This window comes from Eleutherodactylus coqui, chromosome 1, assembly GCF_035609145.1.
Source record: "Eleutherodactylus coqui strain aEleCoq1 chromosome 1, aEleCoq1.hap1, whole genome shotgun sequence".
In the NCBI taxonomy this organism is placed as follows: Eukaryota; Metazoa; Chordata; class Amphibia; order Anura; family Eleutherodactylidae; genus Eleutherodactylus; species Eleutherodactylus coqui.
Window position 1 is genome coordinate 298382229 of NC_089837.1, and position 59015 is coordinate 298441243.

The 59015-nt window shown below is 48.1% G+C and overlaps 1 protein-coding gene and 3 non-coding genes across 6 annotated transcripts; all 4 read left to right on the plus strand.

The window, feature by feature from the left end:
* Positions 1 to 307: 307 nt before the first annotated feature.
* On the plus strand, positions 308 to 43046 carry PABPC4 (poly(A) binding protein cytoplasmic 4). 3 transcript variants are annotated; one of them, XM_066574353.1, is made up of 15 exons: positions 540 to 1149; positions 8579 to 8772; positions 8851 to 8966; positions 18929 to 19068; positions 19318 to 19412; positions 19554 to 19691; positions 21619 to 21714; positions 22524 to 22796; positions 22874 to 22961; positions 23075 to 23191; positions 24608 to 24726; positions 38433 to 38526; positions 38624 to 38754; positions 38966 to 39066; positions 42734 to 43046. In XM_066574353.1, the coding sequence occupies exons 1-14, from the start codon at positions 957 to 959 to the stop codon at positions 39050 to 39052; spliced, it is 1881 nt and encodes a 626-aa protein (XP_066430450.1). In that variant the 5' UTR covers positions 540 to 956; the 3' UTR covers positions 39053 to 39066; positions 42734 to 43046. The 3 variants fall into 3 exon arrangements, with proteins under 3 accessions (XP_066430469.1, XP_066430459.1, XP_066430450.1); XM_066574362.1 differs by lacking the exons at positions 22874 to 22961; positions 23075 to 23191; positions 24608 to 24726; ... (2 more) ...; positions 38966 to 39066; positions 42734 to 43046 and having other exon boundaries at positions 318 to 1149; positions 22582 to 22757; XM_066574372.1 differs by lacking the exons at positions 19318 to 19412; positions 21619 to 21714; positions 22524 to 22796; ... (5 more) ...; positions 38966 to 39066; positions 42734 to 43046 and having other exon boundaries at positions 308 to 1149; positions 19554 to 19686.
* On the plus strand, positions 10900 to 11028 carry LOC136594559 (small nucleolar RNA SNORA55). Its single transcript, XR_010788591.1, has one exon. It is a non-coding gene; the product is annotated as a small nucleolar RNA SNORA55 (small nucleolar RNA).
* Positions 22324 to 22452, plus strand: LOC136594526 (small nucleolar RNA SNORA55). Its single transcript, XR_010788589.1, has one exon. It is a non-coding gene; the product is annotated as a small nucleolar RNA SNORA55 (small nucleolar RNA).
* LOC136594537 (small nucleolar RNA SNORA55) lies at positions 24154 to 24284 on the plus strand. The gene has a single exon (XR_010788590.1). It is a non-coding gene; the product is annotated as a small nucleolar RNA SNORA55 (small nucleolar RNA).
* Positions 43047 to 59015: the final 15969 nt, after the last annotated feature.

Sequence of the window (59015 nt, forward strand, 5' to 3'; positions counted from 1 at the left end):
TAATGTTAGGAGGCATGCCCCAGTATGTCACACAACATGTGCACACCAGCCTTTGCACTTCTGCCATGCTTGTGCCCAGGCTATGATGTGCTGCTGCTTAGTGAAGCAGGGACCTCCAATAATGACCCAATAACGTGTTCTGTTAGTACCAGTACACTGCTGCCCATCACCCTAACTGCACTGCTGCCGCCACTATCATTTCGCCAGGGAACGCATGCCCATAGCTATCAGCTTTTCAGACATGCGCAGTACCGATGAGCAGCGCTACAGAATGCGTTCGCATACTTCCCGCCTGGCAGTCCACATCAATGGACCTTACTTTTCGAATAGAAGCGACTTGGAACAGGTTAAAAAGAACTAAGCAGAAAACAACTTTCACGAGTGAAAACAAATCTTCACAGTCGAAGCCCACCACCAGCAATATGGCGCTTGTCTATCTCGTACCTTGCTATACTGTTGGCGAAAACCAGAGGGCGCTGTGACTACAGGACTGAGCCGGCATACCTGCGACCTGGATATAAAAGCCGCGCTTCCAGCTATCGTCGGCCTCTCTCGTACTCGCTGCCGAGTAGGGTACCGGCTACAAGGTGCTTCCCTGAGGGCGACCGGGGCGTAAAGCTCTAAAGACGTATAAATAGGAGGGGCGCCACAAGACACGCACTGCTCGGTACACGGGTCCTAGTAAGACTGTAACCCCCCGGTCTCTCCAGCCGGTCACCTGCTCCTTGCCTATCACGTTGCCTCTAGTAACAGCACCATCCATCTAGCGGCTGTCCATAACCCAGCACCACAGTCACACGTCCCTCCCTGTGAGCCGGCGCTGCCCATGTGAAGCCGTGTACCCCGCCCGCCCGCTGGACAGCGCTGTGCTCCGCGCTACCTGTTGCTCCCTACAAGCGCCTTAGTCCCCGTTACTTCTCCTGTGGAGACTCCGCTGCCTGCAGTCCGCCAGGGTGATGCACACGGCTACCAGCAGTTACCCTATGGCCTCCCTCTATGTGGGGGACCTGCACCCCGACGTGACGGAAGCCATGCTGTACGAGAAGTTCAGTCCCGCCGGGCCCGTGCTGTCCATCCGTGTGTGCCGGGACATGATCACCCGCCGCTCCCTTGGGTACGCCTACGTCAACTTCCAGCAGCCTGCAGACGGTGAGTGAGTGCGGCTCGGTCACACCAGCCGCCTGCGGTGACGCTTACCGACTTGGTTTGGCTTTTGGAGACTGAATTGCATGGTTCTGGTTTATCTCATTGATTTCAGTGGGGTTGGGGGCGGAGGAGAGACTTACTATCTTCTGATGGAACAGAATGGCGCTGAGCGGGGCCATTTAACTCTTATTAAAAGTTTGATCTCCTCTTAGTTTTCGGTAGCGGTTCCCATTGTTGTGATGCTCTTTGGGGCAGGGTCACGGGGCAGTTTTTGCTGCTCTTCTCCAGATACCGTGTTTCCCCGAAAGTAAGACAGTCTTACTTTCTTTATCCCCAAAAGCCCCACTATGTCTTACTTTCGGGGTATGTCTTATATTGGTTTGAAAAAACGTTTCGGCGCGGGACAACCCCTTTAAGATCAGAGGGAGGTGGCAGACGCGGCGACGTATGGAGAGGGGGACGGTGCGGACGTGGGCAGGAGGCGGCGCTCAGCTAGATGAGAGGGAGGCGGCAATACCCCCGTGTTTCCCCGAAAGTAAGACATATGTCTTACTTTCGGGGTACGGCTTACATTGGCCGACCCCCCCCTGAAACCCCCGATACGTCTTACAATCGGGGGTGTCTTACTACCGGGGAAACACGGTATATTAACAATAAATGAAACATTTAAGGCCCCTTGCGCACGGATACCATATGGGGAATGCCACACGGAATCTGTCGCTGCCGGCGACTCTGCTTACCTGTCCTTTCTTCGTCACTGTGGATGTGCCACACAGATTTCCCCGGGACGTCACCTAGCCGATGACGTGAATCCCGCGACACTTCTGCAATTCTCATTGCAGAAGTGCAGCAGGATACACTGCTTCCATTGACTTCAATGGAGCATGCTGCGATTTTTATTTTTTGCACATTGTGTCTGCAAATAAAATCCGCTTGTGTGCGTGGAATCTCCACACACATCTATGGGCAAATTGAGCAGCGGATCGCCCACGCCGGTGACAAGCACGGGATCCGCAGTTCAATTTGCCTCGTGTGCCTAAGGCCTCCTGTCCACGGGCGATATTTCATTGCGTTATCCGCGGTGATAATCCACCCGCAGATAACGATGGAATCACAGCTCAATGTACACGAGCGGAAATCTGCCGTGATTTTTCGCGATAAACCTATCATGATAGGTTTATCATGGAAAATCGTTGTGACTTTAGTGTTCTCCCGCGGTAGAAATCCGCTGTGGTAAAATGGAACGCCCGTGGACAGGTAGCCTAAGGGCGCCTGCACACACAAGCGGAATTTCTGCTGCTGGAAGCCTGCATAGGATTGCGTTAACAAACGCAATCCTATGCAGATGGCCGCGATTTGGCCGCGCGGCAAACAAATTGCGGCATGCTCTATTTCTGTGCGGGGCTCGCAGACCCCTGCACAGAAGTGTCACCCACCCGGCTCCGGTCTGCGCATGCGCCGGCAAGCCGGCACATCAAACAGCCGGAGGCGCGGGTGAGTACGCGCTGGTCCCTGCAGGCACTCGGGTCGGGTCCCGCAGCGAGAATCCTCACCGCCAGATCTGACCCACCTGTCTGCAGGCGGTCTAAGAGTCCCATTCTCACATGCAGTCAGACACTGGTCATCTTTCAGGGCTTGCTGTCATGGGGTTTCTCATGAAAGTAGTTCTGTGAACAAAGGCCTGTTCACATGGCCACTTCCACGTATGTTTCGTTTATGTAAGAAAGGTATGTGAAAAAGCGTAAAAACACACTCGTTCTAGTGCAGCTACACACAAACTGATCGGATTCCACATGCGGGCACCCACAGCGGAATCCTACCCTGTACCTGGCCGGCGTCAATGCGTACCTGTATTTAATCTGCGTACAGATGGTCTGGATGACTCGCCATCGGACATGCACGGTTCAGATTATTTTTTAAGTCCTTGCTTTTCCCACACTAAGCAATGACACGGAATCCAAAACCTTTCGGCAATGTCCATAGCGGAAGAGCTGTGGGTCACACTGCTTCCATTGACTTCGTTGGAAGCAGTCCGCATTGAGTGCGCACAAAAATGGACCATGCTGCAGTTACATTTTTGAATTTTTTTTTCCTGCGAGCGGAAATTGCAATCGCTGTCGACTCATGAGCGGGCATGCAAATGTCCTATTTTTGTGAATGGATGCAGAATGCCGTGGATCGTCCACACGGGTGACTGTCGTGGATTCCGTAATCCAAATTCGACCATGTACAGCCTGCCTTAGGCGTGTATCTACAATTCAAACATTGTATGCATGGGTAAACATTTTGATACGCTTTGATTTGTTTTTATATGAAAAATGATATCTTTTGTAGTTCGCTCTTTTCCTATAAGGCCTCTTTCACAGGGGCTACAAAATCATCGCTACAAAACACATGTATGTGAAGCCCAGGGTTTCCAATGGGTTCTTTCACATGAGATGTTTTGTAGCCTTAGAGAATCCATAGGAAACCATGGGCTTCAGGCTGCATCCGCACAGCCTACAAAACATTGCTCATGTGAAAGAACCCATTGAAAACAGTGGGCTTCACATTGTAGCGAGATTTTGTAGCCCGTGTAAAAGAGGACTAAGCCCTGAGGCCCAAGGACCCCGTAGACTTTTTCATGCGGATTTCTGCAGCAGATGCACTGCGAGTTATCAAATTTATTGCTTGCAGGAGATCACGGATTGCAGGTTTTTTTTCTGTACATGAATGCGCTGTGGTCATCCGTCCGGAAAAAATCCACAACCCACCTCCCAGCCTTTTCCCCACATCCCTAATTGATTTTAACCTTCAAATCCCCAGTGAATCCGTAAGTGTACTTGCGGATGCTCTGTGGATCGTGAGCTCCCATAGAGATGAATGGGGCCTATCTGCACGTGATCTGCGATAAAATGGCGCATGCTGCGATTTATCTGCGCGTGGCATCCGCCAATCAAATTAAAAAACGAATCCGCAGGTGTTAAATGAAGTGTGGACCCCCAATGCTGCCTATGAGCAGCTTGATTTGTGGGTCTTAAGCGCGGATTCTGCAAATCTGCCTGTGGACATTGGGCCTAAGGGCTCCTGTCCACAGGCAATGATTCGCCGGCAAATCACGCTGTCTGAAGCTTTCCATAGCGTTGCGATTCTGCGCTCGCAGCCGGCCTATCTGTCAGGCTGACCGCGGAGATCCTCCAGCCGGCTCCTGCTGCGGAGATTCGCCGCTGGACTTCGCAACACCCGTGGACAGGGGGCCTAAGGCTTTTGATCACAAACATGTACATTTCCAAATGCTTAAAGTTTGCTACAGTCATGCGATTTGCATTGACTGCAATGTTAAAATATATATACACATACACACACCTCATACTTATTTTTTGTGGGACAGGAGTGAGACTATGGAATTCTCTGCCTGAGGATGTGGTGATGTCAAACTCGATAAGAGTTCAAGGGCCCTGGGTTGTTGACCCACTAATTATTCTGCTTGTCAGATTGGAGTCTGGCAAGAATTTTTTTCACTTAAAATGAACGAAATTGGCTTTTATTTAACTTGGGGTTTTATTTTTTGCCTTCCCCTGTATCAACATTGGGATGGAATGTGGATGCACATGTCTGTATTTCAGCCTTAGGACGCGGTCACACGAGCATAGGCGTATTTACGTTCGCACGTCCGCAGCGTATAATCGCCGGAAGGAACGTTTTTCGACGATCATGACCAGAGCTAGAAAGCATATTATCGTTTGTTTCTACTTTTTAAACGATCTTTTCGGCCATCGAATATATGTTGGCACGTATTTCGGACGCGTATGTTCCGTTTTTTGCAGGTTGACGTTTTTACGTGCCGTAAAATCGCCCGTGTGAACGAATACATTGGAAACCAACGCCTCAGATGGTCACGTATATACGATTGGGCGCAAAAACGCGCCGTATACGCACTCGTGTGACCGCGCCCTAAGGCTACCTACACATGGATGAGTGTGTTATTGAGCTGAGTAACGTGGCCTGATATCGCACTTGCCAATGTGCGTTTTCACAGCGATGTTAGGTGTTTTTTATTGCAAGACCGCCTCCTGTCACTTCAGTAAATGAGCGATCCTCCAGCGTGTTGGGGGATGAGCAAGTGTTTCTCATTGTTTCCAATTGAAAACCTTGCATTGCATTCACGTGCATATTCCACACCATGTGACTTGTTTTACTGACCCATTGAGAACAATGGGCTATGCGTTCCAAGGAATGCAAAACAATAGGACATGCAGTGATGTATATGACTCCAATTCACAACGCACAAATCTTCGTGGCTGTGTGAAAGCTGCCTTACACACTGTTGCTACCACGTTTTCCCGAAAATAAGATCTACCCTGATTTTTGGGGAGGGCTTGAAATGTAAGCCTACACTATATGGGGGGGGGGGGAAGCAATACTCGCCTAGCAGGTGCTGTTTGGGTCTCTCTCGCTGGGGTGCGGCGCTCCGGCAGGCTTCTGTGTAGCAGTCGATGCCGACAGAGCACCTCTTGGTAACGGGGCTTGAATACCCCGCCTCCAGCAAGCGATTGCTCTGATTGGTTCATCAAGCGCCGCCACAACCATTCATTGAATGGCTGTGATTGGCTCATTGAGCGCTGGCTGAGCCAGTCAATGAATGGCTGTGATTTAATCTTGGCGCTGGCTCGATGCACCAATCACAGCAATCTCTTGCTGGAGGTGGGGTTCTCAAACCTCACTACCAGCAATAGATCGGTCAGTGCACGGGAAGCCTAGAGGAGCGCCAGAGATCAGCAGCAGGGGTCCTGACAACACCTGCTGGGTGAGTATTGCTTTTTTTTTTTTTTTTTTTTTTTTTAAGCTTCCTTGGCTACTGGCATAACGCATGCCAGCGCTGCTGAAACCGCAGTAAAAGCAGCGTTGAAAAGCGCTGCGTTTCTGCAAACACCTGTGAGGGAGGCCTGAAAGTTGAAGTGTGACTGCATTTCTACATAGCATCCCACCACACCCACAGGGGTCCTAGAAGGATGCACCATGCTGATTCTCTTACTGTCTATTATTGACTCCGCTAATACATTTCCTTTTTCTCACAAGGACCCTCTTCACAATGTTATATTGAAGGGGCATAATACTCCACAGTGATTAGTTTGTAAATACACCCCAGTACAAAGTGAAGTTAGAGTATATTGCTTATAAAGCTTTCATAATAAAATGAATATATTGCTTACCTGTCAAGAGTCATAGACTGAAATCACATGGGCCCAGGATACATCTATGCTAGCCAGTTCCTCTGGCTGCTTGACTATGCGGGGTGAAGCCAGGTGTACCAGCCTCTCCTTCATCTGTACATATGCCAGATGCCCCCAGAGCTGGCTCTGAAGTATTGTGGCCCATGTAGTCCGGGCTCCTTAAAAAAACCAGGATGTCCAACATGATTCTTCACATGTAACTCGGTACTGCTTTATAACTTCAGCTTATGCTGTATGGGATGGTTTAGACAGGGGCGTCTGTAGAAACCTCTTCCCATCAGTTACAGAAAAGTGTGCCTCGCTATGCTTGTCAGTACATTGACAAAGTTATGCTGCAGTATACCACAAAAATGCATACTGAAGGACACCCATTTGACATTGATCCCATTATGGGGATATAGACACATTTGGCATAGATCAGGGGTGCACAACCCCAGTCCTCAAGACCCCCAACAGGTGATGTTTTCTGGATTTCCTCAGTATTGCACAGATGTAACTATTGAGTGCCTTAGGTGGTCTTAGGCCTCATGTCCACGGGAAAAATCAGGCCCGCTACGGATTCTCCATGGAGAATCCGTAGCGGGTCCCTCCTGCCCCGTGGACATGAGGGCTGAAAATAACAATTACTCACCTCTCCGCACGCTCCGGATCTTCCCTTCTTTGCGGCTTGATCTTCTCTCCGTCGCGGACGGATCTTCTTTCTTCGGGCCGGCGGATGTGCCCGGCACGCCGGCTGCGTGCCGCGTGCATGCGCCAGGCACATCCACCAGGCCGAAGAAAGAAGATCCGGCCGCGACGGAGAGAAGATCAAGTCGCGAAGAAGGGAAGATCCGGAGCAGGTGAGTTTAATTCTGGTGCGGGTCCCCTGTGGATCCGGACGGCTTCCATAGCGGGAGCCGTCCCCGCGGGAGACCCGCACTAAAATTGAGCATGTCCAGATTTTTTCCTGAACGCGGGGAAAAACGACATCGCAGGTATTTAACTACCTGCGGGTGTCTAATGCATCCCTAAGGATGGTGGATCCGCGTGTGGGAAAAGCGCTGTGGATTGTAAATGTTAATTTGCCCGTGGACATGAGGCCTTACTGCAGGCTATCCTGTAAACATGAGCTGTTGGGAGGGTCGTGAGGACTGGAGTTGTGCACCTCTGGCATAGATGATGACCATAGACCTACAATATGTGATACTTTAGTCACGGCAGGTCGGTCCCCGGTGCCCATGATGCCAGCAGACAGAGGCTGCATTTCCTGTGATTGTGTGACGTAATGTTGTGAGTCTTCATGCTTTGGGTGGGGTTGCTTTCCTCTTCTCCCTGCAGCAGCCTATATTAGGGTCATCTACATGTGTGTAGTGTTGGGTCTCAGGGTTGTTATCAGCATGTAAATCTGCCTTACTATAAATAACCCCCTCCACATTCCTGCTGCCCGCAGCTCCTTCCCTGACCCCAGTACTCCCACCTACTTCACCGCAGCTAACCCAGGCACAAAGCTCACACTTCTATCTCCGGGGGATTTTACGCTACAGTGTTTCCCGCAGTGTTAGTCAATGACTTCCCAGTAGCAGTAGTGCAGTTGTGAAACCTGCAATATGGTCTAGTTTGGAGGTCTTGCTGATACTTTTCCTTAAAAACATTAATAGGATGAAGTCACCATTCATCAAACAGAACACAAATGTTTCTCCTCTTGCAATCTACTGTATTTAGGTTCAGTCCTGAAGTTGCCATCTCCTTGTGAATTGGCTGGGTTTTTAGGCTAGGTCCACAGAGGGCTGAGTTCCTGTGAGCATTCTGCTGTAGATCGGCTGCGGAACGTCTGCCTCCACACTTTCACCATTTGATGCAGGTTTCATCACAAATCCTGTGCAGAATTCGCCCCCTCATTGAGAAGAGGTGAATTCCGCAGCAGAGGCGGCAATAAAATTGACATCCTGACAAATTGAATTCCGCACCGCATCTCAATTTCCGCACAGGGTTTTGTGGGTTATTTCCGCAGCTTGTGGACGAGATTTTCAAAATCTCATCCACTTTGCTGCTACTGTAAATGTCACTGAATTTCTGTGTGGAGTGTAGTAATAGAAATTTTGTGATAATTCTGCCACATGTGAACCCTGCTTGGGGTTCATTTTAGTGCATAATGATTTGACCTTTGTAATATGATTAGCATATAGACACTGCTGAAATAAGTATGTTTTAATACTTGTCCATGTTGACTCTGCTTGCAGCTGAGCGTGCTCTGGACACCATGAACTTTGATGTAATCAAAGGGAAACCTATTCGGATTATGTGGTCCCAACGCGACCCATCGCTTAGGAAATCCGGGGTGGGCAATGTCTTCATAAAGAATCTCGACAAATCAATTGACAACAAAGCACTTTATGACACTTTTTCTGCATTTGGTAACATTCTTTCCTGTAAGGTAAGTTTAACATCTTGTATAACTTGGCTTTTCTTTTTTTGTTGCCCCCAGACTAAGTCTTTGGTTGTCTCCTTGCAGGTGGTGTGTGATGAGAATGGCTCCAAGGGATATGCTTTTGTGCACTTTGAGACACAAGATGCTGCAGACAGAGCCATAGAGAAGATGAATGGCATGCTGCTCAACGACCGCAAAGTGTGAGCTTTTGTGTGGTGGAATAGCTGTATGCTACTGAGACTGTGTAGTGAAATAAGCATGACAAAAGACTGTACACAACATTTTATACTGTGCCTATTCTGTGCTAGACTACTTGGTGGGATCTTATAAGGGTCCGTGAACACTGACGTGTCTGTTAGAATAGGCTATAATGCATTCAAGTGAGTGGAATTCTGGTATGCAGCATAAAGGATCATGTTAGCAACACTTGTTTCACAGCGCCCCCTTCTGATAAAAGCAAGCTCTGTTCCTATTTCAGCATGACCTCTAATAGTATAGTGTGCTTTTAAAGTTTTAAGAAGCCTAAAGATTAATGTTCACTGTGTGCAGCACATCTGCATGGCTTCTTGATTCCAGAGCTGCTTTGAGAGTTGTAAACAAATATTTGTCATCAAGGGCTCATAGGAAAGGCTGTAGGCTGCCCTGCCTTACTTGTGTTTTCACTACCCACCTCTCTGTATATATTGGTCACTGAATAGAACATGCAGCAGTGTGTTTATTAACCCCTTAATAATCTAGAACATATTTACATCATGGAGGTTTGGGTTTTGGATGGATGAGGATTGGCGTTCGATCCCGCTCCATACAATGCGGGTGTTGGCTGTTTCTTACAGCCGACACCTGCCTGCAACAGCTCAGATCAGCTCTACGGCTGATGGCAGCTGTTAACCCTTTGAATACCACAGTCAATTCTGACAGTGGCATTTAAAGATTATGGTCTGTGCTTAGGGGTCCTGAATGGCCCCCTGCAATGAGATTGTGTGGTGCTGATTGGTTGTCATGGCAGCTGGGATCCTTCTGAAAGCTCCCAGTGCTGTTACTGCAGATTTCCTACTTTGCCTGTGGAAGCAGCGTTACTCTATGCAGTCCTCTGTGTGCTCTCCCACAGAGGAATGGAAGAGCGCGCACAAAGCGGACTGAAAAGTTAAGCCACTCGCTTTTCCGTTTTTTCTCTTTACTGCGGTGTCTTGATTTCAATGGAGCCTCGCAGTCGTGCTCTACTAACGCTGCCGTTTTCGAGTGCTGTGCGGTTTTTTTTTTTTTTTGTTTTTTTTAATTTCCGCATTTAGCATACCTTATCACCTGCTGTCGAAAGTAAAATAGTTTTGCTGACAGCCTGTGTGCAAGTAGCCTTGCGCTGCTGTTCTGGATGGACCTTAGAGGTACACGGTTCAGAACGAGGTACCCAGAAAGTATAAAAGACGACTTCCCCGCTGCCTGATCTTTAAGCCCCATAATTTATGGAGCTCAAAGATCGCGACTGGCTCCCTTTAATTCCAGTTCCAGCAATCTATTGAGGGCGCTGTACAGGAACTACATTCATCTGCAGCAATTATCACATTGTCATGTTTGTGGACGGCTCACAGTGTTAAAGCCCATTTAGACAGGACGAATGTCGGTCAAAAGATGCCTGACGCTAGTCTTAGCAGATACTAGCTCTCGTGCTGCTGCACAGGAGCTAGTATCGCTGGCTCGCAGTGGGGTGGCTAGAGATTTCCCTCCTCGCGCTCCCCGCCCCTCTCTATTGACTTAACATAGCGGCTGTTCAGTACTGAACGGCCGCCATTTACACTGAATGATCGACGATCTGCTCTTCCATTGTTTATGCTGCATAAACGATGGACTATGAGCTGATTGCTCATTGTTCAGTGTAAGGGCTCTGGTCCACGGGCGAATTTTCACTGCGTTCCCCGCGGCGATAATCCGGCCATGGTGAATGCTTACCGTAGTGTTGCTATAAAAAGCGCAGCCCCCTTTCCACAAGCGGAATTGTGAATTGTCCCTGAACCAAAAATTATATTGCAAAGGGTTAATGGTTACATTTAAAAGCCTTTCTTAAGGCTTATCTAAATATATGATCTGGAGGTTTTTTGAAAAACGCTCATAGTTAAAGTGTACATAGGAATTTTTATTGCACTGGAATCGCATCCTGTCACTGCTGTGTTGTACAAGGATAGGCAATGCAGTGCTACATAAACGCAGAGGAAATCCAGACGGAGCATAATATGCATTGTGGTCTGTCTCTACACCTCTTCCACATGCCGACCTATACAGTTAAACTGTTTATTAACAAAATAAAATGTAATAATAAATTTGGTATCCCTGCATCCTTAGAAGTCTGATCTATCAAAGTGACGCATTATCTACCCTGCACTGTGAATGTTGTCCAAATACCCCCACCAGAACTGCACTTTTCTGGTCACCCAGTCTCCAAGAAAAAAATGCAATGGTGATATGTACTCCAAAATGGTACCAGTAGAAGTTACAGGGGATCCCACAAAAAGTTCAGCTCGCACAACTATGTTGACAGAAAAATAAAGTGTGGCTGTCACTAGATGGCAGAATTTTTCCCCCCCCCCCAGAGATGATTAATATTTTTAATAGTAGTACAGAGAAAAATATACAAATCTGCTAATTTCGTTTTTTTTTCCCATTTCAGAACATTTAGAACTTTTTTAAAGTTCCAGTGAATATATAGTACATTCTATAGTACCACTGAAAAATACAAGCTGTCCCGACAAGAATAAGTCCTCAGATAGCTACGTTGATGTATGAATAGAGGGTATGATTTTTCCGGAGGGGGGGGGGGGGGGGACAGAAATGAAGGACATTATGTTCTGCTTTGGTCCGTGGCGTCCCGATGGTCTTCGGCGCTGCGGCAAACTGCAGAGTCCTCCGTCTGCCATCTCAGCTTTTTCTGGTGATTGGGGTTTTGAATACCCTGCCTCCAGTAAAGCTAGCGCTGTGATTGGCTAATCGAGCGCCAGCAGCCAATCACAGCCATTCAGGGGTGTCATTCACTGAGTTGCTGTGATTGGCTCATTGAGCGCTGGCTGTGATTGTCTGCTGGCACTCGATTAGCCAATCACAGTGCTCTCTTTGCTGGAGGCGGAAAATTCAAAGCCTCGTCACCACAAGAAGCTGCGATGGCAGACGGGGAGGACTCTGCAGTTTGCTGCAGCGCTGCCGGAGACAATCAGGATGCCGTTGACCAGTTGCGTATAAGGCCCCATCCCCCTAAAAAAAGACACTGTGCCTCTTTTGGGGCAAAAATTAATATGACAGGGTCTTATTCTCAGGGAAACGCAATATTAGTCAAAGTGGAAATCCTCTGGAATGTGCACTTCGGCTATGAAAGATTAGGCATGACCATTAGAGATGAGCGAACGCACTCGTTAAGGGCCATTTAGCAATCGAGCATCGCTATTTTCGAGTACCTGGCTACTGGGGGGGCAGCGTGGTGGGGGTGGGGGGAGCAGTGGAAAACAGGGGGGAGCTCCCCCCCCCCACTCCCCTCTGCAACCCCCGGCGCCCCCTGAATCTTTTCACCCGAGTAGTCAGGTACTCGAAAATGGCGCTGCTTGATTGCGAAATCGCCCTTAATGAGTACATTCGCTCATCTCTAATGACCATGTATTGTATTAGCGTATGTTCATTTAAGCCCTAGGACATGGCGCCCCCCCATCCCTTATTAAAAAATACTAACTTTTATTTATCCATATCCATCAGCGTTGCTGTACGAGGGCTTGTTTTCTGCAGGACGAGTTGTATTTTTCAATGGTGCTATTTAATGTACTGGCTCTTTTTTTTAAATTCTAAGAGTAAAACGCAAAAACACTGAAATTCCACCATATTTGCACAAACCAACAAAAATTATATAACTTTATTCTATGGGTTAGTACAATTACCACAATGTTAAACTTGTATAGTTTTATAAAAACCTTTTTGCTGTAAGATTATCTTTTTTTTTTCAAAGATATTTATTTTTTAAAAAATTTCTGCGGCCATCTTCTAACCACAATTTCCCCATGACATCATGACAGCATACGCTGGAGGTTGCTCACCTGCTGACCTGAAGGGACAGGAAGAGGCAGAATATAAAAAGCACCTCCCCTCCACCAACACCAGTGTTTTTCCTGTCCCTTCAGGACAGCAGCGGCAGAACTCCAGCAACGCTGTCCCATGCCGGAGGAGGACTTACCGGCGAAGCGGCGGCGTGGATCTTTCGGGCAGCCCCGGCAAACCCAGTGGGAAGGACCCCATCTGGGAGCTTTCCGGGGACTGCGTGGGCCGGGGCCCAAGTACGGGTTGCCGGCACCACTGCGGCCGTCATTTCGGGCGGCGGCCGCCATCTCTGGTGGGCCGGGGTCCAAGTACGGGCTGCCGGCACCACTGCGGCCGTCATTGCGGCGGCGGCCGCCATCTCCGGGTCCAGGGCCGACAGGAGCGCTCCAGGGGGCGTGGCTTCGACAGCGCGGTGACGTCGGACGCTCCGCAAAGGGGGCGTGGCCTGGCGCGGCCGGCGCCAAATTCAAAAATCCGCTGCCCCTGCATCAGCTGGTGGTGTTTCTCCACGCTAAGGAACGATCCTAAGCACAGGAAGCGTTCCTGCAAGGCGCAAGATGTCGACCAGAGAGGACCCAGAGACCCTCCTAACTGTAAGTGGTCCAGTGGACCAACCTACACCTGCACTACATACACTTCCCCACTAACAGAGTTTCCCTTGTCTTACAGGACAGGGATACTCAAAAACCAAGGGAGGCTAGACGCAAGAGTAAAAAATGTCCAGTATGTCTAACCAAACTTGACGACTCCTGCACCAAAACGCTATGCGCTACCTGCTCCGCGAAAATTATGCAGGAGGAAAAAACTTCCCTTATGGCCGAAATTCGGTCAGTCGTCCGAGAAGAAGTGCAGTCCTCCCTCTCGGACCTCCAACCTGGGCCTTCCGGGGTTACACGCAGGTCGGTTCCGGCGGTGTCTGAGTCTGACTCCGACATAGCGGAAAATGTGGATTTTGACGGGGAAGTGACGCAGGAGGACAAGAAATATCTTTTCTCTACCGCGGACATGGATCAACTGCTAAAAGCAGTACGCAGGACCATGCAGGTGGAGGAAGACGTGCAGCAACCCCGCACAGTCCAGGAGGATATGTTCGCGGGGTTACTCCCGCAACAAAAATCTTCATTCCCCGTAAACGCCACACTCAAGCAGCTGATTCTAAATGAGTGGGAGAGCGTGGATCAGGCTCCGCTAATCCCCAGGGAATTTAAAGAACGCCTGTTATTTCCGGGAGATGAAGTGTCCTTTTTGGACGAGATACCTAAAGTCGATACTGCAATTGCCATGGTATCCAGAAAGTCCGGGTTGCCCTTTGAGGATACATCCCACTTAAAGGACCCGTTGGACCATAAGGTGGACACATCCATGCGTAAAGCCTGGTCCACCTCCGGTCTCATCATGAAAGCTAACATCGCGGCCACTTCCGTGGCTCGTTCCATGGCAATCTGGTTGGACCAATTCGCAGCCCTAGTCGACCAAAAAGCCCCTAGGGAGGAGTTCGCAAGCGGCATCCCTCTGCTGCGAATGGCAACAGGGTTCCTGGCAGATGCTTCGATGGAAACAGTCCGCCTCGGAGCCCGCATGGCAGCCCTATCGAACACCGCCAGAAGGGCAGTGTGGGTGAAAGAGTGGTCAGGGGACGCTGCGTCCAAAAATAGGCTATGTACCCTACCGTTCCGGGGCGGGCGTATATTCGGACCAGACCTGGATCGTCTGCTGGAGAAAGCAGCTGACAAGAGTCACGGACTGCCTGCCACCAGACCACCCAAGAGACCCTTCACCCCTCATCCCTCGTCTACGTACGCCGGGAAGGGAAAGACCGGAAGATGGTCTTATCCAAAGGGCGGAAGGGGTAAGACTTTAACTTTTGTCCCTCAGCCCATACTTTCGGGCCCGGTAGGGGGTAGACTGGCTCGCTATTCCAATAGCTGGCGTAGTATTACAACTAATGAGTGGGTACTGCACCTAGTGGCGGAGGGGTACAGGATCGAGCTACTATCCCGCCCCCCGGACAGGTTTATGATAACCCCAACCCAGTCTCCAGGCCTAGAACAGGCTCTGTTGGAGGGCATACGGAACCTACAGGGTCTCGGCGCGATTATCCCAGTCCCTAAGAAGGAACAGGGAAAAGGCTTCTATTCCCCCCTCTTTCTGGTTCCCAAACCAGACGGCTCCCACCGCACCATTATCAATTTAAAACAACTGAATAAATTCATTGAATATAGGAGATTCAAAATGGAAACCATTAGAACTGCAACTCCTTTAATTGCCAGGGATAACGTAATGGCTACAATAGACCTTAAGGATGCCTATTTTCTTATCCCTATTTACGCCAACTCACAAAAATTCCTGAGGTTTGCGCTGAGGGTGGAGGGGGAAATCCGCCACTTCCAGTTCGTCTGCCTACCATTTGGAATCTCCTCGGCTCCGCGAATTTTTTCCAAGGTCGTGATGGAAATGGTGGCCTTCTTACGAAACCAGGGTGTCATGATCATCCCCTACTTAGACGACTTCCTGTTGGTGGCAGATTCCCCATCTACTCTGAGATCACACTTGGAGTCCACATTGCAGTTATTTAAGGAGCTTGGCTGGATTGTTAACGAGTCAAAATCCAACATGGAGCCAGAAACCAGGAAGAAATTCCTGGGTGTCATTCTGGATTCCAGTCTACAAAATTCGTCCCTTCCTCCCCTAAGAAAACATCTTATCATAGAAGAATGTTCCAACCTATATAAAAAACATAGGGTAACGATAAGAGACGCAATGCGGATCCTGGGACTAATGACTTCGTGCATCGGCGTGGTCCCCTGGGCCCAATTCCACAGTCGCGGACTCCAGTCACTAATTCTCCGGAATTGGGACAAGTTGCAGGCTTCGCTTGATCAGACAATCCCTATTTCTGCGGAAGCCAGAGCTTCTCTCCGTTGGTGGGTGTCGTCGGACAACCTGTCTCAGGCATCCGATTGGAATTTGGACCCGGCCGTAATAATCACGACCGATGCCAGCGCCAAAGGGTGGGGGGCCCACTTTGAAGGCGGTTATGTACAGGGGGCCTGGGACGTTCACGAGAAAGCTAGCTCATCGAACTTTAGGGAGCTTAAAGCTGTATGGAAATCCCTGCGTAGCCTGCAAACACGATTAGTGGCGAAACATGTGAGGATCTTCTCAGACAATATGACAACAGTATCACTCATTCGCCACCAGGGTACCACCAGGAATCCTCCACTACAACGACTGGCGGGGCGGATCCTTCAATGGGCGGAAGGCACAACAAAGTCCCTATCGGCCTTTCATATAAGAGGAGCCGAGAACTCAGCCGCGGACTTTTTAAGCAGAAGGAAAGTGGACCCAGGAGAGTGGGAACTCCATCCAGAGGTGTTCAGCCTTCTTGTGGAGAAGTGGGGGGTACCAGAAGTAGACCTCTTTGCGTCAAGCGCAAACACCAAATGCCGGCTTTTCTTTTCCAGAGGCGCAGAGAAACAGGCCCTGGGCACGGACGCTCTCTCTCACCCCTGGGATTGGGACCTAGCGTATGCCTTTCCCCCTCTACCACTAATCCCGCTTCTGCTAAGGAAATTACTGCAGTCAACCCTAACACTAATTTTTGTAGCACCATATTGGCCCAAAAGACCGTGGTTCCCCCTCCTGAGATCCCTGTCAGTGGGAGAGCCCTTCCACCTTCCAACAAGACCGGACCTACTGTCGCAGGGCCCTCTTCTTTACCCGGAAGTTCACAAGTTCAGGCTTACGGCCTGGAGCTTGAGCGGGTAAAGTTCCTAGGAAAGGGTCTTTCCCCTAAGGTTATTTCCACCATTAGCGAGAGCCTTAAACCCTCGACACACAAAATCTACTCCAAAGTCTGGAAAAAATTTTCGGAGTGGTTAGGCCAGGACATCCAGCAGCTGGATCAGCCAGACGTCCGGAAAATCTTAGATTTTCTCCAGGCGGGCCTGGATAAAGGTTTGAGTCCGAATACACTCAAAGTCCAAATTGCGGCCTTGGGGGCATTCTTCGATCTCGCGCTGGCGGAGCACAGGTGGATTAGGAGATTTCTTAGAGGGGCGAGCAGATTACATCCATTCACACGGCCCACGGCACCACCCTGGGATCTAACCATAGTCCTTCAGGCCTTATGCGACCCCCCATTTGAACCGATTACGGATCTATCCATCGCCTGGCTGACATACAAGGTAGCCCTGCTTGTGGCAGTTACGTCAGCCAGACGCGTGGGGGAAATCCAGGCCCTCTCACGAAGGGCCCCATATATGACTATCCACCCGGATAAAATCGTTTTTTCTTTAGACCCATCCTTCCAGCCTAAAGTATTGTCAGATTTCCACAGGGGCCAACCAATAGTTATTCCAGCCTTTTGCCAAAATTTCAAAAATGCAAAAGAACAAAAGCTCCATAATATAGACGTCAAAAGAGCGGTACTAGCGTACCTCGAGGCAACAGAAAGTTTCAGGAAGTCTGACAAACTTTTCGTTCAATTTCAGGGGCAGGCCAAAGGAAAGGCCGCTTCTAAAGATGCGATCGCCAGGTGGCTCAGGAGAGCCATCCAGGAGGCTTACAAGGCCAAGGGCATCCCCCCTCCAGAAGGATTGAAGGCCCACTCAACGAGAGCGGTGGCATCCTCTTGGGCGGAGAGAGCGCACGCATCGATTGAGCAAATCTGTAACGCAGCCACATGGACTTCAGGCCATACTTTCATTAAACATTATAGGCTGGACTTTAAATATAGCCAGGACGCATCCTTCGGTAGGAAGGTGCTCCAAGCCGTAATCCCTCCCTAAAAAGCCCATGCCACTTATTTGGTATTCCTCCAGCGTATGCTGTCATGATGTCATGGGGAAAAGGGGAATTTTTTCTTACCGATAATTCCCTTTCTGGAAGACATCATGACAGCATACGGGCTTTTTTCCCCCCCTTACCAACATGGTTACCCTAGTTTGTCCAACACATGAGGTAATGTGTATGCTTTAACTTTGTTTTCTGAGGTGTGTGATGTCAATAAAAACACACCTTCTGGTTAAGTAACTGGTCACTGTGGTCATTTGGAACGCACTGGTGTTGGTGGAGGGGAGGTGCTTTTTATATTCTGCCTCTTCCTGTCCCTTCAGGTCAGCAGGTGAGCAACCTCCAGCGTATGCTGTCATGATGTCTTCCAGAAAGGGAATTATCGGTAAGAAAAAATTCCCCTTTTTTCTTATTTTTCTGTTGACATAATTGTGTGAGGGCTCGTTCTTTGTGGGTCGTCTTGTAGTTTGCGCTGGTATTTTTGAATACATACGACTATCTCTTTTCATTGCACTTTTTCTTGGAGAAAGGGTGACCGAAAAAAAGCACATTTAGATCATTCTTTTTATTTTTTTCTGACGTTCATTGTGCGGGGTACATAATGCATTACTTTGATAGATCAGACTTTTACGGAAGCAGTGATATCAAATGTGTTTTTGTTTCATTAGATTGTTATAAATATGGCAAGCGTTTTTTTCTTAAACTCTCTTACTTTATGTATAGCTTATTATTTTATAGCCCCCAGAGAAAACATCTTGTGATGCCTTGATCGCTCCTGCAGTATGATATAATGCTACAGCATTACATCATACTGCCATCGGGCAATCGTTCTATCAAGCCACCCTCCCCATGGGCATGGCTCGATAGACATTCTTCCAGGACAGCACTGGGGCTTTACAGTAGGCCCCTGGTTGCCATGACTCCTGCACGGCTCCCTGCAATCACCATGGGGGTGCCGTGCGGGACCCCGGAACATCGACCGGGGGTTTAAATTAAGACAGCAGCACTTAATAAGTTAATGGCTACGATGAGCCGCGCAGGTGTAAGAAACAGCTGGCACCTGCATTGTATGGAGGGAGATTGCTGCGTGATCACCCTTCATATATACCCTGATGCTGCAGGATGTAAATGTACATCTTATAGCATTAAGGGGTTAAAGGAGTTGTGTAGTGCTATATTTTCCCTTCATGGTAAGTGTGTCTGTCAGCTACTTCCCTCTGTCTGTTCACCTAATTGTGCTGCTTTATTTCGAGGTGGGGCTGTCTACATGTCTGAATACAACCGAATTATCTTTGTTATGCAGGTTTGTTGGTCGTTTTAAATGCCGAAGAGAGAGGGAAGCAGAACTTGGAGCCAAAGCCAAGGAATTCACAAACGTTTACATTAAAAACTTTGGGGAAGATATGGATGATGAACGACTGAAGGAGACTTTCAGCAAATACGGTAACCGCGTGAAATCCTGATTCCCGTCAAGTGACCTTGCTTCTTGCTTAGTGTGTGCCGTGGATAACTTCGTGAGCTCCTTGGCTCTGCCCATGCATGTGGGCTTCTGGTTTCGCGCATATGCCGTGGTTAACCTAATGAGATCTGACTCAGCTCCCGCATGTGGGCGCCTGGTATCAAGCGTGTGCCGTGCACCTGCATGCTGTGACCCTGTGACCTCTGTGGTTAACTGGTGTGTCTTGGCTGCAGGGAAGACTCTGAGCGTTAAGGTGATGACCGACCCCAGTGGCAAGTCCAAAGGGTTTGGCTTTGTCAGCTTTGAAAAACATGAAGATGCAAATAAGGTAAGAGCTCCCATGGAGGACCAGGCAGACAAAGAATGTCTGCAGGGGAGAACCAGGTACTCGGGAGCTCTACAGAAATTAATGTTCAAATATGGGGAAAATAGAACTATAATATTCTCTAATAGTCTGATTTTTTAATAGGCCGTAGATGACATGAACGGGAGGGACGTCAATGGAAAAGTGATGTTTGTAGGCAGAGCACAGAAAAAAGTTGAGCGCCAAGCAGAGTTAAAAAGAAGGTTTGAACAGTTAAAGCAAGAGAGGATCAGTCGATATCAGGTACGTGTTTAATTTACTATAGACACAAATGTCAATTAACCTGTGTTTAAAGGGGTTGTCGGGTTACCGGACAACATCCCTTTAATAGGGCTACCTATAGTAAAATAATAAACTGAGCAGTACTTACGTTATTGTGAAAGCGGACGTTGCAGGAATTCGGTTGACTGCTGCAGCATCACTGCTCCCTCTCCTTGCATTGGTGCTCACATCCTGAGCACCATGATGCTAGGAGTTCGGGAAGGAACACTCAAGCCTCTGACTGCAGCAGTCGCCTGATTTCCTGTGTCGTCAGCTGTCGCAGCAGCAAAAAAACCCCAAACTTATAGGGCTGCAGCACTGGATCCTGCTGGCGTCAGAAAGGTTAAGTATTGCTCAGTATATTTTTCTACGGGTAGACCTATTAAAGGAATGTTGTCTAGTAACTGGACAACCCCTTTAAGGTGGATCTGTTGCTGTAAAATGAAGCCCTTGCAGCACTCTAGCAAAAATAGAACATCACTTCAACAACCCTCCAGTGATTGTCTATCACAATATGGATGTTTCCTATGTATATTGTAGTCGCTGTGCAGCCTCCTGTATTTATCAGACACCATCTTGATTTTTAGATTTTCCCCTCTGGGTCCTTTTACATAGAACTGTTGGGTGCTTAAAGGAAACCTGTCATTATATTAAAGCCCCAGAAGCTACTTTATGGGGCTCAAAGGTCAGAGAATGTAGAGTCCATTGAGCAGTGTCTGATACTCACTGAGTGCCCCTTTCCAGCACACTGTCCCCCACAAAGTTGCTGTGTGACTTTTACTCCAGCTGTGTGTGCTTTCATTCATCTCTCTGGCAGAGCATGTGCACAGAGCAAGCTAAGAAGTTACTGTATGTGCGGCAGATTCGCAGGGAGGCTAAAACTTACCAGGTGCCCCGTTTAAGTGCGAAGACTGGTCCCTGGATTCCCCGTTTGCTGACCTTTGAAACCCTATAATGTAGTTTAAAGGTCAAGAAAGGTTCCCTTTAAGCACCCAACAGTTGTCCCAGCAAGTATTGCTCTCATGCTTACACATGAGTGATGATCACTCAGTAAATGAAGGTGGAGCGGGTTTGAGATTGCTTCTGGATGTCCACCTCCATTCGCATTAAATAAGCAGTCGTTCGTAGATGAACGACTCTGCTTACACAGGCAGATCAGCATTTGATTTATGTATTTTTTTTTTCTTCCTACACGAACTGAATGATGAATGGTAAGCGAACATATTATCGTTCATCTGTTAGTCACTGGCAGTGTTTACATTGAACAATTCAGTGTAAAAGGGCCCTTTCTCATTCTCTATGCTGTGCTAGCAATTTTATGTATCAGTACAGCATCACATGACTAGCTAGAGCCAGTACCATCTCTCTTCTATGTTCTCTAAATCTAAAGACCATATGTATACAGTGAAGAAGGATAAAGTATCGTCTTTATATGACCACAGTTGTCCATTCAACAGTAACGCAGTAGGGAGTTTGTCTATTCCCCCATCCCCCTGTGAAGAGCCTCTGGTATAGTCCATGAAATCTTATCATACAAAATTCTGGAGAAGTTAGACCCCTTCAAGAGAAATGAAACACAAGTCATTCCAAGGAGTCACAACTGAGAAAAGAATTTTCAGCTAGAATGGAGGGAATAATCAAAATATATAATTTATACTAGTTGCATGGTAAATGGGGGTGGGGGGATAATGGCTAATGTCCTTTTTGGTAGTGTGCAGACTCTCACTGGAGTTCACTGTATTTGTTTTGTGCTGCTGGTCAAAGGAGACCCTGAGTGCTTGACTTAAAATATAATGGAGCATTTGGGTAGGGGTTGTGGCTGTGACAACCCTTTTTGAAGGTGTTTTGGTTCAAAGAGAACAGTGATAATTATCTATACTCCCCTAATATACATTTTATTTGTTCACAGGGAGTAAATCTGTATATTAAAAACTTAGATGACACCATTGATGATGAAAAGCTAAGGAAAGAGTTTTCTCCATTCGGATCAATCACAAGCGCCAAGGTGAGAGCTCCTAACTTTTAATATGCATCAGCCTTGTTCCAGTACGGTAATATTGGCAGGGCCTAATAGGCTGTCGTACACAGCAGCCATGGAGTCTCCCTCTATGATCATATTGTGGGGTTGCGAATGGGGCTTACAGAGCATACTGACTGTAGGAACTGATGGATAAAAGGATTTGGAATTGGAGTTATAGGGAACCTGTTATGACCTTTTGAGCCCCATAAACTATATATTATGTGCTGTCTGCCGAGCAGTGTTTTATACTCACCAGGTGTCCTGTGCTGTGTCCCCCTAACTCTGCCCGTGCCAGCAGCTTGACTCTTCTCCATCCACTCTGCGCTCCCGTAGTGATAAATGGGGAGACCGCACAAAGGCTCCCTTTAATTTCAATTCCAGCCATTGCAGCAGGGTGTCGGTTGTATGTTAAAGCTGTCACCCTTTCTGAGAGTGCTGTGCAGGAACTACATTTACCTGTAGCAGTTATCACCACCATGCCATGTTTTTGGACAGCTTGTAGTGTTAATGGTTACATTTACAGCTAGGCTTGCCTAGATACATGATCTGCAGATTTTTTGAAAAACTCCTTTAAACAGTTTGAGAATTTTCATTGCACTGGAATCTCATCCTGTCACTGCTGTGTTGTGCAGGGAGAGGCAATGCAGTGCTAGATAAACGCAGAGGAAATCCAGACGGAGCATAATATGCATTGCGCTCTGTCCCTACACCTCTTCCACATGCCGACCTGTACATGTTTGGAATGTTGTGGTAAACATCTAGCATTCCACCTTACTGCATAATGTCTCTTCCAGGTAATGCTGGAGGATGGTCGTAGCAAAGGATTTGGATTTGTTTGCTTTTCTTCCCCAGAAGAGGCCACTAAAGCAGTCACTGAGATGAATGGGAGAATTGTAGGGTCTAAACCGCTCTATGTGGCATTGGCTCAAAGAAAGGAGGAACGAAAAGCTCATCTTACCAATCAGTATATGCAGCGTATCGCAGGAATGAGGGCTCTTCCTGCCAACACTCTCATCAACCAATTTCAGCCTGCTCCTGGAGGATACTTTGTGCCTGCTGTTCCTCAGGTGAGTGCAGTGAAAATTAGTTCTAAAACACTGCTTCATATGTATATCTTTATAACCTAAAACGCTTTTTTTTCCAGGCTCAAAACAGACCTACATACTATGCACCTAATCATATGACTCAAGTACGTCCAGGTCCTCGGTGGCAGCAGGCAGGGCGCCCTCAAGGTGAGGTTGTTTTTTTTTTTTTTTTCTTTCCTAGAATGTTGGTGAATATACAGAGATTTCCTTATTTTAACCTTCATTTTGTGTACTCAGCTGCTGACTGTTGTTTATCTCAGGTTTTCAACCAATGCCTAATGCGCTCCGCCAGAGTGGTCCACGTCAGTCACTACGCCATCTACCGCCTCCAAGTACTCAGGGCAACCGTGGTATCCCCAACGTAGCCCAGAGAGTTGGTGAGAGAAACAGCTCCGATACTTGCAGTTTCCTAGCTTAAGGGCTCACTCACGAGAGGGTATTTTGGCTGTGTATTACGTGCATAATATGTAGTACACAGAGTATACATGTAACATGCATATTCACTGGGTTTTATGCATCCATAGACTAAAAGGGTGCAAATTATGCACCAAAACAGGACATGCTGTCTTTTTTTTTTTTTTTCCCCCCATGCCCTTAATACACAGATCTGAATGGCCCAATGTAAATCAATTGGATTTTAGCACTGAGTATTACGCACATAAAACGCAGCGAAAATGCACTCGCGTGAGTGAGCTCTTAGACTAATGTTTCCTAAAACATTGTAAGGGCTCATTGACACAGGTGTAAGTGCATTTCGGTCATATTTACGTGACCGAAAAATCGCCTACACCTGTGTATATCACCTGCTCCTGCGAGTTTTTGTTCACAGAAATACACAGCGCTTTTGCACACAAAGAAAAAGTAGGCAGGAGGGCCCATGTGTTTGATGCACAAATACGCAGGCCTATTGCGGTGCTTAGTAGAATCCAAAATAGGACATGCCATATCTTTTTTTTTTTTTTTTTTCACGTGATCGAACATCACGTGAAAAAATACACACAAACAAACAAACCCAATGAAATCAATGGATTCTATTGACTAATGTACTCCACAAAAACGCTTGTGTGAAGGAGTCCTAATCGGTCTTCTCAGAGGAACACAGGCATGGTTCCTTTCCGTTAGCAGCATTTCTCACACATGTACCTGTGTAATAAGGAGTGTTGTGCAATAAACACATTTCATCCCTTAGTGCTCTATTACTTCTGGGAACATTTAACATTGAGCTTTTCATTTTTTACAAGCTGATGTATTTTCAGAATAAACCTTTCCATGTAACATTGTCATGCAGTTTCTGTACATATTAAATGATGATAATGTGAAGTGGAATGTTTTTTATAATGCACTCTAACGCATCCTGTCCCGGCTACTCTGTGCCGGAGGAAAGGTAAATAGGTGCTGAAAGAAATGCAGAGGAAATCCAGACAAAGCATGCTTTACCTTGTGTTCTGTCCCTACACCTCTGCTACAGTTGTCAAAAGATATTATATGTAATTTTTTTTCCATATTGTCTATTGATAGGGCTAGCCTTTGTTATTTGGAGTACAGAAGATGAATTACGCCCCATAGTGTTTTTTTCTGTGTAGGGTAGAGTATTGAGCTGTTCACTTGGTAATACCATATTGGTTTGAGCTGTTCACTTTGGTAATACCACCTCCACTATACTGCAGTGGAGTTTTTAGGCAATGTAAGGAGGTGGCAAAAGATTCATTTTACACATCTTACACCATAATGCAATTTCAATTTTGAATGTTAGTAGTATTGCTAAAAAATGTTTTTATTTTTGGTTTCCACAGGGGTATCTTCTGCTACTCAGACCTTAGGACCACGGCAACCAATTTCTGCTCCTCCTCCTCGAGCTGTGCCTCCATACAAGTACACACGTTGCCCACTTCCTGGCGTTCAGCCTTTGCAGGTACATTTAAAGGGTAACTAAACTTTTTACAAACTGACATGTCCTAGTGATTTGTCAGAAGATTTAATCGATGGGGGACAGGTTGCTGAGACTCATGTGCATCACTAACAATGCACAGACAAAAGCACTCAGCTGAGCGCTGGCCCTGTTAAGCTGTTTCTGTCATTGCTCGGAGCAATGTATAGACTCCCTATGAAGTCTTTAAGCGTCCTACACCTTTCGCAGTGACAGACGCACAAGCACAGTGCTTCATTCTTCTGACATGCCACTTTGAAACATCACGTTTGTGCAGTTTTTTTTTGTATTATTGGGGGACACAGCCAAGGCCTTGGTTATAGCTACTGCCACTAGGAGGTGACACTAAGCAAAGTGTTAACTCCTCCTACTTGCTATACCCCTCCTGCAGGCACCACGCTGATCAGTTTATAGCTTAGTGTCTGCAGGAGGCAGATATATTTAGTGTAGGTCTTCAGGATTGTTGGAATACGGGGAGGCAGGGCTTTTCCCTGGCCTCCCTGTCCTCCCAGGGGAGGGTGAACAGTACAGTGTCTCCACTGTGCTGTTTATATCCGACCCAAAGAAGAAAAAGGTTACTTGATCATGCCCAGCCATAGTGTTCACCACCCTGGAGCGACTGCCATCCTCCGTGACGGCGAGTGTGGTGGGGAACACTGCTGGAAAATGGACCCTCTCCTGTCCCTTTTTAGGACCAGGCCCTGGTTCTTCCTTGGGCCTACCTCTGGAGGAGCTCTAGATTCAAGCATTCCATGGTCTGGGACCCCTGTTAGGGTCGTGCGCAGGCTGCCGCAGCGTTCGGCTGCCACGTCCCCTCCAATCTAGCAGGCCTACTTCTCCCTCTATCAGGAACGCTCCTCTGGCAGGCCCCGCAATTCGGGGGGCCTCCGATGGTGTGGCAGAGGCTGCGGCGCGGCCACTCAGGCCTTTAAGCCTACCTGGGGATTCCTGACTTGTGCCCGGGGTTGTTTTTTGTTTGTTTTTCAGTGGCATCTGCAGCACTGCCAGTGCGGCGCATGGGGGTCCGTCCAACAGGCGGTAAAAATTAATTTAGGCGCTGGCTTCCTTTGGGGGGGGGGGTCTATCCCGATCCAAGCCCTGCAGCAGCCGACGTTGGTATTACTGCCATGCCCGCGGCTGACTCAGGCCTGCAGACCTGGTGCCGCATTGTGTGGGTCGCATTTTCTGGCTTCACTGAGGAAGGGCCAAGTAGAGGGAATAAATCTAGGCCCCAGCTTGGGCCTGGCTTTAGGCCACGCCCATGGGGGTGAGCATGGGAAGATCAGAGGGAGGGCTGTTGGGAGTCAAGGCCATCCATCCTATGTGCTTGGAATGCCTTACCCCACCCCTTCCTCTTCCCTCTTTCAGAACTTTCTGGCTGACTTCCACCGAGTACTCTGCCTGTATCACAGCCAGCAGACGTGTGTGCACAAGCCTGCTGTGTTTGCATCAGAGAAGCGCTTTTTCTGCAACCCAGAAGCTCCAGCTGGGATCTGGAAGTCATTTGGATTGGGTAAGCTCTGCCCGAGGCATCTTCCCTTGCGCTGTACCTCTCCCGCAGATACCACTTGCTGCGATACTCCCCAGTACTTCTGTGCGCAGTATTGTACCAACGCCATGTCCGACCTCAGACCAGAAGGTTCTGGACAGGCTACAGACAGAGCCAAGTTTTATGCTTGTGCTTGCTGTAATGCAAAATTCTTCTGTGGTCAGTCTGAGTCCTGCTGTGTGGGCTGCCTCCCATCTCTGCAGGCCCCAGTGGCGACAGTTTCCATTCCCCCTGCTGCTCGATCAGGCGGTTGAACCCGAATGGGCACGCTTCCTAGCCGTGGCGGTCTCTGTGCTGGCCAGCACATCAGCTGCTATTTTACGTAGGCTGCATTCGGACGGAGATGATTCCCCTCGGGAGTAGTCACGTGGTAGATCACGTAATAGACATAGATCCCCCTCGGTCCAGGGAATCCTCCTGTCCGGCACACGCATAAGGGCTAGTTCCTCAGTCTGCCCAATCTCCGCATCACAGCCCTCTACTTGACAGGCTCAGGGGTGCTCTATTCCAGCGTCCAGGGATAGTTGCCTTTCGGAAGGGGAACACTCCCACTCTACATCCCCTTCGCATTGATAGTCAGCTTAGTTGTAAGGACACCCTCCACGTGAGGAAACGGTGGAGGCCACAGCCATATCTTTCAGGCGGCATAGGCGCCAGCACCAGCTATTCCCTCCTCTTAAAGAATTTGAAGAGGCTCTGGATAAGGAGTGGGAAGTCCCTGACAAACGCTTCAACCCCTTAGTGATGGCGCTATCGTAAAACTACGTCCTGCTGTTGCAGGACGTGTATGGAGGGAGGTAGCGGCGCTATCTCCCTCCATACAGCGCGGGCGTCAGCTGTTTATTACAGCTGACACCCGCGGGCAATAGCTGCTCTCGGCCGATGGCGGCTATTAACCCTTTAAATGCCGCTGTCAATTCTGACAGCAGCATTTAAATACCCCCCCCCCCCCGCACGTGTGTGTCCCCCCCCCCCCCCCCCCCCCCTCCCCGCACGTGTCCCCCCCGCGGTGAGATCGGGGGAGCCGTGCAGGTGTCATGGCAGCCGGGGGCCTAATGAATGGCCCCAGGGCTGCCTTAACAGACTGCCTATCAAGCCATCCACAGAGGGTGGCTTGATAGACTGCCTGTCAAAAAGCAGTATGACTTAATGCTATAGCATTACGTCATACTGCAGGAGCGATCAAAGCATCGCATGTTAAAGTCCCCCAGGGGAACTTCAAAGTAAAGTAAAAAAAATCAAAGTTTTTTTTTTTAATTGTTTAAAAAAAAAGTTATAAAAGTTTAAATCACCCCCTTTTTGCCATATCTATTATTAAAAAATCTAAATCATAAAATAAAAATATGTATTTGATATCGCCGCGTTCGTAAAAGTCCGATCTATCAAAGTAGTGCATTATTTTTTTCTGCACGGTGAACGTCGTCCGAAAAAAAAAAAATTAAAGAACGCCAGAAATACACTTTTTTAGTTACCCTGTCTCCCAGAAAAAATGCAATAAAAAGCGATCAAAAAGCCGTATGTATTCCAAATTGATACTATCAGAAACTACAGGACATCTCGCAAAAAATGAGCCCTTGCTCAACTACGTCGACAAAAAAATAAGTTATCGCGCGCACAAAATGACCACAGAAAATAATTGAAAAAAATTAAATATCTTTAAAAAAATACAAGTACTACAGCAAAAACAATACTATATAAGTTTGGTATCGTAGCAACCCTTAGAATAAAAATATCAGGTCGTTTTTGTTGCAATTTGTGTGCTATAGAAACAGGACGCACCGAAAGATGGTGGAATGTCGTTTTTTTTCCATTTCTCTCCGCTTAGAATTTTTTAAAAGTTTTTCAGTAAATTATATGGTAAAATAAATAGTGCCATTGAAAAATACAACTCATCCCGCAAAAAACAAGCCCACATACAGCGACGTCGATGGATAAATAAAGGAACTACGTTTTTTTTAAAAGGGAGTAGGAAAAAACAAAAATGGGGAAAAAAACAAAAAAGCTCTGTCACTAAGGGGTTAAGGGCCCGGCAAGGTCTGGGGCATTACGTATCCCTTCCCGGAGGACCTGGTTAAGAAATGGTCAGTAGAGATGAGCGAACGTACTCGTCCGAGCTTGATACTCGTTCGAGATGCTCGTTACTCGAGACGAGTACCACGCGATGTTGGAGTTACTTTCACTTTCATCTCTGAGACGTTAGCGCGCTTTTCTGGCCAATAGAAAGTCAGGGAAGGTATTACAACTTCCCCCTGCGACGTTCAAGCCCTATACCACCCCCCTGCAGTGAGTGGCTGGCGAGATCAGGTGTCACCCGAGTATATAAATCGGCCCCTCCCGCGGCTCGCCACAGATGCATTCTGACAGAGATCAGGGACAGTGCTGCTGGTGCCGGAGCCGCTATAGGGAGAGCGTTAGGAGTTATTTTAGGCTTCAAGAACCCCAACGGTCCTTCTTAGGGCCACATCTAACCGTGTGCAGTAGTGTGGAGGCTGCTTTTTGCAGTGTTGCACTTTTTTTTTTTTTTTTGGTATATCGGCCGTGCAGAGCATTCCGTCCTGCAGTAATTTTACATTGTCCAGGGCCAGTAGTGGTGAGGCAGGGACAGAAGACATATTTAGTGTATATGGGCAGTGGGCCTTTCCAAAAACATTTGGAAAAAAAAATCTATTTGGGCTGCCTGTGACCGTCCTCAGTGTACTGGGTCTCTTCTCGGGGTAGTTGTCCTAATTCATACGCAGCCAGCTAAGTGTTACAGCAGGCTTGTGCAAAATTCTTTCCTGCCTCTGCTGTGCGTTCCGTAAGGTAAGTGAGCCTCCAACCACAGGCCAATAAGCGGCACATTTAATTATTCAGCGTTCTGTTTTTGCACTACTGGTAATACACCATGCTGAGGGGTAGGGGTAGGCCTAGAGGACGTGGACGCTGCCGAGGACGCGGAGGCCCAAGTCAGGGTGTGGGCACAGGCCAAGCTCCTGATCCAGGTGTATCGCAGCCGACTGCTGCGGGATTAGGAGAGAGGCACGTTTCTGGCGTCCCCCACATTCATCTCACAATTAATGGGTCCATGCGGTAGACCTTTATTAGAAAATGAGCAGTGTGAGCAGGTCCTGTCGTGGATGGCAGAAAGTGCATCCAGCAATCTATCGACCTCCCAGAGTTCTGCGCCGTCCACTGCTGCAACTCTGAATCCTCTGGCTGCTGCTCCTCCTTCCTCCCAGCCTCCTCACTCCATTACAATGACACATTCTGAGGAGCAGGCAGACTCCCAGGAACTGTTCCTGGGCCCCTGCCCAGAATGGCTAGCAATGGTTCCTCTCCCACCGGAGGAGTTTGTCGTGACCGATGCCCAACCTTTGGAAAGTTCCCGGGGTCCGGGGGATGAGGCTGGGGACTTCCGGCAACTGTCTCGAGCTTTCAGTGGGTGAGGAGGACGATGACGATGAGACACAGTTGTCTATCACTCAGGTAGTAGTAAGGGCAGTAAGTCCGAGGGAGGAGCGCACAGAGGATTCGGAGGAAGAGCAGCAGGACGATGAGGTGACTGACCACACCTGGTTTTCTACGCCTACTGAGGACAGGTCTTCAGAGGGGGATGCAAGTGCAGCAGCAGGGCAGGTTGGAAGAGGCAGTGCGGTGGCCAGGGGTAGAGGCAGGGCCAGACCGAATAATCCACCAACTGTTTCCCAAAGCGCCCCCTCGCGCCATGCCACCCTGCAGAGGCCGAGGTGCTCAAAGGTCTAGCAGTTTTTCACTGAGTGCAGACGACCGACGAACAGTGGTGTGCAACCTGTGTCACGCCAAGATCAGCCGGGGAGCCACCACCACCAGCCTCACCACCACCAGCATGCGCAGACATATGATGGCCAAGCACCCCACAAGGTGGGACGAAGGCCGTTCACCGCCTCCGGTTTGCACCACTGCCTCTCCCCCTGTGCCCCAACCTGCCACTGAGATCCAACCCCCCTCTCAGGACACAGGCACTACCGTCTCCTGGCCTGCACCCACACCCTCACCTCCGCTGTGCTCGGCCCCATCCACCAATGTCTCTCAGCGCACCGTCCAGCCGTCGCTAGCGCAAGTGTTGGAGCGCAAGTACGCCGCCACGCACCCGCACGCTCAAGCGTTAAACGTGCACATAGCCAAATTTATCAGCCTGGAGATGCTGCCGTATAGGGTTGTGGAAACGGAGGCTTTCAAAGGTATGATGGCGGCGGCGGCGGCCCCGCGCTACTCAGTTCCCAGTCGACACTACTTTTCCCGATGTGCCGTCCCAGCCCTGCACAACCACGTCTCCCGCAACATTGTACGCGCCCTCACCAACGCGGTTACTGCCAAGGTCCACCTAACAACGGACACGTGGACAAGCACAGGCGGGCAGGGCCACTATATCTCCGTGACGGCACATTGGGTGAATTTAGTAGAGCCTGGGACCGCTCACGTCCTACCCACCCCCAGAATTGCGGGACCCAGCTCGGTGGTGGTATCTGCGGTGGTGTATGCTTCCTCCACTCAACCACCCTCCTCCTCCTACGCAACCTCTGTCTCACAATCAAGATGTGTCAGCAGCAGCACGTCGCCAGCAGTCGGTGTCACGCGTCGTGGCAGCACAGCGGTGGGCAAGCGTCAGCAGGCCGTGCTGAAACTACTCAGCTTAGGAGAGAAGAGGCACACGGCCCACGAACTGCTGCAGGGTCTGACAGAGCAGACCGACCGCTGGCTTGCGCCGCTGAGCCTCCGACCGGGCATGGTCGTGTGTGACAACGGCCGTAACCTGGTGGTGGCTCTGCAGCTCGGCAGCCTTACGCACGTGCCATGCCTGGCCCACGTCTTTAATTTGGTGGTTCAGCGCTTTCTGAAAAGCTACCCACGCTTGTCAGACCTGCTCGGAAAGGTGCGCCGGCTCTGCGCACATTTCCGCAAGTCCCACACGGACGCTGCCACCCTGCGCACCCTGCAACATCGGTTTCATCTGCCAGTGCACCGACTGCTGTGCGACGTGCCCACACGGTGGAACTCTACGCTTCACATGTTGGCCAGGCTCTATGAGCAGCGTAGAGCTATAGTGGAATACCAACTCCAACATGGGCGGCGCAGTGGGAGTCAGCCTCCTCAATTCTTTACAGAAGAGCGGGCCTGGTTGGCAGACATTTTCCAGGTCCTTGGAAGCTTTGAAGGAGTCTACCCAGATGGTGAGCGGCGATGCTGCAATCATTAGCGTCACCATTCCTCTGTTATGCCTCTTGAGAAGTTCCCTGCAAAGCATAAAGGCAGACGCTTTGCGCTCGGAAACAGAGGCGGGGGAAGACAGTATGTCGCTGGATAGTCAGAGCACCCTCCTGTCTATCTCAGCGCGTTGAGGAGGATGAGGAGGAGGGGTAAGAGACAGCTTGGCCCACTGCTGAGGGTACCCATGCTGCTTGCCTGTCATCCTTTCAGTGTGTATGGCCTGAGGAGGAGGAGGATCCTGAAAGTGATCTTCCTAGTGAGGACAGCCATGTGTTGCGTACAGGTACCCTGGCACACATGGCTGACTTCATGTTAGGATGCCTTTCTCGTGACCCTCGCATTACACGCATTCTGGCCACTACGGATTATTGGGTGTACACACTGCTCGACCCACGGTATAAGGAGAACCTTTCCACTCTCATACCCGAAGAGGAAAGGGGTTCGAGAGTGATGCTATACCACAGGACCCTGGCGGACAAACTGATGGTAAAATTCCCATCCGACAGCGCTAGTGGCCGAAGGCGCAGTTCCAAGGGCCAGGTAGCAGGGGAGGCGCAGAGATCAGGCAGCATGTACAGCACAGGCAGGGGAACACTATCCAAGGCCTTTGACAGCTTTCTGGCTCCCCAGCAAGACTGTGTCACCGCTCCCCAGTCAAGGCTGAGTCGGCAGGAGCACTGTAAAAGGATGGTGAGGGAGTACGTAGCCGATCGCACGACCGTCCTCCGTGACGCCTCTGCCCCCTACAATTACTGGGTGTCGAAGCTGGACACGTGGCCTGAACTCGCGCTGTATGCTCTGGAGGTGCTTGCTTGTCCTGCGGCTAGCGTCTTGTCAGAGAGGGTGTTTAGTGTGGCTGGGGAAATCATCACGGATAAGCGTACCCGCCTGTCAACCGACAGTGCCGACAGGCTTACACTCATCAAGATGAACAAAGCCTGGATTTCCCCAGACTTCTCTTCTCCACCAGCGGACAGAAGCAATACCTAAACAATACGTAGGCTGCACCCGCGGATGGAAGCATTGTTCTCTATCACCATCAAAAACGTGGACCTTTTAGCTTCATCAATCTGTGTATTATATTCATCCTCCTCCTCCTGCTCCTCCTCCTGAAACCTGACGTAATCATGCCGAACGGGCAATTTTTCTTAGGCCCACAAGGCTCAGTCATATAATTTTTGTAAACAATTTTTATACGTTTCAATGCTCATTAAAGCGTTGAAACTTGCACCTGAACCAATTTTTATTTTAACTGGGCTGCCTCCAGGCCTAGTTACAAATTAAGCCACATTAACCAAAGCGATTAATGGGTTTCACCTGCCCTCTTGGTTGGGCATGGGCAATTTTTCTGACGTACATTAGTACTGTTGGTACACCAATTTTTTGGGGCCCTCGCCTACAGTGTAATCCAATTAATTTTTTGCCCACCTGCATTAAAGCTGACGTTACATCAGCTGTGTTGGGCACTGCAATGGGATATATTTATGTACCGCCGGTGGGTTCCTGGCACCCACCCATGCTGTTGGTCCACACGGAGTTGTAACTGCATGTGTCCACTTCTAAAGAACCCCAGTCTGACTGGGGCATGCAGTGTGGGTCGAAGCCCACCTGCATTTAATCGGACGTTACCTCAGCTGTGATGGGCACTGCAATGGGATACATTTATGTACAGCCGGTGGGTTCCAGGGAGCCACCCATGCTGTGGGTGCACACGGAATTCCCATTGCGGAGTTTTACCTGCCTGTGACTATTTATTTATAAAAAACCGCGGTCTGACTGGGGCATGCAGACACCTTGACAGAATGAATAGTGTGTGGCACATAGGTTCCCCATTGCTATGCCCACGTGTGCAGCTCCTGATGGCGGTGGCACAGGATTATATTTTCATTGCTTCTGTACAGCATTGTGGGCTATCGCCCCGCCCCTTTTAAAGAGGGTCGCTGCCTAGCCGTGCCAACCCTCTGCAGTGTGTGCCTGCGGTTGCTCCTCATGGCAGACGCACTTATAAATAGACATGAGGCCAGCGTGTCATGAGTGCAGCTGAAGGCTGCGCAGGGACACTTTGGTGTGCGCTGTGGACACTGCGTCGTGCGGGGGGGGGGGGGGGGGGTTGGGCAGCATGTAACCCAGGAGAAGTGGCAGCGGAGTGTCATGCAGGCAGTGATTGTGCTTTGTTGGAGGTAGTGTGGTGCTTAGCTAAGGTATGCCTTGCTAATGAGGGCTTTTCAGATGTAAAAGTTGTTGGGAGGGGGGGAGTGCCCACTCTTGCCGCTATTGTGGCTTAATAGTGGGACCTGGGAACTTGAGATGCAGCCCAACATGTAGCCCCTCGCCTGCCCTATCCGTTTCTGTGTCGTTCCCATCACTTTATTGAATTGCCCGGATTTTCACAAATGAAAACCTTAGCGAGCATCGGCGATATACAAAAATGCTCGAGTCGCCCATTGACTTCAATGGGGTTCGTTACTCGAAACGAACCCTCGAACATCGCGGGAAGTTTGACTCGAGTAACGAGCACTCGAGCATTTTGGTGCTCGCTCATCTCTATTAAACACCAAAATGGATACCCCTGTTTGTCCTGGGTTTAGAAGCATACCCTTTTTGGTTCTAACTTATGTCTGTATGCACAACGGGGCCCAAAATGAAAAGGGCGGCCAGTTGCTTTTAGGACAAATTTTGCTTGAATGTGTTTTAGGCCCTATAGTACATTCGTAGAGCGCTTGAGCGGCCAAAACACACCCCCCCCCTCCCCTCCCCCCAGAAATGACCCCATTTTGAAAACTAGACCGCTTATGCTTAAAGAATTCATCTAGGGGTGTACTGTGTATTTTGACTCCACAGCATTTGAATGATTCTAAGCAAAAAAGAAGGAAAATTATGATTCTTTTTTTGGGGGGAAATTGTCACTTTAAAAACAGGGTTCATTTTTGGACAGCACACATAGGAATGAAGACTTTCACCCCAAAATGGATACCCCTGTTTGTCCTGTGTTCAGAGACATATCCATTGTGGCCCTTATATCTGTAAGCGCTACGGGGCCCAAACCAAAAAACCTTAAACTTCACCTTTTTTTTAACTTTTACGTAATCGCCGTTAGCCATTGAATAACGGCAATCACGTGACTGGGGAACGCTTACTGCGGCCTGCAGTCACTGCTTTAGCCTCTCTGCTACCTTTAGTAGCCAGAAGCAAGGAGATTTTAAATTTCCCAGACCCTCCCCCAGCTCCTGCGCTTGCATCTGCCATTTTGGCGACGGGTGGATGTGCCGAAACTGGGGAAGTATCTGCAGTTAAATATCCCGCTGGGACATCTCTGGAGGCGTTAGGTTAGTAATTTCACCTCCCCTCAGATTGGATCTGTGACGGGAGGTGAAACTTAACTTTTTTTTTACTTTTACGTGACCAGGGGCCACGTACCACGGCCCCCCATGAAATCTCCAGGCTCCCGGCTACGTTTGGTAGCCAGCAGCAGGGAGATTTTAAATTAACTTGGCAATCTGCAGCTTCTGCGTATGCGTCCGCCATACTGGCGGTGCGTGCGCAGTAGCCGGGGTAAGGTCCATGGATAAATCCGGCGGCCTTGGATATGTAATTTTATCTCCCCTCACAGATTCGTGAGGGAAGATGAAAGTTTGTGTTTTATTTTCTTGTTTTTAAATTTTATTTAAACTTCCATTGGATAATGGCGATCATGTGGCAGGGAACCACATACAGCAGTTTCCGGTGACATCACCCTGCTTTCGGCTATACATACTAGCCGTGTGATTTTTAAATTCCCCGGGCCTCCAAGCCTTCTGCGCGTGATGCACCGGTTTCAGGTCTTGGTAGACCAGAAAGCCGCAGGACATTGTGGAGGACTGGGACGAATACACTCAGCTTTCCTCATGAATCCGATCAGCATGTAGCTTTCACATCCACAGGCCCTGTGGCTTTAATCCTCAGAGCAAGCGTGTGTTCACAATGCTGTGAATTACAGCTTTCTTAGCCAGGACGTAAAAAGGCAATGGGCCCGTTACTAAGGGGCTAAGCCTCCTTTTATGTAATGGTCTCTAGTCTAAAAGCCCCTTTACACTGGATGACTGCTGAGCGCATACGCGCCCGGCGGCCAATCCAGAGACTTCTGTTCTGGCCTCCATTCACTGTAAAGCAGTCACTCGAAACATTGAGCGACTCTTGTTTACACTGAGCCAGAAGCCACTCGGCAGTCATTCCTTTTTAGAGAGCTGAAGCCTTAACGCCTAGCAACAACTGAGTGACTTCTTGCTCGGTGCCCTGTCTGCTGCCACGTGAACAGGGGCTGGAAGTCACCCAAAATCCACTCATTTCAGCGATGATCAGCCTTGATCAGCCTATGTTAAAGGTACCTTAAGTTTGAAGAGTTGAGGTAATTTTACATTCTCACTGGAGCTTTAGGTTAATAAAGAAATCTTTTAGAACCTCTTTAAGAAAGGGAAACAATACATGGTGCTCAGGCTACAAATACACTTTTTGCAATAAGAGGTTTTTCTTAGAGTATTCCATACTTTGCGGAGTATTTTATCTTGTGGAGAGAAAAACTAATTTAAAGTGCTCAAATTACTGCATGTAGTGTGTTTTGTTAAAAAAAATAAATTCGACTGCAACAACTTTCTAGCTATTCAGAGCATTCCTATAAACAGTGATAGATATATTTTTTTTATTGAGCCAATTCTCAATGGCAATAAAGTGAAACTGAATTCTGCAGTAAAGGGCTTGCTTATACATGTTACAACAAAAGTCTTAAGAGTGCCTGCACTTTCGGAAAAATTTTGACATAGAGACATGTCAAAAGTATTGCTCAATGGGGGTTCCGCTGCTGAGACCCCTGCTGACTGCTAGAATGAGGGTGCAGTGCTCACCCGAGTACTGTGCACCCTCGGCTATATTTGTGACTGCTTCTGGCAGCAAAAGATTTGCCTCATAGTGGTGTATATGAAGCTTCTATGGCTACTGTTACCAGGTCTCACGTAGCAGTCGAGGATACCCACAGAGACCTATGATGAGAAGGAATACTTCCATCTAAACCAGTGTCTTCCAGTATGACAATGTCTAAGGCACTGACTATAATCACATCACCCATGCAATACTGAAGAAATCCTGAAAACATAACCTGTGGGGGTCCATGAGGGCTGGAGTTTGGGAAACTCTGATCTAGACTGTGGCCGAGCTTGAAGCCCTGATAAAGCAGCCAGGCAGACGCCAATTTACATCCACTGAGTAAAGCAGTATCCACTATTCTGAGAAATTTAAATTCTACTTCCTGTGTAGGCGCAGCCTGTCATGTGATCTTCCCTGCCAGTAAGAAAAATCGCTGTATTACAATTGTATTACCAACATTGACCAGAAGATGGCAGCAAAATATCAGCGATTAATGAACTGCATCAAAACATAAGTTTTGCCCCTTGGGGACAATAACCAGTGTTTGATTATGAGTAAATTTTTTCATTTGTCTTTCATTTAGGCTTCATGTCCATGGGCGTGATTCCCGTAGCAATTCTCCGCTCGCGGAATTCAAATTGCAGTATGCTGCGATTTGCCGCGATTCTCTGCGGTGAGCCTATCTGTCAGATAGACTCAGTGCGGAGATCCGTCAGCTGTCTCCTGCTCCCTGGCAGCGGCGATCTGCCGCCGGATATCGCTACACCTGTGGACAGGCAGCCTTAGGGTTTTTAGCCCTTTCTGCCTTCTCCTTTACACATTACATAGCGCTCAATTACCGCTATGTAATGCACGGAGATTCCGGCTGGTGAACATGTGACCGCTGGTGTCACCTGACCCCCAGCGGTCACATGAACGCCGAGCCGGGAGCCTGCACCGTGGGGGGGGCTGCTTACCTGTCCGGCGTGTTCCGCATTCTCTCTTCTGTCTCCCGGCTCAGCGATCATCTGACCGCTGGGTGCCACCTGACCCCAGCGGTCACATGATCGCCGAACCGGGAGGCAGAGGGAGAATGCGGAAGACACCGGACAGGTAAGCAGCCCCCCTCCCCACGGTGCAGTGAGCACCTGCACCCTCCTGAGCTCTGTCAGTTCAGGAGGGTGCAGGGAAATGTATTTTTTCTCATCCATTCTCACCAGCTCCAATTTATTTGGAGCTGGGGAGAATAGATGAGAAAAAATAATTGGATTGGAAAGGGTTAAGGCCTCATGTGCACAGGCGGGTCAGTTTCCGTGGGCGGGAGCCCCGCCGCAGGATCCCACCTTGTCAGTGGCATGAGGACATTACTTACCAGTGCGGATGTGTGCGGGGTCATCCGTTGTCTCCTCTGTGCACGTGGGTGGGGACACCCCTTGCACATGCACAGTGGAGTTTGTTTTTTTTTTTCCCCCTTAAAATCTCCTGCTTTCCCGGGATCCGCAGCACACCCAAAGTGACCTTTCCAAGTGTGCCGCAGATCAGACAGCTTCTATTGACTTCAATGGAAGCTATCCCTGCGGGATCCGCAGCAAGACTGAGAATGCTATGATTTTGTTTTCCGGACCAGAAGGTCCGGAAAACCTGCATGCTTTAATTAAGCTACAGGCACCCATGATTTTCTATGAGTGGCTTGTACTCCAGATCATCGGAATTCAAACCCACCCATGGATATGAGCCCTAATGCTCCATTTCAGCTACTGATTGGTTAATACCAGCAGTCTTCTAGAGAGCCTTTTTGTCCTTTTCTCCTTTCTCTGATCTCTGCACTGTGTGGACCCAGTCTGAGTAGTTCACATGCCTAGAACTTCCCTAGCTTAACCTCCAGCTTTCCCTATTGGGTCATATGTATGACTGACAGTATGACAAGCAGCCACCATATTATATGCTGCAGTAGCCGACCCAGGGTACATGCATCCTACAGCTATGTAGCAGAGAACGCATTCATATGCTCAATGGTGACATAATATTCTCTTTCAATTAGAACCCGCAGCCTGCTGTCCATGTACAGGGACAAGAACCACTTACAGCTTCAATGCTGGCCGCTGCTCCTCCCCAAGAACAGAAACAAATGCTAGGTGAGTTGGTTGTGGCGTAGTTTGTATATGTGAAAATGTAGTATAGAAAATGTGTGCACTTTTTTTTTCTTTTTTTTTAATTTTCTATTTCTTGTAGGAGAACGCCTCTTCCCTCTTATCCAAGCCATGCACCCCTCGTTAGCGGGTAAAATAACAGGAATGCTGCTAGAAATTGATAACTCGGAGCTTCTACACATGCTGGAATCCCCAGAGTCTCTGCGCTCCAAAGTAAATATCAATTTAATTGTATTATCCAAAATGTTACTGCATTGTTTGGCTATGCTGTACCTAAAACTATAGTTGTGGATGTATTAGTACTAACAAAGAAATTCTCCCTACTGGAAGCTATGGAGAAATTATAAGCATTACATAGAGAACTGGTGAAAGCAATGTTGTAGCACATCACAAGTAGCGTTTCAGCTTTGAAAATTGCTTTTAGGTGGAAGAGGCTGTAGCAGTTTTACAAGCTCACCAGGCTAAGAAAGATGCTGCCCAGAAAGTGGGGATCGTTGCTGCTACCTCTTGAACCAGGATATACCTGTAAGTATTTGTTTCTATATTCCGCTGTATGATTCTTAGATCTATTAATCCGTCTAACTGCTAGTATAAGGGTCCTTTTTACATTGAACGACTTTCCTTCAGATTATCTCCATGTCGTATGAAAATGAAAAATCATTCAGTGTATGCACTGCCAGCAACTGAACAACGTTTGACTCTTTCGCTCATCGATCAATTTAGACAGGCATGAAAACCGAACTACAACTTGTCTGTTTACTATGGACGGCCAGAAGCCGTCTCTGGTGCTTTCCACTAACGTTCACTGAACAATTATTGCTTCTGTGAAGGTACAGGAGCAATAATCACTAGGATGACTTAAACGCCCAACAATCATCTCATCGTAAAGAACCCTAAGAACAGGGTTAAAGAACCCTAAGACCAGGGTTAACTTACATTAAGGTGTTAAGGAAAATATTAAGTTTCCAAAAAATAAAACTATTCTGATCATTTTTTTTTTTTTTTTTTTTTGCACTTTGGGTTGTTAAAATAAATATATTTTTTAACCAGCCCTGTTGTCCACACTCTACCTAAGATAGTAGATTTGGGCAGTAACCTTACTGTGATAAACAGTCTTAAAATCTATCCCTACATCAAACACCTTTTATACCTATAGTTTGAGATGTATTATAAGGTACTCATTCTTGTACCTCACACCAGCCCAAGTCTTCCATGTTACCCTTTGTTTTTCTGAGGGTGTCAAAGATTTAAAAATTTGTATCATATCATGTACAAAAACCTGATGTTTGTGTGAATGTATTTAAAGGCCCATTTACACGGAGCAATGATGGCTTTGAGCAATCATTTTGCATAAACTATTAAGTAGCTACTCAGCTACTTAATAGCTTATTAGCATGCAAATAAAGCCTTTAGCTGAATGCAGGTAATAGCTGGAGGGCTCTTATCTGCTTTCAGTTCTTTTGTTTTCCAGCGGGAAACAATGCTATAAGCACTCCCGTGGAGAACTGCCGATAAGGCTGAAGGACTAGTTTTAGGTTGCCCTTTAACGATCAGCTAGCAATGCACAAAGTCTATGATGGCTACGCATTAAGACGCAATTGTCACTCAAACTATATCGCTTTTTAGCGATTTGTGAGCGATCATAGCTCCGCGTAAATGGGCCTTAAAGGGGTTGTCCCGAGGCAGCAAGTGGGTCTGTACACTTCTGCATGGCCATAATAATGCACTTTGTAATGTACATTGTGCATTAATTATGAGCCATGCAGAAGTTATAAAAAGTTTTATACTTACCTGTTCCGTTGCTGGCGTCCTCGTCTCCATGGTGCCGACTAATTTTCGCCCTCCGATGGCCAAATTAGCCGCGCTTGCGCAGTCCGGGTCTTCTGCAGTCTTCTATGGGGCTCCGTGTAGCTCCGTGTAGCTCCGCCCCGTCACGTGCCGATTCCAGCCAATCAGGAGGCTGGAATCGGCAGTGGACCGCACAGAAGAGCTGCGGTCCACGGAGGAAGAGGCCATCTTCAGCGGTGAGTAGAGAAGTCACCGGAGCGCGGGGATTCAGGTAAGCGCTCCGGTGAGCTTTCTTTACCTCCCTGCATCGGGGTTGTCTCGCGCCGAACGGGGGGGGGGTTGAAAAAAAAAAAAACCCGTTTCGGCGCGGGACAACCCCTTTAAGACACTTTCTAATTCGTTTTAATCTTTAGCAGAATCTTTGGTTAACAGCTATATCGTTGGACATGTAATAACCTATATGTTTGAGTCCCTCTCTAACCTCTTAATCTGCCTCGTTGAATGTAGAGAATATATTTTTTCCCTAGTCCGCCATTAATTTGTCACATCTGTGCTCCTTCCCTTATTTTCATACACTTCTGCTACTTCTCATTTACTATTTCTTTTTTTTTTTTTTTAAATCCTCTTCCCTTGGGTAGTTTTGCCTCTAATTTCTAAGGCTGTTTCAGAGTGCTTATATCAGGTTCTCCTCCTGTTTTTATCCTTACATACATGCCTTGTATACTTCTGAGTCTTTAGCATTGGATACTCCCATTACCAAAAAAGGAAAGCTAACACTAAATCGATCGTATCCCCCAGATTAGAATGGAGTTAAGACACTGGTTTTACACCGTTGTAAATGCATGCAACTGTATACAAAGGCCAGATTCACATGCACATATTTGCACAGCGTATTAAGCTTCAAAGAATAGCGCCCAATACACTGAAGAGAACCAATTTATTTCAATTGGTTTGTTCACGTAAGCCTATCTTGTTTGTGCAAAAAAAAATATGCAGCATGCTTTTTTTTTTTCCCCCCTTTTCCCCTGCATATTTGCACTAGGGAAGATGAACGGGAGCATTGTTGCATGTTTTTTATTGCACTTGAAAAGGTACAGTAAAATGCAAGCAAGCCTGTGTGACACCCACCTTTTTATTGCTAAAACTGATATTTGTCATTTGTGTCGGTATGTTTTAACAAATTGAAACTCTTTACTGCCAAGAGATTTTGGACACGTTGCACCTCCAGGTTTCAGGACAATCTCTTTGCACTTGTGACATGTACAGATAAATCCAAACACCATATAGGTATAACGTCTGAAAGCAGACACTTGCACATTGTTAAAATGCCACTCAGCAACTTGTACACACAAACCTATTTATGCAATGGTGTCAAAGCATAATTTTCCAAAAAAAGGCTTAAAAAAATTAATGGCTAAAACTGTGATCCAAACAGTTAGGTACACAATACATACTAAAAATAAAGTTCAATATGTGCAGGGTTCATATGTACCACTTAGGCCTATGGTCTACATGCACATACCTTCAGATCACCAGAACTGGAAAAGCCAAGTCTGTTTTTAAGCTGGAGATTTTAAAAAGTAACAACTTAGAATACAGAAAACGCACATCTTAAAAAGTAAGTGTACCTGTAAACCCTATATATTTTCTGAAAGCAGACAATATGCTGATTGCAGTTGCCTTGAAGGACTGTTGGCAGCTATGTCACTTTCTGACATATATTGTTTTCATGCAATGACCTACACTTAGGCCTCCTTCCCACGAACTGATTTCCGCCGCGTAATTCGCGGCGAAAATACGCTGCGTTGCCCGCAGCTATTAGGTTCTATTGAATCTAATAGCTCAGGGCACATGGTGCGGAATTCCGCACCGTGAAATCTCCCGTCCTCACCCGCGGCATGCTCTATTTGCCGCGGGTGTACGCGCAGACGGTTTCCATTGCAGTCAATGGAAGCCGTCCGTTCACGCTATCTACCGCTGTAACACAGCGGAAGATGGCGTGAAAACGCTTTCCCGCCTACCGCGGCACGTGACGCGGCGACGGTGGGCGGGGAAGCGTCATGCGGGAGCGAAGAGGCCGGATTCGCTTGTAAGTATGGGGTCTCTGGGGGGCGCCGTGACGGGCTTCGCCGCGGAATATTCCGCGGCGGAGCCCGGCACGCTCGTGTGCAGCCGGCCTTAAACTTCATCCTGCTGTTTTGTAGCCTGTAATGCAGAGATAACTGATTTCAGTCTTATTTTAAAGCAAAAGAATCTTTGCTTCAGAGACTGTCACAATCTCTTTGCACCCCTCATTTTACTGTCATGTTTTTTTTCTCTTAGGAAGTAATGCAGAATAAAAGTTGTCTACATCTGTAGTTTTACAACTTTCTAATGTGTTATTTATTTATTTTTTTAATCGCAGGAAGTAAAGAAGCCAAATAATCCCAGAATGTGTGAGTTTGGAAAGTGGCTGCCAAGAATCTAGTCTCGTCCACATGCTGCTTATCTCAAGAGAGATTCCATCTGTTTGTAAAACATGGAGTGTATGCACTATGTCGCTTTATTGCTCTTAGGATGAAAAGTTGCATCTTGAGTGAACATCTCCAGGATTCTTCTGCAGAACCTTTCCCCCTAATTGCAAAGAATTTTTATTGTTTGCAGTTTCAGTTTGAAGAAATTTGAATGTGAGATCTAAACTCTTTTCTCAACGAAATAGTAAAAGGTTTTAAGTCCAATCAATGTATTTGACTGTAATCTGTACCGCAGTTTGGCTTTTTATTTATTTTTTTTTAGTTGCTAAATCCCAATTCACTCTAGTATATTTTACATGGTTGACAAAAATCTTCAAAAACATGCCAAGGATGCTAGTAAAATAAGCACCACTACCTACTATAAAAATAGTAGTTGAATTTACACTTTGTAAAAAAAAAAAAAAAAAAAATCAAGCTCCTAGAAGTGATCATCTTGCTGCAAAACTCCTCATTCTGTTACATCTCAGGCAGATATGCAAATGATTAGTTTAGATTAATGGTCTTTCCAACTGTGACCCAACTTTTAGGGTTCACCCTTTTAGTTCCACCCATCACCTATAAGGACTCCTACAGGCTTGTGTGTATCGGACCTCTTTTTCCACTTGTGTAGAGCTTGTTGACCACTAGACGCCTCTGTTACAATTGAGATTTTGCCCAGGTAACAGTTTGAGAGGGGGAGCATTATTAGAATATGATAAGCTGGATGGTTGTATTGCCTAATTGCCTGCCACCTGGGCTACTCTGACCAGACTGTGAGGAGGGTGTGAGGGCAGGCATACAAGGCGACCAGTCTCAGGATGCCCTCGACAGACCACCAGTAGAGCGGACACAAGCGTGAGCACCTCAAGCTGTTCCATTGTCCGCCATCCAGAGACAGGTGGCACCATCGTAACAGGGCCTGTGTCTGTCGGAACCATTTCCAGGTACTTGGCTGAAGGACATCTGGTCTCAAAACCCATTACTGTCTTTTAACACCCATCCACCGCTGTCTGGTTGCAGTGTTGTGAATAATGAAACTGGACTGCTATGGAGTGGAACCCAACTGTCTTCAGCAACAAATCTAGGTTTAGTTTGGGCACTGACTACAGCTGTGTTCATGCTTGGAGACCTAGGGATGAGCGCCTCAATCCTGCCTTTGCTGTGGAGCCGCACACTACCTCCACTGATGGTGTGGGGACCATGACATATGACAGTCGGTCATCCCTAGTAGTGGTACGAGGGACAATGACAGCTCAGCGATATGTTCAGGACAACCTGCAGCCACATGTGTTCCTCTCATAGTGGCTTCCAAGAGGCATTTTCCAGCAGGATAATGCTCGGCCACATAGAGTAATGGTGTCACAGAAATACTTGCCCGTTCACCGGATTTATCGCCAATAGAACAATATGGGAGCAAATATGCTGCAGGATACCATATGGAAACTGTTTGCCTCCATGCTTACTAGTATCCCATCTTGCATCCAATCTAGAGGTGGTACAACAGGGTACTAGAGCCTCCATGCCCATCCGTATCACCTCTTGTATCCAAGCTAGAGGCGGTACAACAGGGTACTAGAGCCTCCCTTCAAGTGTTCAGTTTTCCATAATTTCTTTTGCTCTAATATTACAATCGCACAAAACTTCACTTTATTACGAAAACTCATATGCGCTTGATTTTCTTTGAGTGAGTATACGACTGTTTTTGTGATATTTTGTTTTCCAAAGTGATAACCGATGACCAACAAAGACGCATCTACCCAGATATCTGCAGACTAAATGAGACAAACCTCCATTCATATAAATACAAACACTCTGCCAGCAGCACAATCCAGAGCACTTTAGTAGTGGGTTAACACATGCATAGTCACCTGGAACCAGAATCCATGGATCCAATCTAGAATCATAGAAGAGAGACAAGACTGCATTCAAGTTGCAAAATTTTAAGTCTTTATTCCTTTAAGGACATATCACAACTTTTTGACCAGGTCTTTGTCAACCATACACATGCTTAAGGGTGACTACCCACTACAGTTCTTTTTCACTGTGAAATTCGCAGCGGTTTTTTTTAATCTCCAGGGGCCTATGGGACTTGTTAAAATCACATCGCACGGTAAATTGCGATTTTGCAGCGATGCGTTTTAACATTAGAAAGCTCCATAGACACTTGAAAAAAATGCAGCAAATTTGCAAACGCTAGTGGGTAGTCACCCTAAAAGTGTCATCTATAGTTATCAAATGTCATATAGACCCCTCTCAATAGCTAATCCAACACACAATCTTTGATCAACCTTCATCCCAGCATGCAAAGCCAACATGACACAAGCCATATCATTCGGCATTAAGGCACTTTTACTGTGCACTCACAGGAATACAGTCTAAACCCCACAAGATGATGTTTGTAAAGCATCTTTTACAAGATGGGCTGTTGGAGTTACCCCCAGGTGGTTAGAGGGAAGAATTTCTTCAACCCCCATCAGGGGGACCCAACAAAACCAAAATTCGGACGCGATCCCAGTGGGGGCGAGGCTGAGGAACTTTGCGGATCGATGGGCCTCAATCTGCAAGGGCTCATGGATCCCAGAGGTCCTGCAGTAGGGATACCAAATAGAACTGGTGTCCCTCCAAAAGGAAATACGTTACCATAGAAGCTCAGCACAACAACTACGCCTACTCCAACAGAGGGTCCGAGACTTGCTACATTCAAACGCAGTATCTTTTGTACCTCTGCATGAAGAGACCCGGGGCACTACTCCAGACTCTTCCTGATAAGGAAACCATGCGGAAAGTCACGCATGATAATTGACTTAAAACCCCTGAACACCTTTATCAGATATCGGAAATTCAAGATGGAGTCAATCTCCTCAACAGTGAAGCTGATACCAAAGGGAGCCTATATGGCGTCTATAGATCTAAAAGGACCGTACTTTCATGTGCCGATCCACAGGGATTCTTAGACGTACCTGAGATTCGCATTAGACATGGGCAGAAGAACAAGTCCTCTTCAGTTCAGATGCTTTCCCTTCGGGATTTCCTCAGTGCCCCAAATTCTTACAAAGATCACGGCAGAGGTAGCAGCTTACCTAAGGCAAAGATCAATCCTAATGATACCTAATCTAGATGACATTCTGATCGTAGCAGGGTCCAGAGAACTCTTAGTGGAACACCTGGCGACGGTCCTCGATATGCTCCAATTCCTAGGGTGGATAGTAAACTGGGAGAAATCCAGCTTGGATATCAGCAAAGAAAAAGTATTCCTGGGCATACCGCTCGACTCTGAGACTCAATGCTCCTTTTTTCCCGAAATAAAAATACAGAAGATCCTTCAGCTAGTCAGGACTTTTCTACGGAGCCGGTCATGTACAGTCCGGGAGGCCATGGTCCTCCTAGGGAGCCTGACATCCTGCATCCCTGGGGTAGCATGGGTCCAAGCGCATACCAAACCCCTGCAGAACACAGTTGTTTCAGCCTGGGACAGAAGACAGTCCTTACTCGGAACAAAGATGCGCATCAAGAACTCGGTGAAGATATCCCTGCGCTGGTGGACGTCCCCAGTGAACCTGCGAAGGGGAGTCCACTGGATTCAGAACCCAGCCACATGACGACAGACGCAAGTGCCTGGGGGTGGGGGTGCACGTGGGAGACCAACTTCTACAAGGTCCCTAGCCGCAGGAGTAAGAAGTCAGTCATCAAACTACAGAGAACTCCAGGCGGTTTGGAAGGCCCTCCAACAGCTGAGGGACTCGGTAAGCAATCAACACATAAAAAGCCTGTCGGACAATACCACAGAGATTGCCCACATCCGGTGCTAAGGGGGAACAAGGTCACCAGCCCTACAGGGCATCTCGCAAAAAATCTTCCGCTGGGCAGAGGGCCAAGTCCTCTCAATATCGGCAACAGATCTAATAGGATCGCTGAACCAGAGGGTAGATTTCCTCAGCAGAAGGCGTATAGACCCAGGAGAGTGGTCTTTATCTCAGGAGGCGTTCAGAGTCCTGACGGGCAGGTGGGGACCCCCACAACTAAATCTGTTTGCAACCAAAGAGAACGCCAAGTGAAGAACTTCTCCCTCAGACCAGGGGACCAGCCAACAGCGGTAGACGCTCGGGGTCAGAATTGGGGCAGAAAGCTTGTTTATGCCTTTCCTCCAATACCGTTGATTACAAGAGTATTGCAATACTTCAGATCCCAGAGATCCACGCTTATTCTAGTGCCCTCCTGGCCGAGGATGAGCTGGTTCGGTCTTCTAAGAGCATTAAGCATCAAAGACCCGGTCATCTTCCCTGCCCAGACAGATCTACTGACGCAGGGACCTCTGAGCTACCCGAATATAGACAAACTCCACCTAACAGCATGGATCTTGAAGAATCCACCCTGAGAGGAAGAGTGTTCTCTGAGAAAGTAATCCGGACCCTAATGTCAAGTAGGAAGACAACAACCAACATCATCTACTAAAAAGTCTGGAGGAAGTTTATCTCGTGGAGGCAGGAGTGAAAATCCCGGGGTTCTTTTCCGGACATCCCCTTAATCCTGGAGTTCTTGCAGGAGGGCCGGGGTATGGACCTCTCCCCAAGCACCTTAAGAGTTCAGGTAGCAGCCCTTAGTGCTCTATTTGACACCAAGTTATCAGAGAGCAGGTGGATTAGCAAATTCCTGACAGCAGCAGATAGGTTACGACCTAGGCCCACAAATATATTTCCGGACTGGAATCTAAATTGGGTTCTGAAAGCTATGTCAGCAGAACCCTTTGAACCGATCAAATCGCTTTCAATAAGAATGCTCACGATCAAAACAGTCTTCCTGGTGGCCATTACCTCAGCAAGACAGGTTAGTGAACTACAGGCCCTATCTATCTGCCACCCGTTCCTTAAAATCACCGACACAAAGTTAGTGTTCAAATCAGACCCAGCCTTTATGCTGAAGGTGGTGTCACCTTTCCATAGAGCTCAGAACGTAGTAATCTCCTCGTTCTTCGATAAACCTAAGGACGAGGGGGGAAAAGGGCCTAAATTGTCTGGATGTCAGGAGAGCGGTCCTGAGTTATAGTAACACCACAAGTCACTGGAGACGAGATGACAATTTGTTCGTCCAGTTCTTTGACCCAAACAAAGGGCAAAAAGCTCCATAGCCAGGTGGATTCGCCTGGCCATTGTAGAATCCTATAGGGCCCTAGGAAAAGAAGCCCCCTCTGTTCTTGAAGCCCACTCCACAAGGGCAGTAGCGTCTTCATGGGTCGAGCATAGTTCAGCATCTGTTGAACAGATATGCAAGGCCGCAGTTTGGAAGAAGCCACACACTTTTGTTAGGCATTATAGGGTAAAGGTGCAGCTGGATGAGGACATGCCCTTTCGACGTAAGGTCGTCTCAGCAGCAATCCCACCCTAAGAAATTTAGTTGGTGCGTCCCAAGTGGTGCTGTCGTGGACACGGTTGGGAAAAAGGTGATTATACCTACCCGATAATTGGGTTTTCAGGAGTCTCTACGACAGCACACGTACATCTTCCCCTCAAAAAAAAGGGATATATATTTAAAGAAGTACTAGGAGAAATTTCCGAAATATGATTTCCATTAGGTTAAAATACCAGTTGGGTAAAGATTTAGGTTAAGCTCCTACCTGGCAATTTGTTAGAAACCACTGAGGAAGGTGGGAGAGGGGGGGAGCTTTTAATCTCTCGGTGTGTTCCTGTCTAACCAGGAGGAGGCTATCTCAAGTGGTCCTGTCGTGGAGACTCCCGAAAACCCTATTATCGGGTAGAATAATCACCTTTTTATGTATGAGCATTTGCAAAACAAATTGGCATAAGCGATGGAAGGGACATTACAATTGTACGTCGACCCAACATGGTAATTTACCTACATGTAGATCCGACAAATTGCTGGCTGTGAACAAGGGAAGGGTGCTTGGCTCCACCCCTGTCCCGCCCACACCCAATTCAAACAGCCAGAGGGAAGCAGAGAGGAGGCAACAGCATTGCAGCCTCGGCATATATGTGTCGGGGCCCGTGCTGTCTGGGTGCACAAATGTTAAATTTGTGCGCCTGTTTACGTGTTTTTACAGCGCCGGCGAGCACACGTAAAAATGCCTACGGCCATGTGAAAGAGGCCTAAGGGTGCCTTTAGAAATGGGAATAAAACTATTGGTTTCATAATCATGCAATTTTTTTTTTTTAATCGCCAGTGTAATGATTTCACTCAAGCAATGCTGCGTGAAAAAAAAATTGCAGCATGTCTTATCTTTCTGCGATATCGCTAGAGATGAGCGAGCACCAAAATGCTCGGGTGCTCGTTACTCGAGACGAACTTTTCGCGATGCTCGAGGGTTCGTTTCGAGTAACGAACCCCATTGAAGTCAATGGGCGACCCGAGCATTTTTGTATATCGCCAATGCTCGCTGAGGTTTTCATTTGTGAAAATCTGCAAAACCCAAGAAAGTGCTGGAAACGACACAGAAACGGATAGGGCAGGCGAGGGGCTACATGTTGGGCTGCATTTCAGGTTCCCAGGTCCCACTATTAAGCCACAATAGCGGCAAGAGTGGGATCCCCCCCCCTCCCAACAATTTTTACTTCTGAAAAACCCTCATTAGCAAGGCATACCTTAGCTAAGCACCACACTACCTCCAACAAAGCACAATCAACAATCACTGCCTGCATGACACTCCGCTGCCACTTCTCCTGGGTTACGTGCTGCCCAACCCCCCCCCCCCCCAGGCACGACCCAGTGTCCACAGCGCACACCAAAGTGTCCCTGCGCAGCCTTCAGCTGCCCTCATGCCACACGCTGGCCTCATAGCCACACCACCCTCATGTCTATTTATAAGTGCGTCTGCCATGAGGAGGAACCAGAGGCACACACTGCAGAGGGTTAGCAGGGCCAGGCAGCCACCCTCTTTAAAAGGTGCCGGGCAATAGCCCACAATGCTGTACAGAAGCAATGAGAAATCCAATCCTGTGCCACCTCCATCAGGAGCTGCACACGTGGACATAGCAATGGGGAACCCATGTGCCACACACTATTCATTCTGTCAAGGGGTCTGCATGCCCCAGTCAGACCGGGGTTTTTTATAAATAGTCACAGGCAGGTACAACTCCGCAATGGGAATTCCGTGTGCACCCACAGCATGGGTGGCTCCTTGGAACCCACCAGCGGTACATAAACAAATCCCATTGCAGTGCCCTGGAGAGCAGAGCTAACGTCAGATAAAATACAGGTGGGCTTCGGCCCACACTGCATGCCCCAGTCAGACTGGGGTTCTTTATAAGTAGACACATGCAGTTACAACTCCGTGTGGACCGATAGCATGGGTGGGTCCCAGGAAGCCACCGGCGGTACATAAATATATCCCATTGCATTGCCCATCACAGCTGAGGTAACGTCCGATTAAATGCAGGTGGTCTTCGGCCCACACTGCATGCCCCATTCTGTGTGGGGTTTTTAATACATAGACACTGGCAGGTACAAATCCCTAATGTGAAGTCCCTGTGGACCCACAGCATGGGTGGCTCTCTGGAACCCACCGGCGGTACATAAATAAATCCCATTGCAGTGCCCAGCACAGCTGAGGTGACGTGAGGTAACGTGAGGTTTAATGCAGGTGGGCTTCAGCCCACACTGCATGCCCCAGTCAGACTGGGGTTCTTTATAAGTAGACACATGCAGTTACAGCTCCGTGTGGACCGACAGCATGGGTGGGTCCCAGGAAGCCACCGGCGGTACATAAATATATCCCATTGCATTGCCCATCACAGCTGAGGTAACGTCCGATTAAATGCAGGTGGTCTTCGGCCCACACTGCATGCCCCAGTCTGACCGGGGTTTTTAATACATAGACACTGGCAGGTACAAATCCCTAATGTGAAGTCCCTGTGGACCCACAGCATGGGTGGCTCCCTGGAACCCACCGGTGGTACATAAATAAATCCCATTGCAGTGCCCTGCACAGCTGAGGTAACGTGAGGTTTAATGCAGGTGGGCTTCGGCCCACACTGCATGCCCCAGTCAGACTGGGGTTCTTTATAAGTAGACATATACAGTTACAACTCCGTGTGGACCGACAGCATGGGTGGTTCCCAGGAAGCCACCGGCGGTACATAAATATATCCCATTGCATTGCCCATCACAGCTGAGGTAACGTCCGATTAAATGCAGGTGGTCTTCGGCCCACACTGCATGCCCTAGTCTGACCGGGGTTTTTAATACATAGACACTGGCAGGTACAAATCCCTAATGTGAAGTCCCTGTGGATCCACAGCATGGGTGGCTCGCTGGAACCCACCGGTGGTACATAAACGTATCCCATTGCAGTGCCCTGCTCAGCAGAGCTAACGTCACATACAATACAGGTGTGCTTCGGCCCACAGTGCATGCCCCAGTCAGAGTGGTAATATGTACCTTAACAGTAACCGCGTTGGTGGGAATGTGGTGGCGACTGCGGACCTAGTAGCGTGGTTTTATTTAGTTGGTTTTCAGAATGTGGCCAGGATTAAGTGGGCCGTGGCGTGGGGATGGTGGGTGGGCTCTCTTGTTGTGTCGGTAAAGGTGAAATTCTTGGACTGCCACCAGACGGACCAATGCAAAGATATTTGGCAAGAATGTTTTCATTGTTGGAGGAGGAGGGGGATGTTTTTGAGGCACTACGTGTCCTCTCCACGTGTCCGTGGTTATATGCACCTTAACAGTAACCGCGTTGGTGGGAAATGGCCTCGCCACCATCATGTCTTTGGGAAGCCTCCGTTTCCACACCCCAGTGACATAGCATTAGCAGCAGTATAGGCAGAGCCCAGAATTAGTAACATTTCAGCGGTAGCATTAGGGACAGGCCCCAGTAACATATCACTAGCAGCATTATAGGGGGAGCACAGTATTAGTTCCATTTCAGTAGTAGTAGCAGTCAAGACAGGCCCCAGTAACAATTCCGAAGCAGCAGTATAGGGGGAGCACAGTATTAGTTCCATTTCAGTAGTAGTAGCAGTCAAGACAGGTCACAGTAACATTCCCGTTGCAGCAGTTTAGGGAGTTAACAGTCTCTTTCACATTTCAGTAGTTGCAGTATAGACAAGGCCCCAGTTACATTTATGTAGCAAAAGTGTGGGCCAGCCCCACACACCTTGCTGTAGCAGGAGTGCAGGCGAAGCCCATAAAAATGACTAGGGATTAAACTGTAGGCGAGGGCCCCAAAAAATTGGTGTACCATCAGTACTAATGTACCTCAGAAAAATTGCCCATGCCCAACCAAGAGGGCAGGTGAAACCCATTAATCGCTTTGGTTAATGTGGCTTAATTTGTAACTAGGCCTGGAGGCAGCCCAGTTAAAATAAAAATTGGTTCAGGTGCAAGTTTCAACGCTTTAATGAGAATTGAAACGTATAAACATTGTTTACAAAAGTCATATGACTGAGCCTTGTGGACCTAAGAAAAATTGCCCGTTCGGCGTGATTACGTGAGGTTTCCGTAGGAGGATGAATATAATACACAGATTGATGAAGCTAAAAGGTCCCCGTTCTTGATGGTGATAGAGAACGATGCTTCCATCCGCGGGTGCACCCTACGTATTGTTTAGGTACCGCTGCTGTCCGCTGGTGAAGAAGAGAAGTCTGGGGAAATCCAGGCTTTGTTCATCTTTATGAGTGTAAGCCTGTAGGCACTGTCAGTTGACAGGCGGGTACGCTTATCCGTGATGATTCCCCCAGCCGCAATAAACACCCTCTCTGACAAGACGCTAGCCGCAGGAGAAGCAAGCACCTCCAGGGCATACAGCGCGAGTTCAGGCCACGTGTCCAGCTTCGATACCCAGTAGTTGTAGGGAGCAGAGGCGTCACGGAGGACGGTCGTGCGATCGGCTACGTACTCCCTCACCATCCTTTTACAGTGCTCCCGCCAACTCAGCCTTGACTGGGGAGCCATAAAGCTGGCAAAGGCCTTGGAGAGTGTTCCCCTGCCTACGCTGTACATGCTGCCTGATCTCCGCGCCTCCCCTGCTACCTGGCCCTCGGAACTGCGCCTTCTGCCACTAGCGCTGTCAGATGGGAATTTTACCATCAGTTTGTCTGCCAGGGTCCTGTGGTATAGCATCTCTCTCGAACCCCTTTCCTCTTCGGGTATGAGAGTGGAAAGGTTCTCCTTATACCGCGGGTCGAGCAGTGTGTACACCCAGTAATCCGTAGTGGCCAGAATGCGTGTAACGCGAGGGTCACGAAAAAGGCATCCTAACATGAAGTCCGCCATGTGTGCCAGGGTACCTGTACGTAACACATGGCTGTCCTCACTAGGAAGATCACTTTCAGGATCCTCCTCCTCCTCCTCAGGCCATACACGCTGAAAGGATGACAGGCAAGCAGCATGGGTACCCTCAGCAGTGGGCCAAGCTGTCTCTTACCCCTCCTCCTCATGCTCCTCCCCCTCCTCCTCCTCAATGCGCTGAGATATAGACATGAGGGTGCTCTGACTATCCAGCGACATACTGTCTTCCCCCGCCTCCGTTTCCGAGCGCAAAGCGTCTGCCTTTATGCTTTGCAGGGAACTTCTCAAGAGGCATAGCAGAGGAATGGTGACGCTAATGATTGCAGCATCGCCGCTCACCGTCTGGGTAGAGTCCTCAATGTTTCCAAGGACCTGGCAGATGTCTGCCAACCAGGCCCACTCTTCTGTAAGGAATTGAGGAGGCTGACTCCCACTACGCCACCCATGTTGGAGTTGGTATTCCACTATAGCTCTACGCTGCTCAAAGAGCCTGGCCAACATGTGGAGCGTAGAGTTCCACCGTGTGGGCACGTCGCACAGCAGTCGGTGCACTGGCAGATTAAACCGATGTTGCAGGGTCCGCAGGGTGGCAGCGTCCGTGTTGGACTTGCGGGGTTTTTTTTAAACCCCTGCATCGGGTTTGTCTCGCGCCGAACGGGGGGGCTATTGAAAAAAAAAACAACCCGTTTCGGCGCGGGACAACCCCTTTAATGCACGATGTATATTACAAAGTGCATTAATATGGCCATACAGAAGTGTATACCCCTACTTGCTTTCGCGGGACAACCCCTTTAAATATGAGCCATACAGAAGTTATTCACTTACCTGCTCCGTTGCTAGCGTCCTCGTCTCCATGGTTCCGTCTAAATTCGCTGGCGGCTTGCTTTTTTAGACGCGCTTGCGCAGTCCGGTCTTCTGCTCTGAGCACGAGCCGCTTCAGTGTGCTCGCCGCTACAGCTCTTCTGCGCATGCGTAGACGAGCTGTATCTTCTCGGGAGCGCGCTGGAGCGGCCATTCTGCTACCATCCTCTCTTAGAGGAAGGTGCAGAGCCGCCCAGCCGCCCAGCAGAGCCGCCCAGCCCAGCCGCCCAGGTAAGTGATGGGTGACGGACTGACGGGGGTGACGCGTGACGGACTACCGCTGTGGCCCCGGAGCCTACCGCTGTGGCCCCGGAGCCTACCGCTGTGGCCCCGGAGCCTACCGCTGTGGCCCCGGAGCCTACCGCTGTGGCCCCGGAGCCTACCGCTGTGGCCCCGGAGCCTACCGCTGGGGAGCCGGGGGCTAGCGCGGGGGAGCCGGGGGCTAGCGCGGGGGAGCCGGGGCCTAGCGCTGGTTACCTGCTGCCTGGCGGTGGGTGACTGGTCGGCCGCGTTCAATCCCGGGGTACGGTCGGCGGCCGCGGTGGGTCCGGTCGGCGGCTGCGGGGCGTCTGGTTGTCAGGGAGACACAGCTGGTAGCGTCTCGGGAGCGCGCACGTCGGGCTACAGCAAGCGACGGGAAAAGAGCCGGCGGCCATCTTGGGGAAACTTTTTATAAGTTGCTGAAACGCTGGAACTGTAAGTAGAAACCAGCTAGAAAAGTCATTTACATGGGTGATTAGTAATGTATGCTTAATAAGGGGGACTGGGTAAAAAAAAAATTTCACTGCTTCCTCGAGACAACCCCTTTAAGTATTTTGCTTCAATTTTTTTAAATGGTGAGCTGAAACACCAGACAGATACTGTATGCAGCGTATCTATTGTATACTGTTTCCCTGTGGCGCTATGACGGCGGTGATGTAACGGGCACAGCAGAGCCAGGAAACAATTTTGCGCAAGCCTGCTGTAACGCTTAGCTGCGTATTAATTAGGACTACTACCCCCAGCAGACACGCAGTACACTGAAGACGGTCACAGGCAGCCCAAAGATAGTATTTTTCCCCAATTTTTTTGAAAAAGCCCACTGCCTATATAGACAGTATATGTCTTTCATAGAGATGAGCGAGCGTACTCGGATAAGCACTACTCGCTCGAGTAATTGGCTTTATCCGAGTATCGCTGTGCTCGGGTCTAAAGCTTCGGGTGCCGCTGCGGCTGACAGGTGAGTCGCAGTGGGGAGCAGGGGAGAGCGGGCGGGAGAGAAGGAGAGAAAGATCTTACCTCCGTTCCTCCCCGCTCTCCCCTGCAGCTCCCCGCTCCGTGCCGGCACCCGAATCTTTAGACCCGAGCACAGCGATACTCGGATAAAGCCAATTACTCGAGCGAGTAGTGCTTATCCGAGTACGCTCGCTCATCTCTAGTCTTTCACCATTCCCTCTTTCCCTGCCTCACCAGTACTGCCCCTATACTCTGTACAATGACTGCAGACTGAGGACGCAATGGTCTGCACGCCCGATATACAAAAAATAATACTTGTGCAACACTGCTAAAAGAAGCCTCAACAGTACTGCACACGGTCAGATGTGGCCCTAAGAAGGACCGTTGGGGTTCTTGAAGACTAAAATAAGACCTAACACTCTCCCTATAGCAGCTACAGCAAGACAGCACTTTCCCTGATCTCTGTCACCATGCATCTGTGGCGAGCCGCGGGCGGGGCAGATTTTAATACTAGGGTGTCATCTGATCTCGCCAGCCACTCACTGCAGAGGGGTGGTATAGGGCTGGAACGTCACAGGAGGAAGTTGTAATGCCTTCCATGTCTTTCTATTGGGCAGAAAAGCGTGCAAATGTCTCAGAGATGAAAGTAACTCGAACATTGCGTGGTGCTCGTCTCGAGTAACGAGCATCTCGAACACCCTAATACTCGAACGAGCATCAAGCTCGGACGAGTACGCTCGCTCATCTCTAGATATCGCCCATTGTTTTTAATGGGGTCGGCAGTAGAAATGAGTCTAGGTTATTCATGAGGTGCTATTCCACCCACCCTCCCTGATTTTTGACCATTTTCTAGCTATTCCACTGCATACGGAGAAAACTGCCAATCATAGAGTAGTGACTCATGAATAAATAAGACTCCTCTCTTGCTACACAAACGTAAGTTCTTAAAGCTAGCTTTCAGTTTCAGGATAAAATTCTATCCCAGGACCAGCAGTTGTAGGTGATGGGTTACCTGCACTTAATCTTCTCCATAGCGCACTACCAATGCACTATGGGTTAGTCTAAAGATCTTGGCCACCTGAAAATGGGACCAGAACCGTCATGACTGAGGAGAAGATCAAGCATAGGTACTTAAACTCAGTACAAGGGCAGAATTTTGCCCTTGGTCTCCATAACCTACGGCTGTCTTAGTCAATTCATCCACTCGTTTGGTTTACCATATCATTTATGGGCTGTCTATTTGCTGATCTTGAATTTTGTAATCCTGACCCACCCTACCTCCCCCCTCATGACGTCTTTCTGAACATCCTTAAATTTTAAGAAGGGCAAAGGTGAGACATTCTCAGTTGATGAAACACACTATTGGATGCCTGTACGGGCTGTGATTGACCCACTATAACCACAGGCAGATCACCACTAAATACCAGGTGGCACCAGGACTTGCTGATTGAAATCATAACAAATCCAGGGGCCGCCTGGCATTTAGTGGTGATCTGCATGTGGTTATAGTGGGTCAATTGCAGCATATACACACAGTCCCTTCTGTCCTGATTTGCTACTGGGGGTGACAAATGACTCAGCGCCCTCTTCTAAACATCACAACACACCACCTTCTGCTGTTACCAGCTCAAAAAAAATGTTATGATGACATCAGCCTCTCAGACTGGAGTTGCAGTGTGTCTGCATCACACTTCTGGCTTCAGAGCATGCGTGATGTCATCAAAGCTTTGGGGGAGGCGAAGAGGGCGCACAGTGTCACCAACCTGACGTGGAGACATCAATCACGAGTGTGGAGGTGAGAAAGCCCAAATGACTTTGGATAAGGAACCACCTCTCACGCTGTCCGCACATTAAATTTGTTGCTATCAACCCCTTAAAGACCAGACACTTTTTAGGAATTTTACCCATGTGGTTTTACTGCCCTATTTAATTTTTTCCTTCAGCTACCAAAATGTATTTTGCTGCGTTTTTTCCCCCCCATGACATATAGGACTATAGTTTTACATCTTTCTTCACTGAATTTTTTTCCTTGTTTTATTGGGGGGTAAAAAAAATGATTTCTTTTTAACAATTATAGTTTTTTTTATTTACACTAAAATAAAGTATGGGAATGGGTTCCTCATTTTGTTTCGGACATTTGATATATTCGTAACTATGAGAACCCTTTACATGCTGTGATCTACATAGCTCAAGGCATTTAGGTGGTCAACTGTGAGGATTGCTGTTCTTATCGATCCTTGCTGTTGCATTAAGGGGTTAAAAAGACGTTTCTCTCTCCAGATATTCCAGGACTAATGTTGGAATAGTGCTACCTGCTCAAAAACCTGTGAAAACCCATTCAATACTATGGCTGTGCAAGGCCGATTTCTACCACATCTCTAATACGGATCCACATTACAGACGTGTTACAGATGACATCACACCTGTATGTCATCAGTATTTCATCACTACTTGGTCTGTATTCGCCGACGTTTATTATATTTTCTACTTTGCAAAAACAGATCCGTATTTACTCAATAAAACAGAAAGCAATATGGAGGCAAATACGGTAAAAAATAGGTCCATATTACAGTCTGCAAAACACGGACTAAACTATGCTAGTCTGAAAGCAGTCTAAAGGGAAACACTAATAGCGCACTTATTGTGGGGTGGGGGTCGCTCATGGTCTACATTGGAGGTTTCTTGATTTTATGACTTTTATTTGTAGCAGATTTTACATGTTCAGATGGTTCCAAGTTTTTTCCTTATAGTAAACATTAAAGTTGCGGACGTTTGTAGTAAACTTAGACGATTAGGGCTTAATCCCACGAATATATTTTCACCACGTATTACTGTACGCACATAAGACGCAGTGAATGGAGTCAATTAAAGTACATTGATTTTAATTGATCCACTCAAATTTGCATATAATGCATGCGTGCAAAAGAACGCAGCGTGCTCGTTTTCACTGTGTATCACACGCATTTAGCCCAATTGTTCTCTATGGGTTGCGTATTTAACACAGTACATATGTAATAAATTGCGTATGTGCAGCTTTGAATATGCAATAGCGCTATGAGCCAGAGCGGCGAATAAAGAAAAGAAAAAAAGCTACACTGCATATGTGATAGCCGGCTCTCACGGCAGTAGCACGCTGCGTGATACACACAGTGTTTAACGAATACGGCCATGGGAAGGAGCTCTTGGGCCACTCTCACACATGCGTTCACAATACACTGCGTCGGAAACCGCTGCTTTTTACTGTGATTTCGCGCTGCATTATCAAACACATTACAGCGTTTTTTTAAGGGTGATGAGGTGCGTTAAAACACGAGAAAATCAAAAGGAGCGTTGTACCACAGTGTTTTAAACGCTGCGCTAATAGTGGTAAATAGGGGGTTGTGTGAGAGCAGCTTTAGGCCGGCTTCACACGGGCAAGAAAATCGTGTTAGATTTGTGTGTTACCAGATGCGCAAATATGAACCTCATTCTTTGAATGGGGGCATACAAATGAGTGATATTTTCCCGAATCGCATTGCGGGAAACAAATCGCAGAGCGTCCTGTCTTTGGGCGTGCTCTCGTATCTCCCATTGTCTTCAATGGGGCCGGTGGCAGCATCGCACCGCGTGCTAGGAGCACGCGATGTAAGGTCTCCCTATTGAAATCAATGGGAGAAACTATGCGATCCTCCGCCGCAGCTAACAGCTACTTCCCCGAAGTGATGCGAGGCAGTTTGGACATAAAAATGCCCTGTATCCGCAGGGAAATCGCATGTTGGCGAGCGCGATATCAGGTTGTGACTGCAGGGAATGCTTGGTGACCACAACTATTAGGCTAAGGCTACACAGTAACCTCGGTTGTGTGACCATAAAATCTGCGACTTGCTGCACGTGGCCTTATCA

What these genes read in the sequence shown, in the direction of transcription:
- PABPC4 (XM_066574353.1), top strand. Translation starts at nt 957, where the DNA reads ATGCACACGGCTACCAGCAGTTACCCTATGGCCTCCCTCTATGTGGGG. An exon ending in GCAGGCAGGGCGCCCTCAAG is followed by an intron (nt 22,962 to 23,074) that starts GTGAGGTTGTTT and finishes TGTTTATCTCAG; the next exon opens with GTTTTCAACCAATGCCTAAT. An exon ending in CAGAGTCTCTGCGCTCCAAA is followed by an intron (nt 38,755 to 38,965) that starts GTAAATATCAAT and finishes AATTGCTTTTAG; the next exon opens with GTGGAAGAGGCTGTAGCAGT.